General features: G+C 48.1%; 2 protein-coding genes across 2 annotated transcripts in view; both read left to right on the plus strand.

The window, feature by feature from the left end:
* The window catches only part of LOC119389433 (regulator of nonsense transcripts 1), a 10,176-nt gene extending 3,948 nt beyond the window's left edge, over positions 1-6,228 (plus strand). Inside the window, exons 2-3 of the mRNA XM_037656678.2 lie at positions 3,108-3,366; positions 6,003-6,228. Coding sequence (XP_037512606.1) covers positions 3,108-3,332 — 225 coding nt within the window. The 3' untranslated portion in view covers positions 3,333-3,366; positions 6,003-6,228. The remainder of the gene's footprint in view (positions 1-3,107; positions 3,367-6,002) is intronic.
* Positions 6,229-35,732: 29,504 nt separating this feature from the next.
* On the plus strand, positions 35,733-60,472 carry LOC125758007 (acetylcholine receptor subunit beta-like 1). Its single transcript, XM_049414427.1, has 6 exons — positions 35,733-35,997; positions 49,942-50,078; positions 52,154-52,198; positions 52,271-52,380; positions 54,492-55,569; positions 60,011-60,472. Exons 1-6 carry the CDS (start codon positions 35,832-35,834, stop codon positions 60,179-60,181), a joined length of 1,707 nt encoding a protein of 568 aa, XP_049270384.1. The 5' UTR covers positions 35,733-35,831; the 3' UTR covers positions 60,182-60,472.
* The last annotated feature ends 6,280 nt before the right edge of the window (positions 60,473-66,752 follow it).

Here is a 66,752-nt window from a genome sequence, read left to right on the forward strand (position 1 = left end):
TTGAGCATATCATTATGAAACTTTAACAGCTTATGTATTTTTATGTGCTGATTTCAAACATGCAATTATTGTTCTAATATAAAATGTAGTTTTGAACTATTAAATAGTTTTTGTATTGTTAGGAACAGGCTTTATTTCTAAACTGTGAGAGTTATCAAGCAAATAAGTATATCCCGATAACCTGGAATACCGTATTTACTCGCATAATTTGCGCACTTTTTTTCGCGAATTTGGAGCTCCGAAAAGGGGGTGCGCAAATTACGTGGAGATTTCGCGAGCACATCTGAAATAACGCACAATATATAGTCCTAACACACGTGATATAATACATAATACAAGAAGAAAATAAATTATAGCGCAAGCGAAGGGTTTTTAACAGAGTTGGCACGTACTTTAACCAGCCAGATTCGGTCATGCACGGTCTAGTCAGAATCACTGGTTGAGAAGTCTGACTGAGAATCATCGCCGCGGTCGCTGTCACCGCTTTCCCAAAGCGCGTCGTCCTTGGTTCCGTCGAGTGCGTTGAGGCGCCTTCTTGAAGCTCTTCGCGACAATGCTGGGAGTAACGAGGTGCCACGGCACGGCGATACCGGTGGGCCTAAGCTGTCGCACATATTTGAAAAGGTATTCTTCAGCGGCAGGAAACTTTCCATGTTTCGGTCCTCGGAACGGTCTCCTTCCCGGTCATGTATTAAAAAGCGAACTCTTCTGCGGCACGGTTCCCGTTTCCTTAGGCAAATTCTATAACAGTGAGTTTGAATTTTGCCGAATAGTTATTGTAGCCCAGCGCAAGAGAACAGTGAAAACGCAACTGGCTGCATCGCAGCGCGGACGCAGAGGAGGAGGGTCAGCGCGGGAAAATGTTGGCGCGAATGGCCCTCGCACGCCTCCGATGCAGAAAGTAGTCCGTGCCGTGTCACGTGCATGCATTCTCACGGCGGGAGAACGCTCGAACAGTTCCGACAACCGGTGAACAGGTTCGGGTACGGTTGGTACGGTCTCGGCGGGTTCCGGAGAATAGAACGAAGTAATCGGAAGAAGGGACTTCGCACTCGCAGCCTGTCTTGTGTATGACTGTGCTCGCCTGCTCGGTGAGGGCTGCGGGGCGCGGCCGTCCAAAGTTTCCCCGCACGCGCGCGCCGGCGAGCTGGCTCGAGCGGGGCGGGGAGTGCAAAATATGCGAGTGAATATTTTTTTTTAGCAAAGCTGGCTAAATATTAGGGGTGCGCAAATTATGCGAGGGCGCAAATTATGCTGGTAAATACGGTAAATACTGTATGCAACGAAAGAAGAATGGATGTTCTAGGCCCATTTGAACAAAAGTTATGGTACGTTGAACATTTGGCAAGTGAGCAATGTCGAGCTGGGTCAAACTGGGATCAAGCTGGGAATGTCATGCTAGTAATTCTACATACAGTTGCCGACTATTTATTTGGACTCGGCGGGAACCGCCGAAAAGTCCGAATAATCGAGAGTCCGAAAAAAAGGATTCACCAGAAAAAAATGCCTTTATCGGCCCAGCGATCGGAGAAAGCTTGTCAGCACGCGTCTGGACACGTGTATGCTTATATGCGACCAGGTCGGCCTGTATTTCAGCCAATGTTTGGCCACCCCCTTGGGTAGGCAATAGCACTGGAACGGCCTATGCTAAATCTGCATCTAATGGCTGTGTTGTGGGAGGTGTGTCATCACTGCAGTCACTGCCCACATGCGCTGGTTCAAGTACCTGACGGATATCTCATCGCCCAACTCGGCGAAAACTCCCAAGCAACTTCGGATTGAGGTCAGCCACCTTCCGCCTGGTGAATAATCACCGCTTTTTTCGCCGTCGTGAGGACCTTGTAGTTGCCGTGTTTCTTTAGTTCCGACGGCACACATGGAATGGCGGCATCGGAGCAGTTTCAGCAGATCAGGCCTCGCACGCCAAGCAACAAGGGAGCGAGACACAAAGCTCGGGACGCAGATCAGGCCTAGCCACAGAAACATCTGACAACGCAAACCCTCACACGCCAAAAGGAAATGACGTTGGGCTAGTTGATGTTGCAGTGCTTCTGTTGTCGTACTCTCTTTGTCCGAATTAGGATCCGCGTCGTACTCGTAAGCGCTGCCATTCACCTCAAACGCCGCACCAGTGCCGGCTGCACCGAGCTGATTCCAATCTTTGCTTGGCTTCGCCTGCTGTTTGGCCGTGGTAGCCGTTCAATGGATACTTGACTAGCTAAAGCCAAAAGGCAACCGTTACGTCTAGCCAACAAACATAGCCTTCGAGATCGATAATTTCTGCCTGGATTTTTGACACTGGCACAATCTCCAGTTACGGCCAGTGCAACATTTCAGTGCTGGCAACCTAGCAAAAATATTGTAAACATTGCTGACAGTTTGTCATGGCGTTCAACGTCGCACTCGTTCAGCCAGCCAGAGTCCGAAAAATCGAACGGCAGACTGTGGGGCATCCCAATTTTCGGTTGTGACTTTACATTACTTCAGTGGGACGAGTGGTGGTGCCATGAAGGTGTCCGAATAAACGAGCATGTCCGAATAAATGGTCGGCGACTGTAATACAGTGAACCCCTTTATAAGAGACAGATGGGGATAAGAGACACTATTCTGCCTGCATTGAAGTAGGGGTTGATCAGTAAATGAGGAAATGGTACCCTGCTTATAAGAGGCACCTCATGTAAGGTTCAGGAACTGCTCCCTGGTGCACGTCTTTTACGAAGGGGTTCAACTCTGTATGTGGGGCGTGGAGGGGGGGGGGGGACATTTTGATTGCCCTGTTGTTTCAGCCAAGTTGTTTAGATACTGTGTCATTCAGACATTGCAGATGCTCAGATTTGCAAAACATCCTTTGTCAAGGTTTTAACGGTCCAATTCCCAATACGATGACATGCTTGATGTCAATGTCTGTACTTCACGCTTGCACCAGATTTTTTTCTAACACACTGTCTCTAGTGGAAATGCCATGTTGACTGTTATTCTTGAGGACTAGCTGTCGAATATTCTGAGTTGATTTTGGTTTGTGTGGTTTCTCTTTCCACGTATTCCACTCTGTGACTGTCCGTGAGAGACCTTGTTTGATGAGATGCTGTGTGTGTGCGCGTGTGTAGGGAGTGCTGTCCCAGCCGGGTGGCAGTGGGCCACTGTCGCAGCCGGGAGGAGTGGGGGGTGCCCTGTCACAGCTGTCACAGGAGAGCTGCTTCCTGGGGGAGGAGCTTCGCTCGCAGGCCGAGGGCATGCTCTCCCAGGACTCGTCCTACCAGGGGGACCGGCACTGTTTTGGACAACCGCCATCCTCCTCCACAGCCCACTTCGCAGCACAGCAGCCCTACTGAGGAGCCAGGCAGCGGCAGCAGCAGCATCAGGCAGGTGAGCCATTCATCAGGGCTGTACCTGAAGTACGAAAAGCCTAGTGTGGTGGTGGGGTTGCAACACCATTGGTAGTGACTGTCATTGTGTTCATAAAGAAGATATACAGTCAACGTCCAATCTTTCAAACTCCCTAGGGACCATGAAATCGTCCAAAAGATCGTTCTGTCCAAAATAGGGAAGTCGTGCTTCTTTTTTCGCTCAGGCGGTCAAATTGGCACAGCCACGTCCGAAATTGCTTTAATGCCTCCCAGTACACTTAGGCTTTTTTGGTGGGCGCCCAGGCTCTCGTGAATACCGTATTTACTCGAATCTAACGCACACTTTTCCGGTAAAACGAGTCCAAAAATCGCATGCGTGTTAGAATCGAGTATCAAAAAAAAAAAAAAGAAACTCTGTTATAGTATTGCCATCGGCATTTCAAAATGGCCGCCTACTACACTCTAAGAAAAGATGGAGTAAAAAGGGCGTCTTTTTGTCCCACAACAATAATCGCCATCTGGCTTGCTTGCGTTTCCTTTCTTGAAAACTCGGCGCTGGCCACTTTCCTGCCAAGAATGCTATGTCACGCTGATAGCGCGCATGTCGTTCGTGACCGGAAAGTGTCGGGCGCGCGGCGATAATGCAAGGAAAGGAAGGCAAAATAAATGATGATTATTGTTGTGGGACAAAAATACACCCTTTTTACTCAATCTTTTCTTAGAGTGTACGTGCCTCGGCCATTTCTGCCATTATCGTTTCAGTTCATACGTGTGCTGTGGAGATTGTCATCCCGTTGTGCATTTGCATCGACGGTATGGAAGTGCTGACTCCAAATACTCGACGAGTGCACCATGATGCCACATTTAAAAGAATAGTTATTACATGTGCAGAGACGGACGGAAATCTGGCCGCATCGCGGTCGTACGGAGTTCCCGAAACGTGCGTGCGAGACTGGCGCAAACAGAAGCAAATGATTTTTTACAGCAAAGCTTCACGAAAAAGGTTTCAGTGGACCAAAGCAGGGCCGGTTTCCCGAAATCGAAGAGTGTTGACAGCGACAAGGAGTTGTCCGACAGCAACGAGGACTGATCCATTACGCGACTCGTATCGCCGCCGTAGTGGTGACAGTTTTAGCGGCAAGGCCCGCTTTTTGAATTTGTGTTTTACTTTTTTGAAACTTTAGTTTTTTAAAACCCAAGTACTTCTTCTGAATGTACGAAGCTTGACTCGTGTGGACTTTTTTTGTTCTTTTCTCTCACGAAAAATGGGTGAGCATTACAATCAATGTTTTACTTTTTTTTTTTTTTTGGTTGCGGAAAACGGGTGCGCGTTACATTCGAGGGCGCGGTAGAATCGAGTAAATACGGTACATTTGGTACCTGCTGTGAACCTCGCGGCAGGTACTGGCTACATAGAGTTATGCCAGGGCTCCCAACCCAAACTTCCTTGCTTTGGCAAGGAATTCAAGCTGGTAGAACGTCTGATGCAAGTGGCGTCACCATCGATACACTATCAGCTCTGTGCAGATGCAGCGGCAAGCTGAGACACCCGATACCCAACTATAGCCAATTAGCTACATGCCAACCGCCAATTGCAAACTTGTGTCTCGTGATGAGCGCCGCCAATAACAGCAAAGCGCGGAAAAAATTACAGCTCTCTCACATGGGACGTGAAGCTGCTTGTTCCTTGTTGTATGCGGCACATCACCTACTAAGCTGACACAGTCACTGCAGGGGTGCTAGCTGAACTTTACCGCGCATGGGCGCGGAGATGGCAAGCTGCTTTCATTCATGAAGGCAATGCATCTGTGCAGCGCATTTAGCGGTCTCGCACAAAGAGGCAGCATGAACGGCAGCATGGCGCATTTGGGTTGTCGCTTATGAAGAGAGTGCAGTACCCTCACAACTGCCCTAGACTGCATGCAGTACTAAGCACTTAGCTGAAAATTTGTATCATAAAGAGTTGTCAGCGATTAAACCATACTGGCGTGTTTGCTGACTGCCGCCATACACCTCCGTGCATATCCGGTGCTTATCCGTAAAGAAATCGATCGCTGCACTGCACCGGTATAGTGGTCCCCTTTGGACTTTCGGTCTGCTTCACCCCATACCATTTAGGCATTGCGGGAAAACCGACTTCCAGACTCTGCTACTGCCACAAACGGATCGACTCGCGAAAGGGCTGGTTCGAGCCTATGAGGTGATAGACTGAGCAGAGGCGGAACCTTCAATTATTGCTCTTTCAGACCTTCAATTTGGGCAGAAAGTCCGAAAAATCGGACCCTGAAGAGATTGTGTCCAAAATTTTAGACATTGTTATACATTGACGTTTGTGGGGCTTGTGATGGGGCCACGAAAGCATACAAATTTTCAAGCATGTTAAAAAAATCGCCAGTTTACTGTATGCTGCTGTAGTTTTCATAATCTTTATGTTGGTTATGTGGGTTCTTTTGCAACTATAGGGACCCTCATGGGCACTAGCAACTGATTTACCATTACGTAATCGGGATCATTGTTTACGGACTCGTTTCTGTAGCCAGAGAGCTGTGTTTAGGCCCTGCACATGTTGAACCGTGTGCAGTGGACCTACAGCCTAGCATTAGCCACCTGACAGGGTGAGTGCATGAGCTGATGGTGGGATGTGGGATGATGCAGGCGGACTGAGGCAACAAGGCCATGGGGGCCCCCCAGACAGGGGGACCGTGGGGCAGGGGCCAGCCCCGGGCATCGCGCGCCGGCGCACCACCCAAAGTCCGGGACCTGAAGAATGAGGCCGGGCCACGCCCCCCTCTTCCTCCTCTCCATCACCGCCGGAGGCAGCACCACAACTGCGCAGGCTGCGAATAAACAAGGCACTGTGTGTGCGCGGCGCGGGCAGACATTCTCTGTCTCTTGTTTAACTCTTTGAGAAGCTGCTCAAGCAGTGTAACGAAGTGTAGAGGGGCCATAAACTTTTTTTTTACTTTTTGCCTTATGTGTGCCCTAGTTCCAACGATGCAGCACCCACAGGTGTGATGCCGTCAGGTCTACAAGCATGTATCACACCATATTGCATGCTGAGTGGGGACTTATTCACACTTCTGAGTACCTAAAGGTGTAGCTCGGAAATTCAACATGGAGGAGTCAAGGAAACCTGTACATCTCTAGAAGCACGTGGCTTACTATTCTTTAGAGACAGTTCAGTGCTTGTCGTTGCTAATAAAAATGCAGAAATCTAATTGAACACGAAGCTATGTTTAATGCTGTTCACACTACCTAGTATATACAGTGTGTCACGTAGTTCACGCTGGAACCTCCTAGTTTGCACTTAACAATTTAGGTTAAACCAATAGAATAACACTTGACAATGCCGAAGACAATACTATTACTGACAGCAGTGCACCAAAGGCAGTGCACGGAGGGTCAGCAGCGTCCCTGCAATCTTTACATTCCCTGATGCCCACCTCTTAGGAGCCTCGGACTTACCCTTCAGCTAGGTCTTTCAGAGGCCCCCTGAAGGACTCTGTTATTGTAGCTTCATTCCCGACACCACTCCACAACATTGTGTTAGTAGTTGAGATATGTAAATTTAGGACGCATCAGTATACTAGCCCTCTAATAGCATCTCCCCAGTATAATTTTGTCACTGCTAGCTTTAAACCACTCATCATTAGGATAGGTCATTGCAAGATATTGGTAGATGGAATACAGTTCTAGCTCTGCATTTTTATTCGATTCTTGGAGAAAAAACATTTTTGATATTAGCCTAGGCATCTGCACAAACTCTTATCCCAGTGACTATTTGCTCCAAGCAACCACCACCAATCTCAAGGACTATGGTTTTGGGTATTGCACTTGCCAAATTCAATAGTGGGAGCCGTAAACGAATCATAATTGCCATGTTGCAGCATGCCCAAAGAGTCCACGTCATCTAAACAAGGGTACTTAATGCTCCAACACTAACGTGCACTGCCTTGTGGTCTCGTGTGGTGAACCTCTACGTTCTTGCTGGCTCAGTGCATTTCCCATGCTTCAGCTGACAGGAAAGATGCTGACCAGACTGAAGGTATGCTTGTTGCGTTTCCACGCTTGCATCTGCCTAACCCAACCTATTGTTTGTGTGTGTGTATTTGCAGCCCCATTGGAATAAACAAAAGCAAGAGGAAGCATTACAAAAAGTTTGCATACATAATAAAGGAGGTGAAGCAGGAATGAAAATATGATATATGCACTTTATGGCTTAAGAAGAAACATATTTTACAAGAAAGTCTGTGTGGCTCAATCTTGGGTGGTGTCCCACCACCCCGCCCCTTCCCGGGTAGGTCCCCACCCACTGGCTGCCACAGCTTGCCGGATTTGGTCTAGGGTTGCCAGTTAGCCTCCCCATGTCCAGTTCATGGAGTCATGCCTCCCAAGACCATTCTGTGAATGTTTGATGGAACAAAAAAAAAAAACTAAAGTTTTCAATAATGCTAGGATGTAGCAAGAAACAAGTTGAACTGTGTGATGAGTTGGTTATGTCAATGGAGTGGGTAAAGAAATTAATATCTGTGTATGGATAAAAGTGAGTGTTGACGATGAGCTTGCAAAACAAATTTTCGCTTATCAATAGGGCAAGTTTTGCTATTTAAATGCCATCATTTCAAGGGGCGAACACAAGCTTGCAGATTGGAGAGCTCCCCTAGGTTGGTGAAAATTTTTATCTCCACATTTTTTGGGAGCCAGGATTGTGTGAATGTGGCAGTATTTGAGAGTGTTTACTAAATTTGAAGTGGCGACACTCATCTTAAGGAGGAAATGGCACGTAAAGGACTCCATGTGCATATTTCATGAAGGCAGGTTTGGGACCCATGAGAGATTACAGTTTCTCTTTACAGCACAAGGGCATACAGTGCTCTGGAAATATACAACCATGTATACAATACTATACATTTTACAGTGCTGCTGCCTAAGCTCGTGAGTGATTGCACTGCCTTCCAGCCTCTTGCGCAGCAGAGATAGATAGTTTATAAAATATGTGATGACGAAGTGCTCGAGTACAAGGTTCGCTGGTGTACCTGCAATGGGCAAGATCATTACGGAAAAGCGGTCTTTTTGCTTCCCGATGGAATTATCAGGTCGGCGGTGACGTGGTCGCGCGAAAGAAATGCTTGCGCTGTTGGCAATTAACAGTGGATCTTATTTTGCTAGTATCGCACTTGTCCACGCATATGTTAGATTAGTGTATCTAATTGTCCGGGTGCGGTCTTCTTTAAAATGTTTTTATAAAATAGTGCAAGTTATAAATGCCGCAGTAGCTCTGTCAGGTTATTACTACGTAGTGAAAGGAAGGTCTAGAGGGGGAGTTCCTAATGGCTCTAGCCAACAACGCTGCACAATCTGCTGAGGAGCTCTTAAAGGGGTCATGAACCACTTTTCCAAGTAATGATCTAATGGCCTCAGTATCGGAGTGTACTGCCTCCCGAATCGATTGCCGCAAAAATTTCTCGAATCCGTCAAGAATCAGCGGAGTTACGGGGGTTTGGCGCACGCTCCCAGCGCTTTCTCTCTTTTCTCGTGCCGACGAGCGCACTGGAAGCTAGACAGGGAGGGATGGCATGGGGGAAAGAAGTTACGCCAGCGCGCGTCATGAAACGCGATCGCTCTCCCGCTGTGATTCGATTGCGCGAGTGCGGCTACCGTGTACTGAGGAGTGCGGCGCCGGCAAGTGACGGCACCCCGCGGCAAGAAGCGCATCTGATCCGAACGCCGCTCTCGATTTACGTCGGCTATCGGCCAATAAGCGTGCTATGTCTCTGCGACGTACAGCGGACAGACGCCCCGCCCACCGACGAGAGTGAGAACCGGCCTCTGTTTGAAAAGAGGGTGCCTGGGGAAACGGCAACTTCGCGCTCCGCTTGTGGCCATTACGCGGCGCGCACGACTGTAATATTTGGCAGAGCAGTTCATAGCCGTGTCAGCTTTCCGCAGGATGTGTTTTCTCAATCAGCCCAAGGGGTGCTTCATGACCCCTTTAATGACCAGCCTCACTCGGGCAGAAATGTCCGTGCGAGTTCTTGGAGTAGCCATCGCCACAAGGCCGGCACTGCAATCGCACGAAGTGTTTCTTTTGCATCATCGTGAAAACGAGTGAGTGAATTCCGTCGAATAGAGTGCACAACAACGTGGATAAACCGAACCGCATAGATGGCGGAAACTGATCGCACGCGTGACCCTTGCGCAGTTTCACGTGAAGCTTGATACCCGTTGCAACTTTTCGTGAAGGTAAATTGCGAAGGTCATTTACAGAGGCCCTAATGTCGCCAATTTTATGTGCCTTCTTTGACGCCCGATTGCGCAGGCATTATATGTTGCTATAGTCAGGTACAACTTTAGAAGTCGGCGGCCTTTCCTCCTCAAAGGCGGATGAACACAAGCCTGCACCAATGGCCGCGCACTCGGGATTGATGTCGTGAGCAGGACGGCCAGTGGCTCCACCTACGGAGAACATCGGCTCGTGCACGAGCGGGACTATTTCTATTGGCCGCGAGATCGAGCGGAGTCGCCGCCTGGCGGCTTCTGGCTGAACCGCGCCTAGTGTGGATTGCTCCATGCATCGTCTGCTAGCCACGTTGTGTTTGCATGTGCGCGTACGTCATGCAGGTCCTCAAAAGGCGGTTCGTTTCATTGCGTTAGTGCAACTTTAACTGCTCGTAGGTATACCCTGCACGATGTAAAGAAGCATTTGGCCTTCATCGGCTGTATATGTACTGTAATAAGATCGGCGAGTGCACTTGTCGAGAGAGCTGTGTGTGTTCGTCGTACTGTCCGTTCACGAGAGTCGTATCAGTGTTGGTGCCGATCTGTGGTCCAAGCGCGTTGCAAAGTGCACTTGGCGTTGTCCTAAAGTTGAGGAGTATTAAATCTCATGTGAATATAGCCTTTTAGCGGCTCGGTGGTAAAAAAAAAAAAGGCTCTCATGCACTTGCGCGTTGTGGTTAGGTGTAAACGTCAGGACTGTCGTTCATAGGTTACGCGACGAGTTTTAGTTGTGTACGGTCCTGGTCCCACTGCAGAGAAATATTTCTGTCAAGTCACGTCCGACACTTCAGTACTTAAATTGTCCCCTAAACAGAACAGAAGATGGAATGACACGGAAATCGCAAAACTGAGTTGCCTTGCGTAAATATAACTTGTGGCGAAATGTATACAAAGGCACCCGTTCAAACGGCCAGGGCCGTAGCAAGGGGGGAAGGTTGGGGGGGTTCAACTCCCCCCCCCCCCGAAATTTTTCAGTTTTGCTTGCGTATATATACACGCGCACATACAAACGCACGCACGAACATATTGTGACGATGGAAAGCGTTTATTTACAAGATGGGAAAATGCAGAGGTGTAGCTCGGCCAAGAGTCAACGGCGTCGCTCGCGAGCCAGACCAGCCTCGTTCTCCTCTTCGTCGAATCTTCGCTCGCGCGTTTCACTTCCCGGTTCGCAGACGATGCCCTCTGGGCGAGTCACTCAGATTGTTAATGGTAGCACGGTTTAAGGCGCGCAACGTGTGCCAGCTGTGTTTTGCTAGAGCGGCGACCATTGCTTGTGACGCTTGAGATTACGTACGTGACGTCGCTGAGGCGGTCAAGAATGACGAATGGACCTGAATAGTGGGCCAAGAACTTCTGGCACAAACCACGTTTGCGGACTGGTGTCCATAACCACACAAGATCGCCCTTAGTATAAGATACGGAGCGATGGCAGGCGTCGTAACGTTTCTTAGAACGCTGTTGGGATGCCAAAGTTCGAAGGCGTGCGATGCGACGGGCTTCTTCTGCGCGGCAGAGCGTCTCGGCTACCGAGGTTTCCACGACTAGCGTGAAAGGTAGTATAGTGTCGAGACAACATCGTGGGGAACGAGCGTACAACAGGTAAAATGGAGAGTAACCTGTAGTCTCATGCTTCGCGGTATTGTACGCGTATGTGATGTAAGGTTGTAAAATATGTGGCACAAAAACCAGCCGACGCGGACTTACAAGCTCAAACAGACGTTTATTAGCGTCCGCATGAGCCCAGAACGTCAAGATGGCTCCTTCGTTCCTGGTAGAACGCGCTCACGAGCCCAGGCGCATGTTGTTTTTCTTCTTCTTCTTGTGGGATGAGCGCGGGAAATTCAACATTCCCGGCCGCGCAGTAGTCACGCCTGAAGTTCTAGGGGGTACAGTCTTTGTATGGATCTTGTAGTCACAAGGCCGTCTTGTCGTTTTATCTTGCACGAGCGAACGTGACCATCATCTCCTTCGCAGACTTCAATCACCCTTGCGAGTTGCCACATTTGACGTGGAAGGTTTTCAGCATGTACGAGTACAACATCGCCTTCCTTAACTTTCTTCTTATCCCCGTTGTCGCAGAAGTGCGCTGATCTCAGTTGGAGCAAGTACTCTTTGGTCCATCGATTCCAAAAGTGTTCTGTCAGGCGCCTTCTGTATAGAAGTCTCCGGGTGGCCCCCTTACGCGTCGAGATGTCCGTTTCCACGATGCTGCCTTGTGGTATTGCCGTGAATCTTCTGCCAATTAACAGATCAGCCGGAGTCAAAGTGCATGGTTCGCCGTCTTCCGACTCAATAAATGTGAGAGGTCTTGAATTGACGACGGCTTCAACTTCTGCAATCACCGTCATAAGTTCTTCGGAATCGAGGGAGGCTCGTCGGAGAATCTTGCGAAGCGGTGTCTTCACAGTTCTTACCAGCCGCTCCCACCATCCACCCCACCATGGAGCGTTGGGAACAATTAACTTCCATTTGATGCCTTTACTGCTCAGGTGTCCGGCGACATCATCTTGTAACGGCATGCTGCAAAGCTTTCGCAAATCCCCTGACGTTTTCTTAAAGGCCCTCGCATTGTCTGAATAAATGACTTGGGGAAGTCCTCTTCTGGCACAGAATCGACGTAAGGCCATCAAGAATGCCTCAGATGTCATGCTGGACACAAGTTCTAGGTGGATCGCTCTTGAAGCTGCACATGTGAATAGAGAGATGTAGTTTTTCGCCTCTTCTAACGGCGTCTTCACGAAGAGAGGTCCCACGAAATCCACTCCAACCACTTCAAATGCGTGCGCTGGTGTCACCCTATGTTTCACGAGAGGAGCTATTGGAGCGTGTCCTGGTGGAACGGTATAACGTTTGCACAAGTAACATTCCCTGGTCACTTTCTTCACCAGGCTTCGTGCTTTGCACACCCAGAAGCGCTCTCGTAACTGAGTCAGGGTATCACGCACACCTCCGTGCAGCACTTCGCAGTGGGCTCGGATTACAAGTAGCCTTGAAAAGTGATGGTCGCTTGTCAATATAATTGGGTGCTTGACACCTTCAGGAGATTCCATCCGCATTAAGCGCCCTCCAAGTATCCGATCTTCATCCTGGAATGGGTTGAGGCCTGCGATGGGTGATGTTATGTCGACAGAACGCTCTTCTGCGATAGCTTTGATTTTTGCGCTGAAAAATGCGTCTTGTACGTGTCGAATCCAGTACTGCTCCGCACTCGATAGCTCCTCTGCCGTGAGGGGAGCAATTTCTTTATCGCTGCCATGATGTTTGCAGAGATTGACGAACCTCTGCACCCATGCTGTAACTCTCAACAGCTTGTCAACTCTGCTGTAACGCTCCACTTCAAGTAGCGGAAGCGAGACGTGAGTGGTAAGGGACACTTGAACGTCGACCCTTTCACAATAGGCAAGTTTGTCGTTATCCGCTGTTTCTACTGGTTGTGATGCCCACAGGTTCTCAGGTTCCTGAAGCCAGCGAGGTCCATGCCACCACGATATGCTCGTAGCTACCTGGTCTAAAGATACGCCTCGTGTCAACAGGTCTGCCGGATTGTCACTACCAGGGCAATACTTCCAAGCAGAAGGCTCGGTTCGCCCTTGTATCTCAGTGACTCTGTTGCGAACGAACTGTTTCCACTTCTGTGCATCGCCTTTAAGCCATGATAACGTTATTGTCGAATCCGTCCACATCGTGTAGCGTAGCTGAAAGCCCGTAAGTGCGCTGGATATGAAGCTCAGCAACCTTGCACCAATCAATGCTCCTAGAAGTTCTAAACGAGGCAAAGTTACCGTCTTGATAGGAGCAACACGTGACTTTGCGATTAGTAAGTGAGGTCGTCTTGCTCTGTCAGACACGATGTAGACCGCTGCGCCGTATGCTAAGGGACTTGCATCGCAAAAACGTGCAGTTCTAGTTCGTGGGGCAGCTTCCCTCCGTTGCTGTTGATGTAGCGCGGTACCCTAATTGACTGAAGCTTTGTCAACTGGTTCACCCAGTCCTGCCATTCTTCTCGTAAATCTTGAGGCAAACACTCGTCCCAGTTGATTCCGCGGGTCCAGATTTTCTGAAACAATATTCGTACAGACACCGTGTATGGCGCGATGAATCCCATCGGGTCGAACACTCTTGACGCTGCTTGCAGAACAAACCTTTTCGTGTCTGATTTTGCTTTAATAAAAGCAAGAAGATTTGCCATTGAGAAGCTGAATTCGTCGCTCTGGGGACTCCAGGCAATTCCAAGTACTTATACTGAAGCTTCATGCAGTACCACCATATCTTGGCTGGTTGATCGGTGCTCGCCTTCCAACAGGTTCATAAGCTCTCTGGAGTTTGTCGTCCACTTGCGAAGGTTCATGCCTGCAGAGAGCATGAGCTGTTGCGCCTCTTTACAAAACTTGGCAGCTTCGTCGTCCGTATCAGCTCCTGTAACTAAGTCGTCGACGTAGAACGATTCGCCCAAGGTCTTCGCGGTCGAGGCCATACTTGGTGGCGCTCTTCTTATGTGATGAAGAATGGTTGCCGTCAGCAGAAATGGGCTGCATGTCGCTCCAAAAGGTACTCTGGTCATCCTCCATTCCTGCACTTGCTTCTGCAGGAACTCAGCAACATCGCCTTCTTCGAACCACAGAAATCGAAAGGCATCTCTGTCCTCTTCTTTTATAGAAATCTGAAGAAAGGCCTTCTCAATATCTGCCATTATGGCGATGGGGTGCGTCCTAAAGCGTAACAATATCTTTACGAGGTCCTGGTACAAGTTGTCGCCCTTCTCTAAGCACTCGTTGAGCGACTTGCATCCTCGTGCCCTTGATGACGCGTCGAAAACGACTCGCACCTTTGTTGTCAGCGCTTGTCCCCGGATCACTTCTTTATGTGGCATGTAGTAAACCTTCGCCGGATTTCGAGGTTTTTCCTTTACTACTTCTGCGTGTCCGGCTAGTAGGTAGTCGCGGATCGTGGCGTCGTAAGTTTGCAGAAGACCATCTTTGCTGGATAATCGGCTCAAAAGTTTCTTTAGTCTGGTAGTGGCGACTTCCTTGTTGTCACATAGTTCAAACCCAGTTTTCCAGGGCAATGACACTTCGTATCTGTCTCCTCGCATTTCTATTGTTTCCTCGAAGTGTTGCATAGTTGAGCTCATCTCAATTTCCTTGTTTCCGGTATCAGATATGCCTATACTCTCTAGTTCCCAAAATGACCGGATTAGCTCATCCCACAAGAAGAAGAAGAAAAACAACATGCGCCTGGGCTCGTGAGCGCGTTCTACCAGGAACGAAGGAGACATCTTGACGTTCTGGGCTCATGCGGACGCTAATAAACGTCTGTTTGAGCTTGTAAGTCCGCGTCGGCTGGTTTTTGTGCCACAAGGTAGCACTTCGTCCCAGTTTTTGTGCTTGGAATCGACATAAATAGACAGCATGTTCGTGAGAGTCCGGTTCGTGCGCTCTACGAGGCCATTGGTCTGCGGGTGATATGGTGTGGCATGGCGGAAATGGCAGGCAGACAGACGCAGGATCTCTTCAACGACGTCGGCAACGAACTGTCGTCCGCGGTCGCTAATGACAACGCGTGGAGGACCATGGCGGAGAATTATAAAGCGAAGCATAAACTGCGACACGTGCATGGCCGTTGCAGCAGGTATTGCAGCAGTTTCTGCGTAGCGCGTCAGGTGGTCAACACAGGCGACGATCCATCGATTGTTACTGCTCGATCGTGGAAACGGACCGAGAAGATCGACACCAACTGTCTCGAAGGGAGAGTTAGGAGGTGGCACAGGATGGAGAAGTCCTGGCGGTGTAGCCGTGGGACGCTTGTGTCGTTGGCATTGTTCACATCCAGCAACGTATTTTTCCGTGTCGTGTCGCATCTTGGGCCAATAGAACCTTTGCTGGATTCGTTGAAGCGTTCTGGCGAAGCCCATGTGGCCGCAGGTTGCGTCGTCGTGTAAGGACTGAAAGACGTGAGCCCGTAAAGTGCGTGGAACAACTAGAAGCAGACGGGCGCCTTGTCCGGAATAATTCTTCTTGTAAAGGACGCCTTCATGAACCACGAAACAGCTTGGGTTTGCGTGTTCATTCGCGGAGGCGAAAAGAGAATCTAGGGAGCGGTCCTCGTGTTGGGCTGTCCGGAAAGTCGCGAGGTCAGGGAACTCGGAGGTAATAGCGTCGATATACTGGTCGAAGTTGTCAGCGTCGCACTCAGTCGTCGGTAGAGGAAGGCGCGATAGGCAGTCGGCGTCTGCGTGCCGGTTACCGCTCTTGTAGCGTACAGTGAAGTCGAACTCCTGTAAGCGCAAACCCATCGCGCCAGTCGTCCAGATGGGTCTCGGAGGCCTACCAACCAGCATAGAGAATGATGGTCGGTGATTACCGAGAAGCGACGGCCGTAGATGTATGGGCGAAACTTGTGCACGGCGAAAACGACGGCGAGGCACTCCTGTTCTGTGACTGTGTAATTTCGCTCTGCCTTGCTCAACGAACGACTCGCATAAGCTACCACGTGTTCAGCGTTGTCATGGCGTTGAACGAGCACAGCACCAAGGCCGATTCCACTGGCATCTGTGTGAATTTCCGTTTCAGCAGAAGGATCGAAATGGCGTAGTACCGGTCCTGAAGTCAGTATGAACCGAAGCTGCTTAAAGGCTGCTTCGCAATCCGGTGTCCAGTGGAAAGGGACGTCCTTTTGCAGCAAGTCAGTCAGTGGTTGTGCTTTATCAGCGAAATTCGGGACAAAGCGGCGAAAGTAAGAACACAGGCCCAGCAAGCTTCGCAGCTCCCTGAGGGACTGCGGCTGCTTGAAGTTGCTGACAGCGGCGACTTTCTGCGGGTCCGGTCTCACGCCATTTTTATCCACCAGGTGTCCCAGAACCAAGGTTTCACGTTCTCCAAAGCGACATTTTTTTGAGTTCAGTGTAAGCGCAGCTTCCTCCAGACAGGTTAGAACGAGGTCAAGGCGATGATTATGTTCTTCAAATGTTCGGCAAAAAATCACCACATCATCCAGGTAACACAGGCAGATTTCCCATTTGAGGCCCCGCAAAACGGTGTCCATATATCTTTCAAATGTGGCGGGGGCATTACACAAGCCGAATGGCATAACATTAAATTCAAACAGACCGTCGGGTGTAACAAAAGCCGTCTTTTCTTTGTCATCCGGATCCATGGGAATCTGCCAATACCCGGATCGCAAGTCCACCGATGAAAAATAGGACGCTGAATGCAGGCAGTCGATGACATCATCGATGCGTGGAAGCGGGTACACGTCCTTCTTGGTTATAGAGTTGTGACGTCGGTAGTCAACGCAGAACCTCCAGGACCCATCTTTTTTCTTGACCAAGATAACAGGCGCGGCCCAGGGACTTGACGATTCTTGGATTACGCCGGAGGTTAGCATCTCGCTGACTTGCTGTGAAATTACCTTGCGCTCTGACGCAGAAACTCGATAAGGCTTCTGTCGGAGGGGGTGCGCAGATCCGGTGTCGATCTTGTGACGAGTGCGTGTGCTGGGCGCCTCAGGTCTATGCGACGCCTGTGCAAAATCAAATACTTTAGCGTGCCTGGCCAGCAGTGTAATCAATACTTTGCGCTTATGCGAGGGAATAGACTTGCTAACCATTTTATAAAATTCTTTTTCCGTGCCGGAGACATCAGCATATCTGAATTTGCCGCACTGCTGAGAGCTCCTATGCAGATACTGCACTGCCTTTCAAACATGGCAAGGCGCATTCCCTCTGGTAGTACAACAGACTCAGACGAGCAGTTCACTATCCATAATTTAGCTTTTCCCTCGGTAAGAGACACAACGCAGCGCGGCAGAAAGACGTTTTTCTTCACGCAAGGTAAAGGCAACGGCTCAATCACAATGTCAGGAGAACTGAAACTCGAGTCGGCATTCGAAGCAGCAACGAGCACGCTGGCCGTAGACCATGCCGGTAGAATAGCGTATTTAACTACAACGAGGTGTCTCTGCTACGCCGAGGCTGCTGGGCGAGGGCAGACAACAGAACCTCGCCTGCCCCGCAGTCCACAGTCGCACGGCACTCTTGCAAGAAGTCAATTCCAAGGATAACGTCATGCGTCGAATGAGCGAGCACTGCGAATTCTGCCTTGAACGCCTTGCCAGCAACACAGACTGACACAGTGCACACACCTACTGGACACAAAGCCGTGCCGCTCACTGCTCGAAAGGTAGCAGATTTATCCCAATAAAACATAACCTTGCGGCCAAGTCTTTCCTTGAAAACTAAACTCATTACAGAAACAGTTGCACCGGTGTCTACCAGAGCCATCGGGGGAATATCGTCAATGAGTACGTGAACCTTGTTATGAAGCATTGAAACTAAAGGAGGCATACTTGTGTGCAAAGCGGTACGTCCAGCGACCTCGCCTCCATCGGCCGCGCCGGCTAGTTTCCCGGTGGCGGAGATGAAAGCCGCGGCCGGGGTCGGGGGGATGGTGACCGTCGCTGGCGCGTAGTAGGTGGAGTCAAGCTCCTCACAGAGGCAGGCGAGTCGCTGCGGATGTTCGGCCGGTACCCGTGCTTCTGGGCAGTTGAATCCGAAGGCCAGTAGGTGTAATCCGGCTGTTGGCTTCGTCGTGGAAGCATCGCTGGTCGGTCAGAAAACGTCGTGCGTGGGCGACGTCGCGATGGGCAAAACCGGGCGATATGTCCGCGAACGCCGCACTGGTAGCACACGGGGCGTTCCCGAGGCACACTGAATGCTGCGGCGTGATGAGGATACTCAGGGAACTGTTGCCACTCGGACACAAACGAAGGCGGTTGGCTGTCGTAGCTATAACTGCTGCGGGGCGCATAAGACGACTCGACGTAAGTAGGCGTTGGTGGCGGAGCCCTCAGCCGTGGACTGCGGTTGGAGTAGCTGCGCTCGTCGAAACTCGCAGCATTGATGCTTGCGGACGGTGCACTACACTGCGGGTCTCCAGCTTGCATGGGAGCAGAGACATGGCGACGCAGTTCCTCCCGTACAATCTGACGAATGGTGGAGGAAAGGTCGGCAGGCAGGAAATTTTGGCAGACATCGACGGTGGCAACAGTCGTGACGTTGGCCAGACGTCCGAACTTCGATGTGATGCGACGAGTTTTAAGGGCCTCGAAGGTTCGGCAGTGGTTAATCACGTCGGCCACACATTCCAGGCTCTCCTTGCCAATGAGGAAGTGGTAGACGTCATCGGCGATTCCCTTGAGTATATGACCCACTTTGTCTTCTTCCGTCATGTGGGCATCCACCGACTTGCACAACTTCAGGATCTCTTCAATGTAGGTTCTGCATGTCTCACCGGTGACTTGAGCCCTCTGCGACAACGTCTGCTCGGCGCGTTTCTTCTTCGTTGCTGGGTCTCCAAAGCATTTCTTAATCTCCTCTACAAAGTGGTCCCAGGTTGTCAAAGTGTCTTCGTGGTTCACAAACCAGACCAGCGCCGTGAAATCTAGGAAGAGCCCCACGTGAGACAGCTGGCTAGCCGCATTCCAACCATTCGATCGGCTCACCCGCTGATAGTGGCTTAGCCATTCGTCCACGTCATCGCCGGGTTTCCCTGTGAAGGTCCGCGGCTCCCTGTAGTGGTAGGGCGACGTCCTTGCGGATGGTTGCTGGTCGTCTCCGTCAGAGCTCATTTCTTGAGGTAGTGGTGCCAAGCCCGCTAGTCGACGGCTGCGGCGAAGCTCGTATTGTTGCGGTTCCGTCGTTAGGGGACGGTGTCTCTCCGGTATCACTTGGTAGTAGCTGGCTTACCCCGCACCTTCCACCACAATTGTGACGATGGAAAGCGTTTATTTACAAGATGGGAAAATGCAGAGGTGTAGCTCGGCCAAGAGTCAGCGGCGTCGCTCGCGAGCCAGACCAGCCTCGTTCTCCTCTTCGTCGAATCTTCGCCCGCGCGTTTCAATATATCAAGTATGGTTGAAGCCCCCCCCCCCCCCCCCACCCCCCCCCCCCCCCCCGAAAAAAATTTCTGGCTACGCCCCTGCAAACGGCGTACTTTACGTTTATGTCGTAGTAATTTCACGCGAAGCCACGTCTTTTTTTTAGGGGCGAAGCTCCTTAAGGCGGCACCCGTTCGTCCCTCGTAGTCGTAGTCGTAGTAGTAGTGCGTAACAAGTCTTACGCTTTGACCTCCAAGGTGGTGCCGGTGGGAGATTGTTCCTGTGCGTTGTTGAACAATAAAAAATTCGCAGCGTGCGCGTTAACTAAAAGCCGAATTCTTCTGTCTCTCATTCCCCATTAGCAGCCATTGGCATGTTCCAGTAGGAAACGTTAGTAGAAGTAGAAGTGTAAGTGTTAGCTAAAAGCCGACTTCTTCTGTCTCTCATTCCCATTAGCAGCCATTGTTTACCTCCAAGGTAGTGCCTGGTGAGATTTCTCCTGTGCGTGATTAAACAATAAAAATTTTGTTCAAAACGCCGTTGATTGATGAAATAAACCTACGAAAGACGCCAGATGTTTTGTAAAAGCAAAACGAAAGAACGCCAGATGTTTCTAAAGCAAAGCGAAAAGACGCCAGATGCTTAACGAAAGACGCCACATGTTTTCTAAAGCAATGGTTTTCTAAACAATGAAAATTCACAGCGTACATGTAAAATTAAAGTGAGCTGCAAGTCGTCATAACTCATCGAACCTTTAGTATAAACGCGCCCGAACTCACGTCGGTGATGATGTACTGGGCAGAATTCACGGAAGATTCACGGTTTACAGATGAACCTCCGCAGCTTCGCCCACTCATCATCATTCACTCCGTGGATATGCTGTGTTTGTCATGAAAGGCCGCAAGAGTTTTTTCTTTACATTATCTTGAGCGCTTGTGTTGCGCTCTTATAGTAGATTGACGGAAGGCAGCGGACATTATTCGCTTGAAAAAACATACTTTGGTCCCCTGAAATAACCGGGCCAAAGTTCCATTACTGTCGTGCAAGTAATCAATCGGAGAAAGTTTCGTGCTGTACAGTTACATTTGTGTACTGTTACTGGAATAAAAACAAGCGTGTGCGTGTTAAACGTCTCCGTAGCGTTAAAGCGCTGTCAGGCTTTCCTCAGTAAACCTCATCAACTGTCCTTCATTTCATGAAGAACTGTATAAGAAATGTGGATGAATATTTGATCACGCAGTGCACGTAGTGCTATCTGAACTCATCGTGCAGGAATACGGGCTTTCTTTTTGTTGGGGCTATCCAGATGAACAAGAAGTAAATACTTAATTCAGCCGCACTACAGCAGTGCGTAGTAGGTGGAACCCAAGCTAAACATGTACAAATAAAACAAGAAAACGTCATCCATTGCGAAAACGTCGACTGTTGCCGAAGGCGAGCAACCCGTTCCTTGGCAGAATTCGCTTCTCTCACAAGTAATAGTAACGTTCGGCGCCAGGGGCGTAGCCAGAAATTTTTTTCGGGGGGGGGGGGGGGGGTTCAACCATACTTTATGTATGTTCGTGCGTGCGTTTGTATGTGCGCGTGTATATATATACGCAAGCAAAACTGAAAATTTTCGGGGGGGGGGGGGGGGGAGGGTTGAACTCCCCTGGCTACGCCCCTGTTCGGCGCGCTTCGTGCATTAATTCGGGAATGAAGAGCGCACACATTACGAGAAAGCTGCAGTCAGCGCATTTTGTTTGCCGCAAATCCGGTCAAATCGTTCACAACGAAGCGCTGTCAGGGTGTCTACCGACCGGGAAAACCGGGAAAACCGGGAATTCTCAGGGATTTTGGGTAATCTGGAAATTCTCAGGGAAAACTCAGGGAAATTGTGCTCCCATCAGGGAAAATCCACAGTAACTTTATTGAAAGGCGACGAAAGTCGCGGTAGCGCTTGCTCGATATTTTGTGAACGCATTTTTCAAATCAAACGGCCGCTGCGGCTGCGGGGAAGTGGCGCACCTCGATGCAGTCATCGCCTTGGGAGCGGTGAAGTGAGAGAGAATCCGGCTAATGCGTGGCATGCGGGAACCGCGAACCACGACACATCGTATCGCGCAATGTTGTCAGGGTGCTCTGTGAGTACGCGGTGTAGTTCTGTAAGCTTTCTCGCGCGTGCTGTGCGTTAGCGCCCGATATGGTGTTTTTGTGATCGCCGCGTGTCAAGTAACAAGCATGATTAGTTGTAGAAGCGGTAGCAGTAGATGTAACGAGCTTGAGTTATCTTGCAAGCGATCGCGATCGTGCAGGAAGCGGATGTCTTCGAGAAGGCTTGTATCTGGCAAGCCATCCCGATCGGCGAGAAAAAAGACGCTTGTTGGCTGTTATCGGAGAGCTCACTCGCTTTGATCCCGAGCTTCAAAGATGATATTTAGGACTCCGTGAAGAATAGAATAACTTTCCAGGCGAGAGCTAGCGTAACTAACGGGCCCATTCACAGCAAGTGAAAGCTTTTTTCCTTCTTTTTTTCCCGATGAGGCCACTGCTGAAACAAGTTTTAGGCAGTCGACTGAAATTTTTGGGGGCTGCAGCTCTCAATTACCAGCCGCACCACGTGGATGTTTGCTACAAAGCCGAATTACAAAACTTTTCAGAGCCATGGCATAGCGGCGACCGAAATTCGCGACACCGGCACGGGTTCCATATGCTCGATTCGGCGCGCGATGTCGGAAAACACTAACATTTCCACCATAATCGGATGTGCCGTAATTCAGGCTGTTGCCGTGCTTTCATGCGATCTTAGCCCGCAGCTATATTGCTTTTTTTTGCGATAGCAATTATATAGACACTCCGCGAATTTTTCGCCTTCGCCATGATCTTCCTTCTCAAGTCCAAATCGCGATTACATCACCCCGCGCGTCGTATGCTCCATGTGCGAGTGAAAGTGCGCGAGCGCTGCCGACGAACGGGGCTTAAGCAGAGATGAAACGAGCCGACCGTCTCATTCGCGCGATGAGCACATGGAGATAGGAGCCAGCGCGTTGGGAAGGTTGGGGGGGGGGGGGGGGGCTGCGTGAGTCCGACAGGAAGTGCGTACTTTGTACCAGCGGGCGTGGTCGCGTGCGCAGCGGTATCTAGTAGGGATCAGCAGACGGCTCATACCTTTGTAGGTGTTGTGCTCTAATTGCAAAACTTCCGTTGAAGCCATAGCAGTGGCAGATCCCGGGGGGGGGGGGGGGGCGGTAGTGGCGATCGCCCCCCCCCCCCTAAGCTAGCCCCCGCCCCCTCCCTTCAGTGCCTGTCGTCCACCTCCTTTGTCAGGCTGCTTGTCGAGTTTGCCCCCTTTGTCAAGTTGCTTTGCCTGCCATTGTCCAAAAGGGGTAAAGAGAATCTTGTCCCTGCTCTCTACCTCTCATTGCTCTACCTTTCCAGCTTCCCTATGCACATTTTCAACGAAGGCTTTCTAGGCACCGCCATAATCCCCTCTGAGCTGTTGTAAATATGCGTGACCCACCAAAATGCACTGCTGAGCGTTAGCTTCAGCCTTTGTACCCCCCCCTCCCCCCCATTATGTACCTTAATCCGCCCCTGAGCCATAGATAGGGCACTTCTCTTAGTGCAGCGGCTGCGTTTCCTGAAGGAGCGAGCTGCTAGCCTATATTCATATAAAATTCCTCTTTGTTGCCATCGGATTTACTATTTTGCTCTCGCGGTGAAACTGTGACTCTTTTTTTTCTAACGTGGGATGGTTTTCGATGTTGTGCGTTCGTGGAGAGCAAATGGTTCGGTTGACCAACATGATAGCAAAGGCGTTGCATTGCTCTGGGCAACGCGCGAGGATTTGACAACCCGCAGCAGCAGAACAAGCGCAATTACACAGTACATTAAACCCGCATTTGTTTCGTCTTTACGTGGGACACTCTGGCAAGACATCTAATTGTGATTGCTGCATCTCAGGCTCAACAAAATTGATTTTTTTTTCACGCAAAAAATAAAAAGTTTTTTTATGTTGCCATATTAGTCGAGCATTCTTGTGGCATTTTCAGTTTAAGATTAATCCTTCAGTAACTATGCCTTGCATGAGAGGTCGAATTTCAGTTTAACGAAGTTTCGATATAACGAAGTGAGTTGCCGCTTTTACCAACTTCGCTATATTGACGTTTATCTGTTCTGTGTACCATTCAAATGAGATTAAGTCGTTTTCATTTTCTAACATGCGTCTTAGAGAGTGACATCACCGAGCGATATGGTCTCTACCCATCTTGACATAAAACAAAGTTCTGTTTCACTCAGGGAATTTTAGCAAAAACACTCAGGGAAAACCTGGAAAACTCAGGGAATTTAGAAATGTCAACTCGGTAGACACCCTGGCTGTGACCGCCTATCCACACTAGCGCGGCGACGGTGCTGCCACTTGTAGCGCGATCTCGCGGCGAATAGTCGCGGAGGCGATCGGCTGCCGCGCTTCGGTCGTCTGGGCGGGGGGCTCCTGACTTCTTAATAGCGTTGTCATTAAAACTCGTAGCTGGGCGAGTTGGTGCATACTTCAAGGAAAAACAGGTATGCGCAAAATGATAGACAGGGACACAGTAAGCAGTGCTGGGCCGTATCGAAGATACATGCATCTTCGATACTATCTTAGATACTCTTTGGGTATCTGTATCGCGATAGGTCTCGCAAGACGCGTATCAGTATCTGCATTTCCGATACATTGAATAATAATTCATCGTGTATCTTAAAATACAAGATACTGCGATCGCAACACCGCGGTGCGAAACAATAAACGTTGGTTAAACTCCGCTTCTCAAGCTGACACTGCTCCCCCCCACTAATCCACCAGATTAAACTAAGGACAATGACATTATCTTGTCTTTCCGCCAGAATTTTCCAGCGAGGGCAGGTGATGAGCTCTGAGCGTCCCTATTGAGGGAGCAGTCACGTGGTGGCGCTCGCGTCGTTTAGACAAACGCGCGAACGTCTACGTCCAGACGACATCTTGTTTTCACGGTTTCCTTTTCTTCTCTTTAGTTGTGTCAGTGCTATAGCACTTGGCTCTTAGCCACTATCCTGTGCCGCGTACTCCAATGCGTGCGGTGTCTTTCGCACAAATTCTGATGCCGCCGTGGTGTCGTTATCGAAGCTTCTCTTCCGTTGTGCGTCGTTACGAAGTCTGAGGACTGCAAGAAAAAGGGTTGCTTTGCGTCTCGCGGCTTTCACACATCGGCGACTTGAAGGACTTCGTCGATGCAAGTTTGACTTACATGCAGTGGCGTATCAACTCGTTCGCGAGTGGGGGGGCTGGCGTCACTCACTCTGTCTGCCGTATATATATATATATATATATATATATATATATATATATATATATATATATATATATATATATATATATATATATATATATATCTGTGTGTGTGTGTGTGTGTGTGCGTGTGTGTGTGTGTGTGTGTGTGTGTGTAGAGAGAGAGAGAACTATATTTGCTCTCAATTTGACGTGATTTTTTTATATTCATAGAGACGATTAGATGATTTGCTTTTCAAAACTGTTGTCTGAAATCAAGGAAGAATAATCTGCACAAACAGATTGTGCAGGCTGGGCCGCCCTATACCGTGACAATACAGCAGTGTTTGATAACATTTTGGAAATATTACCATGAAGTTTAAAAAGTGGAGCGACATTTAACCTGTACTTCATCTGAGCATTCCATCTGCAAACTTCACAGTCTCAGTTTGGCGTTGTAAATACGATGAGCATGAAGAACCTGGTCCTTAATTTCTCATTTATTAGACAAAAGATGTGGCTGACAAAGCAAGCTACTTCGCAGAAGTCTTCAGAATAAACAGAGTGCCAATTTCATTACTGTTAAAGCCCTCTATAATATCAACTCTTTCTAAAGAATAAGCCCAAGTGCAGTCGATTAATATTTATGGAAACCACATTGAGCTGGTTGTGTATACTATGATTATAAATGACTGCAAGTTTATCCGTCCACCCCCAACCCAGCTTGGGTGGGGGGTGGACGGAAAAGCGGTGAAGTGGCCCTTTACTCCGCCCCTCCGGCCTCTCCAAGTAAATAGCCTACGTAAACTGTGTAAGCTCAAATTTTCTTTGAAAAAATTATAACATTAAACCACCCCGCATTGTTTCCTTCCGTGTGTGTCGTTAGCTGTTAATGTTCAGTCGAAATTTTCTGGATCATGCTCACAGCACCTTCTCGTAACACGACGCAACAAATGACGCGTAAGTGATCAGTGATCCACCGCGTAATTACCACTTACGCATGACTACTTAAAAAAATAACAATAATAAAGTATTTTCATTGGCCATAGATTCTTCGCTATTCGTCAAAAATTTTCGGTGTGCCATAAAATCGCCTCGTTGTTACGCGACGCGATGAAGTGTGCACAACAAACAGCGCATTACTGTGCTGAACAATAACTAATTTTTTTTTAATAGACAGACAGCGTCTCATTCCTAACGTAATTCAAGAAGGCTGCCCACCAATCACATTAGAAGCGGCTACTTATAGGAGTGGGCGAGATGGATTCATATGTGTATAACGAATACTTTCAGGTGTAGTATAACGATGTTGAGCGCGTATACAACTCTCTGTGAACTCATCGTTGCTGACAGAGAGGTAGAGAGAGAAATAAACATTATTAGGATAGGAGCAGACACAATCATTTGCAGATGGGCAGCCTTCTTAGTACAGAACACCGTGGACGCTGATCATTTCCCTGGTGAGGTAGATCACTTTACGGGGCAAACTTGAAAGCTCGGTTTCTCAATGAGCTCGAGTCCACTGCCTTGTTACAAGCCGCCGCGATCGCTGCAGGCTACCATATGGTAAGCAAGGTGAAGCAGGTTAATCGGAGACTAAAGTGGGAATATTTTTTTGCTCTCCTTGCTCGACACAACTAAAATACTCGGCACTTCTGCCCACTCATCAACTCACAGCAGCTTGGATACGGAGCAATGGCGATATGCTAGTCGTTTTCAAAGAAAGAAACTGAATTTCCTGAAAAAGGAGAGCGTTTGATCGGGCTATAAAACGTTTACTGGTTCCCGCCCGTATTTGCGTCACCGATTACATAAATTTCAGGACAGGCAGAACAAAATAAAATCGTGACAGATTGATGTAATGTTATAGACGTCAGACTCTGGAGTTTCCAAGATGTGTGGCGCCACCTGTCGGAGAAGTATTGAGTAGTGCATAGACCGACTCTCTCGCATAGTTTGCTATGGGACCAGGTGCAACTAGCGAGTGCGAAACAACGATTGAGCTTAATATCGCGTGTGTTTGCTCATTTAGCACTCAGAACGAGAGCTGTGAATTGCTCTCCGCTAGTCGGACGCGCCACCGAACCGTCGTGAAGTGCTTGCTGGATAATTCGCCTGAACGACGGCGAAAACAGCAGCAGACGAGAGTCTTCCGCACGCTACGAAGAAACTCCGCAAAAGACGCACTGTTGCGTTGTGAATTGCCACGGACGTAAAAGACTGAATAACAACGTTCAGTTTTACCGATTTCCATAGTTGTCGTACGAAGAAGAAAGGCGAGAGCGCTGGATACGGGCCGTTGCGAGCGTGTTGGGTAAGCGATGTACCCGCGTCACCCGCGTTCTCCACAGCCGGTGGCATGAATGTGTGGCTCTGCTGTTGTTTTGCGTAGCCCTGATGCAAAACCGTGGTAACCTTGACTATGAAGCCCAGCAGAGGCTCTGACCGCGGTGCTTGTCGTGTAACACGAAGTGAGCAGCTAGATGGCAGACTGGAGACGCGTGATACGCACACCGCGACGAGTTGGTCGTCACAACACAGCATCGCAGACGTATGTACGTTTTGAAGGCTCAGAGTTCTTGTTCTAACTAGCTAACACCACGTGTGTCATACAAGTAAATCGCAGAATGTTGGTCGTGACCCCCTTCAGGTTTGTTTCGCCCGTGTCCTCCGCGGTTGCCGTAGCTATCTCGGAGGCCACGGTTTTGCCTTTGGTTGTACCCCGCGAAAGTGGACACGCACGTATCCCCATTTGCAGTACATACAAACGGAAGACGACCATCAAGAGACCATTTGAGGATGCGTAATAAAACACTCCAATGCACAGGAAGCGAGAGATGAATTAAGGGAGAATGCAACTGAAAAGGCGAAAATCGCCGGGGCCATTCGCCCCTGATGAACCGAGTTTTGTACCACTGATCGTAAGATGCATAGCTAAGTAAATTGATCGTGTATGTAGGTACTTTATCGCTGTGACATACGTATATACCCGATTTTAACGCATTTAGGCTCTAGAGAACGGATGTCGGAGGGCTTGCCTCGAACTCGGTGTCGTGTGATGCTCGCTTGTACTTGCGAGTTGCAGCGCGCGGGAATAACTAAAACTTATTTTGCATCGTACTCGCAGTTCGCTTTGATCAGCTTCCTTTGTTTCTGAAGCGTGGATTGGCGGAAGAAGCTTTCCAGGTCCTTGATTTTCAGGACAGCGCGCCTCGACACCAACGAAAGAGGAGGGTTATATTGCGGCCTATGCACATTCGCTTGCGGGCGGCTCTCTTTGCACTACCCAGTTAGGGCCAGGGCTACGATGAGGGCGCTGGTGGCGGTGTTTTTCGCAGCGCCGCCTGGGCAGAGTCTGACGTCTATAGAGCCCCTGCTGAGCGATAGCCTCCTCTGTAACGCTCGAGCGCAAGGCGCGCAAGCGTGGAATAGGCAGCCCGCACCGCAGATAGCCTACAGTGCGTTGTCACGACACACGGAGGACAGTCGTCGCAGCAGAATCGTAGGACCAATTTTGTTACATAATTACGTTATTGCTGCGTTCAAGTAAAACTTTGCCTCACTTGTTAGTTTCCTAGTCTGCAGCCGACAAATGACCACTGTCGAAAGTGTGGGAAGGGGGGGGGGGGCGCACGTCTGACAGGTTTTCTGTGCTGCAGATGTTCTCTCGTAAAAGAAAAATTGTTAGAAGATCGCGCATTACTCAGTAAGTCGCTAACGAACGCTTTACGCCAGCAGATAAGTAGAATATAAAAACTGGAATATAAATATTGCAGTTTTATGTCCTCTACGTAAACATGATGCGTCGCAAAGAATGTCACTACCAGCGTTCTCGCTAATGTTCGGTGATCGGGTATGGCGAAAACCGTGATACGTTTATGGGCAAGGTAGAACTCCACAGCGGTATTTGCACGATTGTGCGGAGGCTTCTTATTGAAGATTGCAGCCCGCTAGCAGGTCCGCAAGCAGAGCATCGACTCCACCCAATTACAAAAGCGGCAAGCAAAAACCGTTATCGGCGAAGTGTATAAACAGTTGTCATGGTAAGCAGCTAAAGCAACCCCATTAAGTTGTTTCGGAATGAAAGTAATATACCTTCAGCAAGAAATAGAAAACTTTAGAGATATTAACAGAAATTTCATTCAAATGAAACAAAATTGGTCGCAGTTAATAAACTTTCAAGCGAACATTTTCGTGTATCGGCGTTTAGTGCTACATTAATGTATATACAGATATATAATAACAAATTTCCGAATGTATCGAACTACCTTAGGATACAATTGGAATGTATCGTATCGGATACAATCGGCGTTGTGGTATCTTGTATCTGTATCTCAAATCCTTGCCTAAGCAGGGGCGTAGCCAAGGGGGGGGGGGGGGGTTGGTGGGTTTCAGCCCCCCCCCCCCCCCAAATTTTCAATTTTGCTTGCGCATATATACACGCACACATACAAACGCACACACGAACATACATAAAGTAGGGGTGAACCCCCCCCCCCCCTCGAAAAACATTTCTGGCTGCGCCCCTGTGCCTGAGTACCTTGTATCGTATCGCGATACAATTTCAAAGTATCTTTGCCCAGCCCTGACATTAAGGCAAGCACGGACGTGCGCTCGTCCGTGTTTGTGTTACTGTGTCCCTGTCTATCATTTTGCACTTGTCAGACCTTTTCTGGAAGCGTTGTCATTACTTAAGACCTAAATGCTCCTGCAGTGCACAGCAGGGAAAGTTACATGGCAACTGTCGGCGCGTTTTACGATATCGCCTGTCCGGCTCGGCGGTACAGTGGTAACGGTGGGGTGGCTAGAAATTGCCACTCTAGTAACGGTGCTCGGCTGCTGACCGGAAAGTCGCGGGTTCGATCCTTGTCGCGACGGTCGCATTTCGGTGGAGGCGAAGTGCTATAGAGGCCCGTCTTCTGTGCGATGTCGGTGCACTTTAAAGAACACCGGATATTATGTATTATTCGAACTGTGACTCGGAGGCTAATGTCGCCAGTAAAACTGGTGGCCGCAAAGGCCGCGTTTCTGTAAGGACGCATTGCGATGAATGCTTGCATACAGCGCCCAATAAAGTATCACGGAGTCCTTGGCTCTCTGACAGCGCATGTGGTAAGTTAAAATTAGTCAATCAAATCATGGATGGGATGGGGCGACAAAAACCAAGCTTATTTTGTTTGGCTTTTAAAATGATTATGGTGATAATCACTTTGTTTTTTTGAAGAATTCAGGTAACGATGGTCTTTGCAGGAAAATTTAGTGTTTTTTTTTTTCGATTCGTCCCGCAAGGCAACTTAGCTGTTTTCATTGAGCAGGTTGAAACAATGACTTAGTCTCATTGGGCAGCTCAACCTGAACTGTAGTTTCCTTGCAGTAAGTAAGGCGTCCCAGATCCCCCTTTCTCTCTTCTCGCGGTTTTTGGTGACATGTTAACTTCCTACTTAACGAAATCATCACAGTGAGCATTTGATGTCGCCATTTCGAAATTGGCCGCCGTACACATTTTTTTTTCTTTCGGCTTTGTTTACAAGACAGAGAGCAGTAGACACGTGGGACGGACACTTCGCAGAAAGCTCGCATAACCACATAAAACCGCTTCGTGGAATCCGCGTTAACAGCGTCATTTCCCGGCTGTCATTACCGGCTTGCTCCGGAAGCCAGCGAGGAAGAACGGGGGGTCGCGAAAGGAGCGACTCGGCGCTGATTAATACTGGAGCCGTTTTTTGGGCGCGAGACGCTGGCAGACGCTGGCAAGGAAGACAACCACTGGGTAGACGAAAAACGCAAAAAAAAAGGGGGGGGGGGAGAGGATAACTTTTATAAGGTGCGAAATTGAACAGCAAGAACTGCGTGAGTACCCGATGTCTTAGTTCTGGGAAGAAATCCAATGGGTAGAAAAACAAGTTGCATGAAAGGAATGCAACCATGGAGAAAGGGGGGTTCGAACCCCCGCGAAATTTTTCAATTTTGCATGTGTATATACACGCTCACATATACAAGCGTATACGCAAGAACATGCATAAAGTGCGATTAAACCCCTCCCGAAAAAAAATTTCTGGCTACGCTTCTGGTTGTGGCCATGAAGGTTTCTGAGGATAGTAACCACCGAGGACCCCTGATGTTGCATTCCAAGAGCAGTTTACTTCCCACCGTTATCCTAGGAAAGTCGGGGACCAAACGCAGGTCGTTGTGAGTAGCGGATCGTCGCTCCATTTTCACTTCTGCATCCACTGCGAACCTATTCTTCGGACTCGACCAATAAAAAAAAAGGGGGGGGGGGGGGTTGCGGTCAAACTTTGGCCCCCGTAATGGATAACCCTGCGCGCGCCTATGTCAGGCAGTGTCCAAATGTCGCGTTGTCAAGTAAGACATCGGATAAATCCCCGAGTTTTCATTGAAACGTGTTCATGTTAGGCGTGAGTTCAGGGTATTCTTGGTAAAATAAGGTTACACGTGCCTTTCGTCGCTGCTCAGTAGTTAAGTAAAAGTGATAATCATTGCTTGCACAATAGACAAATAAAGGCATGCTGCAGTTTCCGCGGCCCAGAGGCGATCCCACGAGGTTATCGCGCGCCCCCGCACACACACAAACTCGCATGCCTGCAAGTCACTCGACATATCATGCAGCATGACTCGTTTGGGTTTGCTAATGTTCACTGGGTTCCTCGGACACTTTTAATGAGTAAAAGCCAAGTGTTCGCGACAATTTTAAGGCGTTTAATTCACGTCGAGGTCAGAAGAAAGCGAATGTGAAGAAAACTGGTATATTGTTTCTGTCTAATGACAAACCATTGCCAGTGATTTCGCAAGGCTTAGCGTTGCGCTCCTCGCACTGTGCCACATTTCTCGCACCTTTACTAGGGACGGTAGCACGTAATGTCACGCTGCTTGTAAAGGGCGCCGGCGCTACTGAAAGGGGACAGTGATGCCGTCGCCAGGCTAAATCCGCCGGTAGCTACGACACAGCCACGACTATTGCGTCGCTCTCAGAACCACGGTATCTTTTCGGGTATCTAATTACCAAAGATTTGCCATGGAAGGCATGCGCTGTGCACAGAATATTTTATCATTTATGACTGTTCGTGTTGCCGTTGTCGAAAATTCAGAGGAATCGAGTCAAAAGCGCACACCCTGACCGAGGTAATTTTAACGTTTGATGAAAGGACGTGGCTTTGGAACCATCAGACAGCTGAGGCTCTCAGAGACGATGCAGGGCGAGCAAGCGTGTAAGCCTTTGCTCTTCCGTGTTGGAGTCCAGACTGACGTGCCTGCAGCGCTGCTCCCCGCGAGTCCGGCCGCGTGCCACGCGCACATGCGAATGGCGTCGTGTCCATTGTGCTCCCTTCACCTCAGCCTCGACGGAGGGGCAAGGAAAGGTATTATCCTCTTTGACGATGCCAGGAGAGAGAGAGAGAGAAAGGTTAAGTGAACGGCAGGGAGGTTAACCAGAAGTTTTTCGGTTTGCTACCCTGCACTGGGGAAGGGGTACATGCGCTGGTACACTGGTACATGCGGCGGTGGCACTTCAGGAACAGCAGGTGACATGCATGTCGGACGCGCCTCGCCTGGGGAGGTGCCGGCGCAAGAAACGTAGTAGAGTCGATCAGGGTACGGATGGCAAGTGTCTATGTTAAGCCGAAAGCCTTAGATGCCTCATCAAATGCGAAAATTGACCGGCGCACCGCGTCGGCGTCTCACGAGTGGTGCAAAAAATCATCATCACATGATGACATCACAATATGACGTCATCATTAACGTCATTGCTTGGCGTCATTGCGTCACTGCCTTCGGGATGGGTAGGCCCACCCCGGAGGCAGTGCAAAACAAGTTGAGGTACAGAAAGCTTAGAATGCCTCCGATCCTGGAGGCATTGCAAAACCACGTTAGCTGCAGAAAGCTTTCGGAGTGGGCGCGGGAGGTTCAGTACATCGACTTCGAAGAAAAAGAACAAGGCTTCGAGTTGACTGAGGCGGATGCATACGGGACCCCGATGTTACTGTTGGGCGGCAGCCAGCTGAGAGAGTTGGAGAGGGCCCCACTAATGAGGTAGCAGAGTTTCGCGCTGGTCCGGCTAGCAACTACAGCTATGCGGCGAAGCCGTACTCTGTTTTTGCAGGCGACATACCTAATGTGTCGGCGATCGACATGGCTGGCGCGTCGCCGACCGGCGATGAAGTTTAATGGCAATAACTAGTGTTAATTCAGTTCACTACAGCGGCGGCGTCGGGAAATACAAAAATTGGCCTGAAAGGCTGAATTGGCTTCTCCGCAATGCATGCTTGCTAGCGGTGTTTGGAAAACGGACGCGCAACTATGTTACCTAAAGGTAGCATATACAGCAACTTCAGCCGTGGTATCTCCCGTATGCCATCTGGAAGGCAGAGTAGACGTGCCTCTTCTGGTGTGTACGTCACGGAGGGCTTCGTTGCGTGCAGTCCACGATCAGGAATGCCCAGAACGGCTGTGGCGCCAGTTCTAATTGCTTTGTGGCTGGAGTTCTCAGGGCAAGCGGGAAAGCCAGCCCGTACCGTCCAGAACCATCCAGGTGACCATTGTACGACGAGTCGCTGGCAGCGGCCGGTACACAGGAGATCTCGATGAGTGAGTGGTAGGCACGCCCTGGACGTTGCGAGCACCCAGGTGACGCCGCGGCGGTCGGGTGGTACGATCCTGAGCGTACATCCGCGGAGTTGCGTGTTTGACCACTAGAGATACCTGGCATCAAGAGGTAGGCTTCACATCTTGCAGCTTTTATGGAGAATGTACTACCCGAAGGGATATCTGTAGCAGGCACGTAGCCAGGATTTTTTTTCGGGGGTGGGGGGCAAGGGCTAATCGTTCGAAAGAAAGTCTTTCCATGGCAAAAAGAAAAAAAAAGTTGCCCGGGAATATAGAAGGCTGGACGAATTTGCCCCCCCCCCCCTTGCCTTCGTGCCTGTCTGTAAGGGTGTTAAGGTGGAGTGTAATAGATTTTGTGCTGCGAGACTTGTATGGAAGCAAAGATCAGTGATGTGGCATGTTTCATGCGATCTCTTAACAGAGATGTCTTAAGAGAGGCAGGTTACTAAGCTCTTCTATGATGGCAAGAGACCTGAGTAAAGGCTGAATGTGCAGGTGTAATTACTAAAATGAAACTTTGCCCGCATCTCTCTTAGTTTTGTTCTCCATGAATTCTGGATTCCACAAGACTGAATATTTTTACTTGACTGTAGCCGGTAGCCACCGCGATACGAGCTCATTCATTATAACTTGACAGAAATTGTGCGAAAGCCATGGAGGAATATCCTCGCGGTGACAAATGCAGAGCGAGCAAAGCTGAAAAAATCCTGTGGCACTATTTCTTAGTATGATGGCACACTAACATCATTATTTCACCTATTCAGTGCGTCAGATGCTTGTTGGAGGCTTGCTCGTCTAAACAGCGCGCAATTAGAAAACGTGCTTTTCTACATTTCATGATCATCGGCGTCCGAAGGGGGGCAGCTGCATCACCCCCCTCCCACCTGAAATTTCGGATAATATTTTTCAGTGCAGTAGCAATAAGGTACACTGCTTGATTAGCACGCTCACGTCTCTCACACCCGTGTAAAACGGCCTTCAGGATCGCCAGCCAACTTCGCACGTTACACACTGTGAATAATCTTGCCGGTCATGTCACGGCAGTAAAAGTAAGGCTGCCTGTGTTGAATGCCCTCCCCCCCCCCCCCCCCCCCCCCCCCCCCCCCCCCCCCCCCCCGCACACACACACTCTTCCCCCCTTCGGATGCACCCCCCTGCAAAACGTTCTGTGGACGCCCTTGTTCATGGTTACATGACATTCATACCTTTCCGTCTTTTGAGTGGATTGTCAGAAAGGTAAGTGAAGTTTGTGAGCCTTAAGAAAATGTCGAAAGAACGAATATATTGAAATAACAGATTCAATTAAGAATTAAATGCATACTTTTTTAACTAAAACGACTGTTTGGACGAGCAATTTTGCCATGACTAACGTAGCTGTTAGAGAGAGCTTCTCCGCTGGAAGACCAATGCTGTGGAGAAGCACCCTTCGCAGAGCATGGTCGACAAAAAACATCGGTTCACTCGTGGAAATGAATCTTATTTTTCGTTGCATACCCCGCTTTAGGTTAAGATTCATATTTTACGTGCTGATCATTAAACCCTTCATGTACATTTTTAAAAATTTAACCCTTTTCTGACATTTCTTAGGTAGGACTACTTGATGTACGACTCCGTGCAACGCCACTGGCTCTTCCTAGCCTCCTTCTTATTTTTTTTCTTTTTTGTTACCACGAAATAAAGTTAGTAAAGGCTCTTAATCACAAAGAATGAGTGCATATAAAGCGCACATTAAAGCTGTCCCCTCTTCATGAAAATATGAGCAAAGAATAGGGCGCCATCACCGGCTGTGTAAAGGTCAAGAAAGATGGGCGGAATCGGATACGGTAGTTTTCAACGAATATATCGCAGCCATCAATGCCGGCACTGGTAAACTGTGCTACAGCTAACGTTATCAGCCACTCCCAAGCCAGTTTGCAGTTACTAGAAATAAACTAAATAGCACACTTCCTTGCGCATCCTGCTGCGAATGGAAAATGTGTCCTTCAACTGCTAACGTGCCGGGACCCTTGAATCAATGGGCTGGTAAAGTGTTCAGAGCAGAAACTGCTGGGGGCCCTCGCGCTGCCGGGGCGCAGAAACTGCAGCAGCGGCCGCTCGCCCTTTTCTTGCACTGGTGGCGTACGCGCAAGGGCGTCTCTGGCACGTGAGGGTCGCGCGAGCCTCCCGGGGTTGCCGCCGCCGCCGCCGCCTCAGAAGCGCCCCCAGGCCGCCTTGGCCGACAGCGGCGGAGACGATTCCGAGGATTACAATCGCCGGCAGCCCAAGTGCCACGGCGGCGCTGCGGGCGTGTCTCGGGCGAAACCCGCGGGTCGATGGTGGATGCTGCGCGCGCGCAGCGTGTTCCCGGCGTCGCAGCGGCAGACCGGGTGCAAGGCGGCGCCAGCGGAGGAGCAGGGAGAAGCGAGCTCGGCCGATGCCGGTGAGGGCCGCCATGGGGCCCCGCGATGGGCGCAGCCGGGCGCTGGGCGGCGGCACCGCGCCGCGCGCCGCCGCCTGCTGCTGCTAACCGCCGCCGCCGCCGCCATGTCGACCGGGCCGTCCGCCGTCTTCCCCGGCCAGCCATGACGGCCGCCTGCACCATCCTGCTCTTGGCCCTGCGGCTTGCGCCAGGTGAGCGGGCCCCACCGGCCAGGCCTAGCCGCTAGGCCTAAGAGGAGACCGCGCCATTGGCGCGCCGCGGGGCCGTCGACCCGCTGCCGCACTGAATCGCCCACGTGGGCCTCGCGTTCCGACCCCGGTAGGTGCGGTCCCCGAGGGGGGCTCCGCGACGCCGAGGGACGCCGGGGGTCCCAACGCGCGCGCGGGGCGCCCGCCGCAGCCGAGGGCGCCCCCCCTCCCGCCACACGCGATTGCAGGGGTGCACGGGCGCCCCTGCCGCCACGGGGACACCGGGAGGTCCAGACCTCTCGTTGCTGGGCCGTCTACGATAGAAATGAAGCCCGAACACCGAACAGCGCTCGCCACTGGAGTGAAATTTGTTGCGCGACCGACGCCTTCGATCCAGGAAAGCCCAGAGAGTCCACATGTCGGACAAGAGGCACAGGCTACTCGGAGAGGGCGCGCGCCGAGTCCTAACGCCCGGCACAGAGAAGGGCACGAGCGCCACGGGGGATGGAAATGACAGACGTATAACTAATCTCGTGTACAAGCAAGACGTGATGCGGAAAAAAAAAGAACTTTTGGCATCTGCAAGCACCACGAAGCTTCAAGTCCATGTGTCTTGCTCAAGGTCTCGGCATCCAACGCCTTTGATGGTGCCGCATGGTCATTGGTTTGCGCACCTAGCGCCGAGAACCGTGCCACGTGCACTTTCATTTGCCAGCCGCCCCTTGGACGTACACGTGCTAGTCGGTCCCAATGTACTACACTGTGAGGCTGGTATATGCATCAACGTGACACTTAAGGTACTTCAGCTTTTGCATTACTAATCTACTAGCGACACATGAAAGTTACATGTTGTGCAACGCAGATACGGGTTCAATAGTCTGTATTTGCACGCATTTTGACTTTAGCATAAATGTGAGAACGCTGCTTCTGGTCAGCGATTGCTAACGCTTACTTTTGTTCAATAAGAGAGAATGTTAGGATTACTTTTCTCCATAACCGGATAGTTGTAAATCGGCACAACACACCTCATATGAGGCCGTAGTATGATTGCTTCTTTCGTAAAGTACACTGCGGGGTTTTGTTTTTCAGCTATCTAGAAGCTTGACCTTGACCATATCGCACTGTGTTTTTGGTGAAAATTGAATTGAATGTAATCAAGAAAATGTACTATTACTGCAGCAGTAGTTCATATCGCTTTTATTTTGTTTTACTTTCGAAAGTTGGACCGAATTCTGCGAGGGGAGAGTTTTCAACATTTACTGGCCTCACTGTCTTTCCTTGGCCTTTTTCTTAGTCCCCGTACATTCACAGCTGTCGCCCTCTCAGTGGCGGCGATGAGGGCTTGGTGACTTCACACGTCAGTGTGTTTGTACTTTTCGATGAAAAATAAAGCCTTCAATTTGACATTTGGTACCGCTCAAGATGCAATGCAATATTCCCGAAGCCACATCGTCGAAAGGCTGGTCAGTTTTACAGGCATTACAAGGAAAGAGTGAAGACTGAAGCACTGAAGAGCATGAAGAAAGCATGACATTCAAGCAGCTCGAGGGTACGAGTTGCCATCGACATCATCTTCAGGAACGCGAGCTTTCTGCGGCGATGATTCAAAAGCGACCCTTTCGGCTGCACCTTCTTATTTGGATCACAGATGTAAAATGAAGCTGCAATATACGTGAAAAGTTTCATAATTTTAGAAACCCACTGTTGATCACCTATGCTGGCACAGTTTAGTGAAAGTTTGCCATAGCTGCGCTTTCATTTTCTAGATTTAAAAAGACGCACATACTATTCCAAAGACTACTATCACCAAGAATTGTAAGAAATGGAAGAAAGGTGTCGCCTAACAAACGTTGAGTGCATCCGCTTATTCAGAATTCTTAACAAAATATTTAGCCAGGAATAAAGAACTTATGCTATAAAAATTGGGGCACATTAACTGTTCATTGCACCAATGCGACTCCATGGGGCTGAAATTTGTAGGGTGACGAAGCTTGAGGAGAAGCGGACAGCAAGCGAGGGAGCGAAAATGATAAGCTTAAAGCTGAGATAGATTAAGAAGGCCGCATTGATTAGTGACAAACTGGTGCGGGTGATAGACTAGTCAAGATTAAGAGGAAGAGGTCAAATTGTTCAGGTCATGACATGCGCAGAGCAATCAATCACTTCCATAGAATAACACTACGTGGGTGAGGTATAGGGACCTGCCTCCCTGCTCCACGAAAGTATTGCAGGATATAACAGAGCGCAGGAAAGGATAAATGCAGAGAATGGCAGAAGCGCGGCGACAATTTCGTTTCTTTTGTTCCATGAAGCACTGCACCTCAATTAGGTTATAACATGTACGAGCCAACTCAAGGTAATGTTTTTTAGAAGATAATCAGTGGCCTGTAAGAGTAATGTAATGAATGTTAAGGGAAGAGAAACCAAGGGTGACGGGGGATAAAGTGCTGAGATTAAATTATGAAACTTTCAGCCATAGCATGACGGCAGCTGTTGAAAGATAACGATGACCATAAGCGATCGCACGAGGGGGGGGGGGGCAAAATCTACCTCGTACATTGAGTTGGGGGGGGGTCGCTGCGAAGAACCTCCCCCCCCCCCTGATGGGTAACCCTGCGCATGCCTATGACGATGATTGCATTGCTGGCCTACAGTGTAAATGAATTATGGAGTTGATGATTATACTAATGGTTATTACATATACGGCGTGAATGTGACGAGGTCATTAGTCATACAACTTAAGGAGCGTTCTCTGACATATGTTGTCTGACTTGGTGATTCTCAGCGAACCAACTTTAATGTCCTTGATGAACATAGGAAACTTGCGAAGCATAAGAAATAAGCAAAGAGAGAGAGAGAGCAGGAATGGCAAGAAGGTTAACCAGGTAGCAATTGTGCTACATTGCACTCGATGAGAGAGAAGAAAAGGATATGGCACACGGGTAATGCACAAGCACAGGGGTGTTCAAAAGTTCCCAGGCCACTATCCCATGTAATCCTATAGCACATTAGCGTGGGAACATTCGATTACCCCTATCTACACATACACGCACAGCAATGTTCCCAGCACATTCAGAGGTGGTCGCAGAGTCCAGACATTTTTAAGAATAGTAGCAAGGCCTTATAACGTAATATCGTTTCCACATTAACTGGATGAGACGCAGAAACATTTCGCACGATAAAATGATTGGAATAAAAAGTAAATGGAAAAATGAAGGAAGAGAGGGAGCTACGCGAGCACGCTAGCGAACAGGTGTGAAACTGCTGCCCTGAGCGTCATCGATATGTGCAAATTCTTGCATACATAGGAAGTTGGATAACGAAAGGATTTTATCGCAGGAATAGGCTGATGGTGGCAAACGTAGCAAAAGGCCATGGGCCGTCGGTGCTTAAACTAACGGGTCCTTTATCTATCTATCTATCTATCTATCTATCTATCTATCTATCTATCTATCTATCTATCTATCTATCATATATATATATATATATATATATATATATATATATATATATTTGGCAGCTTCTAGGGATCTAGAGAGAGAAGTTTTAACGGAGGAAAAGGCGGCATTTCTGCTTGTCTACAGGCCGCACGCTTCAGCGCCCAGGGATCTAAGTGTTCTAGAGAAAACAGAGTTCAAAGGGAGGGAGAAAGGAGGGGCAAAAGAAGTAAAGACAACCAGACGCGCCTCTGGGTTGCTACCCTGCAGCCACGGGTGAAGATATTAAGGCACGAAAAGAAAGAAAGGACAGGAAGAGAGAAATGATGCCGAGCGAGACATGGAGGTCAATCAGATACGGATTAGGATTTATAACCTTCGCTGGCGAAAGGAGGACAATGTAGTAAGTGGCAGCGAAATGGAAAAGAGACGGGAACGCTAATCACGCAGACAACGACAACAGGTGCGTGCCCTCAGTCACACGTTCGTTTACACCAAGTGCAGTCGAGCTTTGTTTAGATTAAACCGTTTTATTGCGCATTCAGCACTAATGCACGGAACTTGGTTCCGTTAGCGCTGACGTGGGCTGTAACCGCCGCCAGAGAGTGAGAGAGAGAGATTTGCTATGGTGGAAAAGCTGAGAGATCGGCCTGAATGAAAGTTCTGACCTGCTGCTCAGCGATGGTGAAAGGGTGTAAAGAGAGAGGAAGAGAGAATGTGCTGACTTAGGGGATGAATGTGGCGTTCAAAAAGACTTGAACGTCCAAAGACCATTCACAGTTTCTTATCTATTTCGCTCTCGTGCGATAATTTGCTGGGAGCCAGCCGAGGGCCTTCCTTTTCTCCCCGTGGGAGACTTCTCCCAATGGCGTCCTATTGCACAGTAACGTATAAGTATACAGATTGTAAAGGACATGCGCGATCATCTCGTCCTTTACGTCTCTTCTGCAAGCGTCTCTACTATGTCTATCAGAATTACGATAAAAAATAAGTGTAGTATAACTCGAAACGTGATGGCGGTGGTGTCTTCTCCAGGGGATATGTGTCCTAACCACCGTGAAAAAAATTTGTAATGAGCACGTTATTCTTAAGTGTACACATATCCTCCTAAGAACAAAATAATATATATTCGAAATGTTGTTTGCCTTATGCATCATGATAACGGTTAACGTGGCGTTGCTGTAAACGTTGCTCCACATACACCCTGCGAGTTTACAGCAGCCACGAGGCTCAACCGGAAAGACACAACCAAATGACTCGAACAGACAATTAGGCCAGGGAAAGCATAGAAGACGTTATTGTTGTCTCTAACTTTAGTGTACTAACCGTGACGTAAATTGAAATGAATTTAAATGGACGAAAAATGACCCTTTTCGTCGGTGGGATCGAAGGTAATTCCAAGGTTATGGTTCCTTATCCCACCGACGGATAGGGTGATTTTTCATCCACTTCGAGTCATTTCAATTTACGTCACAATTAGTACACTACAGTTAGAGACAATTAACGTCCTTTATGCTTTCCCTGGCCTAAATGTCGATGCGATTCATTGTGTCTAACATATAAACGAGCCCCTCGTAAAAAAAAAGTTCCTCTTCCTTCGTTAAACCGAAAAGGTGGATCTGTGTGATATATTTCTAGAGCTTATAGCTATAATGACGCGGACGAGAAAGAAAGGCAACCCCCTGAAACGCCAACCTGCCTCGCAAGTGGCGCCTTTGGGTTACCGCAGTGTTGTATCTCCTAGTCTTAGAACTCAGTGAACAACGAAGTCAAGTGACACTCATTCTTCACCTTTGGTTCACAGCTCCTATGTCCCTTTCAAACGTAACCAAATCCAAGCCTTAATTGGGCAGAAAGCGTTCTATGTAATTGCGCTGGAGTACAAAAGGCGTGTGCACGGTTGTGAACAAACGGCCGTCGCAGATCATTAGAACGCCTCTAATGGACTCCTTAGAACAAACAGCAACTTTGTATCAACAAAGTACTGTCTTCTACTAAAATATTAAAACCAACAGATTTATCTATGAAATACGAGAAAAAAATTAAAAAGATAAAAAAATAAAAAAGATAAAAAAATAATAATACGGTAGCTGTAGCGTAGTCTTTCTAATGACTTTTTTTCGTAATTTTTATGATTATGATGATTTCCTCTCTAGCTGGCGCACTGTATTCAATAAAGCTTCTTGCGTAAAAGCCGTCCGCGGCTGGACATTGCCGTAGCGATTGTTTCTTCATCACACCGACCACCATCATGCGTTGCGGGCGACGAAATGTCGGCCAATGAGGCAAATGCGAGAAATCGTAAAGAGAGGGGTATACCTTAATGTTGCGAAATAGTAAAGGTCAGCGTGAAGGTCATGATTTGTCGTTCTTCACGAAGGGAAAGTAAATAAGATATAGATATGGAAGCGGAGCAGGGTGGTAAGGGGTAAAGATGATGGGCACGATTTCACGCACAAGCGGCAATCATGCGTCGGATTAATGAAGAACAACGGGCGTTACTTAGACACGCTTTTAGCCACAGCACTGTTCAAACCATTATGCGGCCGCTAGAAGGCGGTTAATATTTGTTTTAGTATTGTCCTAATGTTACAGTCCAGTGATGAGCTGTCGTCGCTATGTTGTTGCCGTTGGGACTAAGATCCATTTTCGAGTCCAGTCTAGCGAAGTTTACGCGTAGACAACATTTTGGAAGGCGATTTACAGCCCTTATGGTCTCCGGCGGCGGAGAAGACACCGGTGCAGGAGCTAAGCGATCGTTAGAAAAGTTATACATGGTTGAATAGAGTTCGCAAGGAAAGTCAAGGTTTCAATATGGACGTGATTTCCCTTTACGCGTATTAGTAATTGTTTTAGAGGATGATGTAAAAAAAAAGAAAGGAAAATGATGGAAGTGCAGGGAGGTCAGTCAGATGAGCGTCCGGTTTGCTTCCTTATGCTCAATGGAAAGACAGACAGAGAGAGAGAGAGAGAGAGAGAGAGAGAGAATAAACATTTTACATAAAAGGTACCTTAGCAGAGGCGTCCTCAGTAGCATACCTTGTGCTGGGGCAGCGTCTTGGGCCCTCGCGACTAGCTGATCCTCGAGGTTGGGACTGGCCAAGGCTCTCTCCCAAAAGCTCGTTCGTGTCGCAAGTGCTGGGGGGTTTTAGTGGCGATTTTATGCAGCCTTCCACCATATCTTGAAGGTGCCAGGGTTCTCCGCGGAAGCGGCATTGGGGATAGAATTGTGTAGGGACTTCGAGGTGATTTCTGGTTGGGTGTGGGAATGTATTGACCTGTAAAGCCCGGCGTAATCTCTCCTGCTCTCTAGGTGACTTGTGTGCGGGAGGGTATGTTCTGCGGATGAGCTTATAATGTTGTGTGGTGTCATGGTACGTGAGTAGAGCATGCTCGCGTTCAGACTCGGCTTCCTCGGCGTTGGCTCGGTGGGTCCGCCAGCCACGAGACTGGCGATCTTGTTGCAAAGAATGCCGTGGTGAGCTGACGCCCAGACGATCGTGACTGCTCACGTTGGAGGCTTTTGGGTGATGATTCTTAGAATGTTTGTATGAATTCTGCCGCTAGCGATGATGCGACAAGTATGTTGAGAGCCAGTAATGGTGACCTCCACATCGGTTTGAGAGAGAGCGAGGGCCGCTTCCTCGGCTTCTAGGAGATTGTTTCGCGGAATCGATATACTATTTTGATGATCGTTATTGACGGTGGCTGTCACGGCTGCTCGCCCGTGGTAAGACGCTGCATATGTGTGGACTGTGAAGGATTACACACTCATTGCTTGTGAATGGCATGGGCCCGGGCCTCCCTTCGTTGCTTATGGTGCATGGCATGCATGTTGCGGGATAGGGGATGCAGGGTGATGTTGCTCCGAATGGCATGGAGTAGGCTGAAAGTCTGAAGGGGCGGGTGGCTGAGTGGTACAGACCATCGCCAGGCGTGAGAGGATGGACCTCCCCGCCTCCGAGACCGTCATCCTTGTGCGCTGGCTGGATAGATCTGCCTGGATCAGCTCCTCAGCCGTGTTGTGTACTCCTAGCCTGAGTAGACGTTCCGTGGAAGTACTGATGGGGAGACCCATTACCTGTTTATATGCCTTTTTGATCACTGTGTCTATCTTTTTCGACTCCGTCACGTTGAGTAGCACGTATGGGATGGCGTAAGTTATTCGAGACGCGACGGAGGCTAGGAAAAGGCAAGTAAGACTAAGGTGGAAGAAAGTGTTTATGCGGTTACTGTGATGTCGCCAAAGCCTACACCCATAGGGTCGATCCGAATAAAACCGACACACCAAGGATGGGACGATATCGTCACAATGGCAAAGATAGGTCCACACGCATCGAAGCTTCTCTCTCTTCCCTCCTTACCTTTGCTCAATCTTTTTCCCGCTGTCAGACCTTCATCGCTTGACCTTATGCCGGACCTTTGGATTGGTAGCTTGTATCATTTTCTTGAATTGCGCGATCAGCTTTCAAGGTGCCAGACAGCCTTCGCGGAACTCTTTCGTGGATGAAAAAGAGAAAGCGGAGAAGGTGCGAGAGCAGCGTCCAAGTAGGCCTCATTTTCCAAAGTAACACAGCATGACTTCGATAAAATAAATGCAGCAATCTTGTCTTAGCAGTGTGTACTGTTCATTTTGTAATGAAGCGAGTGCGTTAGAAGGAGCAAGTGATCGAGCAGCTGGAAATATATCGTGGCTCAGAGCCGGTTCATCCAGAGAAATGATAAGGAAAAGTAAAGTCTTCGGTCGAACTTTCATATTCGCACAGCAAGGTTTAGTCACATTAACGAGAAGTGGGCGCGTTGCGCTGAAGGCTTACGACGAAGGGGAGTCGATGACGCTTGCGCAAGCATTTGTGTTTCCTCGCAAAGATGGCTGTCAGCGCGCATTTGCCGGAGACATTGACAAAGTGCGAAGTACCGCTAGTCGCTTTGCGGGACGAGTGTGGCGCGGATCCTCTAGCAACCCTGGCAACGCATGACGGCCACACTCCGCGTATAGACTATATTACGGATGGGTTTCGGTGCCGCCATATTGGGCTGTTAGCCTTGTCGTTTTGTATCTTTAACAATTAAACGAACAGTACTACGGCGGACGTATACACATGAATATGGTTGGGTTGGTGCATTCGGCGTTTCATGACATTAAAATTCACGTCGCAATATACAAAAACAAGAAAGCGTTCGTTTAACAGCCCAAGGTGGTGGCGCCCATGTGTCTTACGTAAAATCGTCTATAGACGCGACGTTTTACAATTACTATGAGCCGCCGTAGTGGTCTAGTGGTTATGGCGCTCGACTGCTGACCCGAAGGTCGCGCGATCGAACCCCAGCCGCGGCGGCCGCATTTCGATGGAGGCGAAATGCTAAGAAGCACGTGCACCTAGGTTTAGGAGCACGTTGAAGAACTTCAGATGGTCAAAATTTCCGGAGCCCTCCACTACGGCGTCCCTCATAATCATACTGTGGTTTTGGGATGTAAAACCCCAACAATTATTGCCATATTAATCCATCTATGAATGATCGAACATGAGACGTAAAGGTGATAAACAAATAAGCAGAAATCACTAGATTTACAATTTGTATGACTTACTTTTCTGATTCTTGATCCTGGCCGCCGCTGTGGTGCAGTGTTTGCCGTGCTCGGCTGCTGACATGAAAGTCTCAGGTTCGATGCCCACCGCGGCGGTCGCGTTTCGATGGAGGCAATATGCTGGAGGCCCGAGTATTTAGGTGCACGTTACAGAACTTCAGGTGGTCGGAATTTCCGGAGCCTTCCACTACTGCGTCCCTCATAATCATATCGTGGCTTTTGCACGTAAAACCCGAGATGTTTTCTTTGACCCAAGCCAGTGGGAGGCCGCGACGAATTTATGTTATGCGAGGTACGAATACTGATTGTCAAAATGTCGTTTATTTTACAAGCGAGCCACTCGCCGTATGTTTAGATAATGTGAAGACGTATTCAGACTTCCTGAGAAGCAGGTTCATTACCACGTGTGCGTATGCTCTGTAAACACACTTAACGCCAGTGATCTGAAAAAAAAAAAAGAAAGAAGCGGCGGCGTGATTGCGTCACTTTTATACGATGTCATAGGCTTCTTGATAAGACAGATCGCTTGGTGAAGAGGCCATGGAAAACGTTCTGCTCATTTGCATTGTTTGGGTCGTCTTCTCAAGACTTAACGACAGTCTGGTGTCTCATGCCCTCCTATGGTTGCTCAAGTTCTTGACAAGTTGCAGTAGGGCTGCATGCATTTCTAACATTGTGCAAAGGCCGTACCGTATGAGGTGATGACACTGTTCTCAGATGAATGCACCGCAGTGCGCCGCCTGTTTGTGCGCTCGCTCGGAAGCCGTTTCCTTTAAGTTGCAAGCGCCAATTTTCTTCGTTCTTTATGAGCGCCTAGTTTCCTGCACCTTTGACAGTTTTATATATATTTATCGAGACATCCACTGAGCAAAGCCAAATCTAGCGCATCTTGATTAGCAGGAAGCCATCATTTTAGCCGCACACACTGATTCGATGGCTGCTGGCGCTCTACGACGTGCGGTCGTTAGTAGAATTTGTTCCTCTACGTTTATTCTTGCTGACGTTGCGTCATAACCGAAATTTTCACTTGCCAGCGGCCTAGCATTTGCACTTTCTTCATACTCTCCTTGACAGCTGATAACAAATGCCGTCGATGAATCGACGTGCCCGTTCACGATCTGACGTTCGCTTGCACTTGTAGAGAGAGGATCAATCAGTATCCGCTTTCCCGGCCACACTTCGGCTGAACGTGGTTGTAATCAAGGGTTGAATTCACAAAACTTCTATTTCGTAAGCGCGTTTCCCATTGATCAGCCGGCTTCACTACAGATATGTGCCGCTTCGTGATTGGCTGAAATATTCTCTTACGAAAATGTTTAGTGTAAAACGTTTTTCTGAATACGGGCCCAGGATGATTAGGTGCACGAAGCTTGGTACTTTAAGCGGGTGACCTTTTTTTGTGTGCGTGTGTGATTGAAGGTGCATCAGTACTCCAAACCATTAAAATGGTCGAGCGTCGTGACAAAGAAAAAGAAACGAATTTACAGGAAACGCGTGCCAAACATCACGGCGGTAATGCTATGCCGAGAGAACGCGGCCCAAGCTGACCAGACACGTTACAAACGCGGTGCATACGAAAATTTTCATTCACATAATTTATTCATTTATGCAGAATGCATTTCTTAGTACGCTTTATTTTCTTTACATTAAGATTCGGAACTACTGACGGCTCGACCTTATACTCGTTTTCATTCGGGAACCGCAACGCTCATATAACGAGACAGAACTGCAAGCTTATTTTTCTGGGGCAAAGCTGTTTTTTCTGTTTCTGATACTATAGATAAATTATTGATACAGACATTGTTCCTCATCTAATTTCGATTTATTTATTTATTTATTTATTTATTTATTTATTTATTTATTTATTTATTTATTTATTTATTTATTTATTTATTTATTTATTTATTGTTCTTTCAGTGGCAAACGACATTAATGTCGTTCAATACAGTACGCTAAGGCGAACACGCCATGCTAATTGTAGCTTTAGAGGTGTTTTTTCTCAACGTGACAAACGCGTTGTAGCACCGTTGGTATATACTGTTAGTTGCAGGAAACTATGTCTCGATATAGGAAGCCTCGTATGGCGGTTTCGCCACGTGAGCAGAAGAAAAGAAACGTCCTTGGGCGAGATGGCAATGTATGAACTGATTCTGTTGGTCAGAAGAAAGACTTTCGAGGTACTTGCGGTGTAAGGAGAGCGTCTGCCATAAGGTCAAGCCAGGTCAAGCAGAAGAGACGCGGCAGAAATAATAAAACAGTAGAAGAAAGGTGATGAAAAACAGGTACTGCAAGTACAAACCAGATGCAGCTGAGATGAAAAGGGGAAAAAAAAGTGGCTGTCACTGTGTTGGGTTCGGAACTGGAGGCCAGGGCGTAGCCATATATTTTTTTTAAAGGGGGGGGGGGGGTTGAGGTTTCGACCACCCTTTATGTACGTTCATGCGTGCCATAGGCCGGTACATACTGTACTAAAGATTACTCCTGTAGGATGGCAAATTGGGCGAGTTGGTAACTGTTCATTTTAACCTAAAGCGCAAATGGACGAGGACGGAGCAAGAAGAGAGGACGAGCGCTTAATGAAAACTGAAAGGTTCATTAAAAAAAAAACGGCTTATGGACTATATTTCGTACTTTGCGCGTGTCAGGCGAACAGCTAACACGAGGATGAACAGGACTGCGAGATATCGTGTATAAGCCGTTTTTTTTTTTCAATGAAGCTTTCAGTTGTCAGTAAGTGCTCGTTCTGTTTTCTTGCTCCGTCCTCGTAAATTCGCGCTTTACGTTAAAATGAAAGAATACTCAGCGTAGAAATTGCCCACGGTAAATTTTGTTGCCTTTTTCTGTACTTATTCCTCATCCCACCATTAATATCATTATGTTTACAGTTGTTATAAGTTAACGAACCAGCAGAAATCTGTTGAGTGGTCGAGGAAACAAGAAACAAACAGCTACATATAAAGCACGACAGACAGATACTTTTACCTTCCTCAAAAAAAAAAAAAGAAAAAAGAAATTGCGCCAAGTTTCCCCCAAGTCTCGCAAAGCTTGACACAGCGAAGCACGGGCCCGTCGCCGCTCGCTGGGCAGCCTATTTCTTTATTTCTCTATATTTCTCTATAGAGCCGGACGACCTCGTTTCTTTCTCTTTAGTTTCCTTTTTCTTTCTCCCTCTCTTTCCTTTTCTCTCTTCTCTCCGCTTTTTGCTGTCTTTTTTTGTCTCCGTCTATTTCTTTCTCTCTTTCTCTCTTTTCCTTTTTATTTCTTTCTATTTCTTTCCCATCTCTATTTCTCGCTTGCTTCCTCTCCCTTTCTATCTTTATTGTCTCTATCTCTTTCGTTCTTTTTCTTTGATTCTCTCTCTTTCTTTCGTTGTTTCTCTTTCTGCCTATATTTCTCCCTATTTTCCTCTTTCTCGTTCTTTATATGTTATGCTTTACTCTCTCCCCCCCTCCTTCCCATCCTCCTCACCCTCCATTCCCTTTTCTACCCCCTTGCTGTACGATACTATACAAGGCTATATGCTGTGTTCTGTCAGCGTGCCTGGATAACAGAATGGTTATGACGCTCGCTTTCGGATCGTGGGTCAGTGGGTTCGAATCCCGCCGCCTCACGAGGAATATTTCTTTTTCTCCAAGAGTTTCTCTTTCTTGATATCTTTCTTTCTTTCGGTCTCTCTGTTTCTTTCTCTCTCTCTTTCTTCACCTTCACCCTCACATCTCTCCTTCGTTTTGTGCTTCCCCCTTGCTATACGCCGGACAAATAGGCGCACGTGTTCTGGGTGCGATGAAGAAGAGGAAGAAGAGAGGGCGTGCCGGTTCGTGATGGTGATAGTTTTGGCTCACGACACATTACGCCGAGCTAGAGCAGCTTCGCCGTTAAAAAGGCGAGAAAAATGCAATGAAAAGACAGAAAGGAGAACAAACTGAGTGGACAAATGAAGTTGTGAGCTTAATGCAAGAAAATGTCGGAACATGATGCCGAGATGAAAGCAGGCAATCGAAACATGCGACCTCCACAGTCTCACACGCCGTGTGAAGACGAGAAATGATGCACACGAGGCTAAGCGACCACTCTCTACTACACGGCCTACTGCTCACCGCATAAAGGCCGCTTGCATCGACTGTGTGCACCGGCTACGATGCGTGTTGGGTTGTACGTCATTCACATGTTGGACCACACGTACCTCCAATGATTCTTTGGTTTCTTGGCATTCTGCGAAGGAAAACTGCCAGGCAGCACCATCTTCTGATTGGTCGGTGCATCCACCGAAGTCTCTGTCATCTTTGATCGTCCCCCAAGTCCGTGCTTCTACATCTGCGTTTCGCTCTGGCAGCTGCGTCGACGCTTGTTGGCTTATGACTGGAACGTGTGTCTACTTAGCCTGCGCAAAAGTATGCCTTTTCAATACGACTTTGTCTTTTCTTTTTATTGTGTAATTAAAGCAAATTTCATTATGAGCTTTAGTGCTATACCTATTATTGTAACATATTTCCTGTATTCTATGTTAAATCAATGCTGCTTTACATGCTTTCACCTTTCACGTGCTCCGCTGTTAACTATTCTGATTACCATGTCTGTTGGCTACTGACATGTGTTTTCTCATCATTGAGCATGTACACCGAGGTCAGGCACCACGTGCGCCGTGAAGTCAAGCCCTGCCATGCGTTTTTGGTTTCCGGACCTCTGTCAAGCTGCAGACGGCGGATTTTAGCCCTGAAAATCATGGCGAATGCATTTGAAGAATGAATAATTTGAGTTTGAAAAGGAATCGACTATGCCTTAGCTGCTCGCGGGCGGCGAAAGCCATACGAAACATTTTTGAGTCCTATAGGTTTCTACGCGTTTATTGTATATACCGAGATGTATATAAAGACGCTTTGAGAAGTGATTTTCTAAATGAGGTCGTGTTCTTGTTCCCAGTTTTGGCATCTGAAGACGAGGAGCGGCTGGTGCGAGATCTTTTTCGGGACTACAACAAGCTGATCCGGCCCGTGGAAATAATGAACATGACGGTGGAAGTGCAGTTTGGGTTGTCATTCATCCAGCTCATCAACGTGGTACGTATGTGCATGTTCACAAAGTGTCACTCTTTCGATTTCTTGATATGTTTGCTCTTGACTGACGCGGTTGGCCTAATTTAGTGGTTGGTGCTTAGTTTTCACTGTAAAAGAAAGAAAATTACACCGAAAAAAATATTGCAGATGTGAGCGTACAAGCGCCAGCGCCTGTCCCTTTTTTTCTTGTGAGACGTTGCCTCATTAGAGAGAGAGAGAGAGGGGGAAAATGACGATCTCTCGTAAGAGCGAACATCGAGCGCGATAATTCCGGGATTTATTGCAAAGTGCACCCACATCGAAACATTGGTTCTGACGTAAATGATATGCATAAATATACGCACATAATTTTCTTCTTTTCGTCAATTCAAAAGTCTGAAAATTTTCATGAAAATTCGTCCATAGAAGTACACTGCAGATTGTTGTACAGAAGCACGGTGACAAGAGACGGTATTAGGCCTACTCAAGTACGGCCCATTAGTTTTGTTTTCCATGTTATAAGATTATATGTAGATCAGTATACCTCTTGAAGGTCAGGTACTCCGCCGAATTACTCCTAGCACCTAGTAACAGACACGCTTCGGGATACTCGGAGCGTATTAAAATATACTGAAATGCGTTAGTGTATCCGCATATACGCTGGATTCAAAAGGGTATCTTTGCAAAAGGCATTGAACCCGAAGCAGCGACTACAAGGAATGTATTGCGAATGCGGCGACGATGAATCTAACTCTCGGCACTTGGCGCCCAAGCTAATATCTCGAATTTAACATATTTTAGTGCATGTTAATTTTTTACAAGTTTCGAGTAATTGTCCTAAGATATACGAAAAAGGATCCTTTTAGCATCACTCAACGTGTACTGCTTTCGGCTCTTCTTCGGCACATAGCTGCGGAATGGCCGCATACAACGTTGAATGACCTCATTGAGATCCCGTCTCAAATGTGTCTCATAATAATAACGATTGTTAGGTTTTAAGTCCCAAAAAACACGATATGATTATGAGAGACGCCGTAGTGGAGGGCTCCGGAAATTTCGACCACCGGGGTTCCTTAACGTGCACCTAAATCTAAGTACACGGGCCTCTGGCAAATGTGTCTCATGTCGTACATCCTTTAAAAAAACATGTCGTCCAGCGAATTAATAACTGAAGTCTAGCGTTTTCAGTGCCGTAATCGGGACGTGATTGTGGGGCACGCCGTGGTGATCGAAGAGCCCCAGATTACATTTTCTTTAATGTGCACCTGTACTGCGTATATTGTAAGTGCGCGAGCGCTTTTGCATTTGGCCCCCATGGAAACGCTGTAGCCGCTGCCGGTAACCAACCCTTGACGTCGAGTTCATCAGCGCAATGCCATAGCCCATAAGTTGCCTAGTGGCTTCATGGAACAAGTTCTGATCACCACTAAGGCACGGCTAACCGCGCGATGTGAGGTGGGCGCATCAGCGTAACGCGGAGAAGACGTTATAGAGATCAGTTCCGTGCAGTTGCCCCTTGACGGAACGCGCACTCACCTTAAAAGGTTTCAGACTGCTGCACTTTCCGTATGACAAATCCCGCTACGGTGCACTTCAAATGTGAGCCACTGCATCGCAGCTAATAGTAGGACGTCTTGAAAAGGCAGAAGTTGACGGAAACTTGAAGAGATGGAAAATTTGCGAACACAGGGCGTCGCTGGAGCGAACGATTCGACAAGCGCACTTGTCTTCTTTGGACATCTTGTAGGACGCCTGTTGTTAACACGATCGCTCCCCTCTCCATTTAGTCCCCGTCGTGGTATAGCTTAGCGGCTAAGGTATTGCGCTGCTAAGCGCGAGAGCACGAGTTCGAGTCCTGGCCACGGCGGCCGCATTTCAGTGGAAACGAAATGCAAAAATACACCTTTACTTAGATTTAAATGTACGTTAAAGAATCTCGCGTGGTCAAAACTTCTCACGGAATCTTCCGCTTCGGCGTGGCTCATAACTTTCTCGGTATTTTCCACAAGTAAACCACCAGAATTAAAGAAACAAAAAAATCTCGCCTTTCTCCCGCTGGCGTCACTACAGTGGCGTCTCTCCGCTTTGCGTGTTTTCAGAACGAGAAGAATCAAATCATGACGTCCAACGTGTGGCTGCAGCTGGTAAGTGTGTATACATGTATACTGCATGCCATTCCGCGGGCATTTCCTTCGAGCCACGCGTGGTCGCTGCAGGTCTGGACCGACTACCAGCTCAAATGGGACGAGGCGGACTACGGCGGCATTTCGGTGCTGCGGCTGCCTCCGGACAAGGTCTGGAAGCCGGACATCGTGCTCTTCAACAAGTGAGCGAACACTGTCTGCTACATCTAGTGTGTGTGTGCTCCCCCCTTTCTCTCTTCCACAATCTCCCCATTCCCTTTCCCTAGTGTAGGGTAGCATACCAGTTTTTCTAGACTGGATCCTCTCCTCTCTCTCCTGTTCCTTCCTTCGCTGCTCGAAAAAATGAAAAGATCTGGACTACTTTAAGAGACGTTAAGTGCTATGCATAAAACATTGATAGCTGCCAAGAACACGTTCCTCGCCCTGACTTCGTTAGTGCTGGTGCTCTAAGCACGAATACTTTATAATTAACGTGAACGGACAACGACGTTGTCTCATTTGACAGTCCGTGAGCTTATCGTAAAGCTTGCCACGTGAAATGAATTGTAAAAAAAAAAAGAAACGAACGAAACACCAGCGGAAAACACCAATAACAAGGAGAAGAAAATGACTGGACTATAGCGCTACACATGTGACTTATCGCGTTCCTTTATCGTGTGGCGTCGACCGAACTGGGCGGTGTACCAGTGATCGCATTAGGGAACGCAAGGCCTCCCTTCCCGCAAATGACGGGGCTCTTTCTGCCAAATTGCAAACAGTGCGGCTGTAACCTGCGTTTGGCAACACAGTATTTTAGGTCGAGGGAAAACGAAGATGGAACGAGAAATTTGGAAGCATTTTATATAAATAGACAGAAAAACAATTGCGTCAGCGATACGTCGTTGATCCTCTGTGATAAAGAGAGGAATTTCCTTAACGCCGTTGTAGGAAGATAACAATTTGCTTATTGCGAAGGATAGTTGTTTTTGCATGCGCCAGGTGGTTGTCGACGCATGCGCAAATAACCATCCTTAGAAATAACCGTACATTTATATAAGTTGTAAGTAACAGCTAGTCCCGTCGTTTTCTTCTCCTTCTTTCGTGTTTTCAGCTGGTGTTTTCTTTGTTGCCACCATGTACCAACTATAGTCCAGTTCAACGCCTCGTTACTTAAATGAGCACTGCAGAGCGGCACTTTCACGCGAACTCTGACATAAAAGCTTATTTATGACTCTCGTCTGCATCATATTTCTTTGTTTCCTCTATTTCTTAGAGCTTACATACAGAGGCTTTATAAGCCCCGTCAAACACCCCTATGTACGTCGCAAGCTACAGAGTTAACACTTTATTGTATGGGTAACACTACTACAAGTCCTACCCATGGAGATTGGGCAAGCAGGGGGGACTCAGCGACACGACTTCGTATGTGCTTCCAAATATTTGGGGCGTAAAGTTTCGGGAGGCGTAGTCCGATCGTACTGTTGTGTGTAAAGCCCTGTTAGCTTTGAAATACAATGTATTCAATAATACGTAGTGCTGATGGCTTCTTTCTCGCAACATAGAAGTTGAGGTGTCCATCTTATACGAGACAGCGTCACGCGGGCCAGGGACTCCCCCATCCTCAACAACCAAGCTTGAAGTTGTCGCCAACAAACAAAGACAGATTTATGTAAGTGAGAACAATAACTACTATTTAATGTAGTATGCCGTTCCGGTGCCTCTTCCAGCGGTATTCTATAGTGACTGGACACGGTAAGCGCATAAGTTTTCACGCTCTTATTGAAGTCAGATAGCTTGCTTCAGGTTGTAACTTATTTTCCATGGTTTCCCGGAAAATCCCGTGAAGGCGTAATGAGTTCAACACTGTCAACCTAGAAGCAGCCGCTGCGGTCAGGACGGTGCTATTGCTATATACGCAACAGGGAAACGCTGTACTACTTGAACATAAGTCGTCATGTGCAATAAACCCATTCGTTCCTTTCTTTGTTTACTGCGGGGCGTTGCTCAGATTAGCGAGAACGAGAGCTAGTAGCATATACACCTGCCGAAGAGCAACGGTATTTTCTCAGTGACAGTTGGTGCATCTATGCTAATACAAGGGAGCTTTTCGCGCAGTTCCCACGTTCCTGCGAACATAGGATCTTTCTGCTATCTCGGCTATAATGCGACCGGATCGTTACATGCGACTAGCTGCTCATCGTCGGCAGCCTTTCGTGCATTTCTTAATTACGCGAAGGTGTTGCGCGAACACTGGTGTGACATGGTATAGCGCTGTTTACGCGGAGTGCAGCTCTAAAAACGAGGGTCCTCGCAGCGCGGACGGTAACTACGAGGTGCGCTACAAGTCGAACGTGCTCATCTACCCGAGCGGTCAGGTGATGTGGGTGCCGCCGGCCATCTACCAGAGCTCGTGCACCATCGACGTGACGTACTTCCCGTTCGACCAGCAGAAGTGCGTGATGAAGTTCGGCTCGTGGACGTTCAACGGCGACCAAGTGTCCTTAAAGCTGTATAACGACAACTACTGGGTGGACCTGTCCGACTACTGGAAGAGCGGAACCTGGGACATCGTGGAGGTTCCGGCGTTCCTCAACCGGCACAACAACAGCAAGCAGCAGCGGCCCACGGAGACGGACATCTCCTTCTACATCACCATCCGCCGCAAGACGCTCTTCTACACGGTCAACCTGATCCTGCCCACGGTGCTCATCTCGTTCCTCTGCATACTGGTCTTCTACCTGCCGGCCGAAGCCGGCGAGAAGGTGACGCTGGGCATCTCCATCCTGCTCTCGCTGGTCGTCTTCCTCTTGCTCGTCTCCAAGATCCTGCCGCCCACGTCGCTGGTGCTGCCGCTGATCGCCAAGTACCTGCTATTCACCTTCCTCATGAACACCATGTCGATCCTGGTGACCGTGATCATCATCAACTGGAACTTCCGCGGCCCGCGCACGCACCGCATGCCCAACTGGATCCGCGTCCTCTTCCTCAAGTACCTGCCGGCCATGCTGCTCATGAAGCGGCCGCACAAGACGCGCCTGCGCTGGATGATGGAGATGCCGGGCGTCGGCATGCACCACTACCACCCGCGGCCGCCGCCGCCCGCAGCGGCGCCCCCCGCCGTGCCGCCGCCGCCCCCTCCGCCGCCCGCGCATCTGGCCGCCAAGCACGGCAAGCACGAGTGCCTCGAGCTCGCCGACGTGCACCACCCGAACTGCACGCGCAAGGCGGCCGCCGCCGCGCCGGCGGCGCTCGCCGCTGGCCGGCGGGACTCGGTGGACGGCCGCGACTCCGCCGCGGGCGACGTGCTCTACCTCAGCCCCGAGGCGTACCGCGCCACCGAGGCTATCGAGTTCATCGCCGAGCATCTACGCTGCGAGGACGAGTACATTCAGGTGCGCACTTTTCTTTCCTTCTCCTCGACAGAGAAACCTGCTACAGTAAGCGTCTTTTTATACGACGCTTATTAATGGCGCTTATTAATGATATTGCGTGGTGATTCGAAAATAGTTTTCTTATTCCGCATTAAGCGGTGGTAATGTATGCCGGTGCCAGCACGTCGGCGTAATTGAATGTTCTCAGCATACGTAAACAGAAAAGCAAGATCCCGGGAAGAAGTACGAGACCCTCTTCCGCACATTTACTTGCTCTGAACGCAAGGAATCAACTTCACAAAAGTTTTCGTTCACAAGCTTTGTTCATTGTCTGTTGCTGTTAGTCCCGCTAGTATACGTAAGCACTGGCGGGAGCCGTTTCTTACGAGCAATTCGAATGTCCTCGTTTAAACGGGTTGAGATTACGAGCTCATTGTGCTCGCGAACATGCAGTCACATTCTGCCCAAGCTATTTCATTTTGTCTCGACAGCCAGCCTCTCAGATTACGTGGTAATGCCGGAAAAGCATCCGCCATGTGCTGCGGAGAAGACCGCTCCGACGCTGCACAGGAGGGCTATGCAGCTTAAGTCCACAAAGCATGTATTCGCTGTATTAATTGTTTGTGGTCAGTGTATTATTCAATCAGTTAGTGAATGCGAGTAGTGAATAAAAAATAGAAAGTAATGCAGTTGTCGTCGAGCTGAATTCATCGGAGTTTTACTGCTCCGTTCCCGCATGAGAGAATCTCCCCTCAGAGATCATTCTCGATGTGTGATTTTCAGTACTAACACCATTGCTTAATCACCAACCCTGGTTTTTCGCCAGCCAAGTTTTCGCCAGCTGTTGCTTACCTTTACTATTTTAAACTTATTCCCTTAGGCATGCTTGCTCTGGGACAAATGCTACTACCTGCCGTGGTAGCTTAGCACAGACACCGTTGCTAAGCTCGAGGACGCGGGTTCGATTCCCTGCCACGGCAGCCGCTCTTTGATGGGGCGAAATGCAATGAAGACGAGCGCGCTTAGATTTAGGCGCACGTTAGAGAACCGCAGGTGGTCAAAATTAGTTCCGAGTCTCCCGCTATGGCGTGCCTCATAATCATATTGTGATTTTGGTATGAAAAACCACAGCAATTCTAAATTTAACTACTACTTGCTAGCTGCAGCAGTAACTGCACAGTACTTTGTGCGCAGCAGTACTGAAAAGGCCACCTTTTTATTTCCTGTGCCACCGAACACCTGTTGTCAAGTTATTGGCGCAGCTGAAATGCTCATTCGATCTGTTCGTAACTTGGTAGTTCTCAGGTATTCTTGTGTGTAGGCGGATGTAACTTTCAAAACGTTTGTAAATAAGTAAAGCCGAATAGGCCTGGTCCAACGTACTTCCCTGCCCACGAATGTCTGCCTGCCTGGCACAAGTGATAGACACCAACACGCTGACTGAAAAGCCTGCACTGGTGGTTCAGGAAGCATTTCCTTTCCGTCTTTTCTTTTAAAAGCTTCGAGCCAAGCATGTCTTAAGGTGCTCCAAGAGTTTTCTTTTTGATCGCATGATGCTTATTTAGAGCTCTATGTATAGAACAGTTCACTATTCGGGCCTCTGCTCGGAGACATGTGATATATATACGACCCTCATCAAGAAGAGTTATAGATGCAGTGTGCGGTTCAACCGCAGTAAAATGCGGCCAGCAACCAAAATGGCAACGGGAATAACGCGGGTGACGACAGAATCGCCTTATACGCAGCGGGAGAGAATGAGTGGGTAGTACGGGCACTCCGCAAATGGGCGAGCGTCGGGAAAGCTTCACATTACTGCAGCGTCGCTTTCGATCCACTCCTCCGGCAGTAAACCATCCATGACCTGGCGGAGTCTTCGTAGCTAAATATGGAGTCCGCTGCGTGGGAAAGAGCATAAAAGCCACGAACGCAATAACTGCAGTGAAGGGCTCGCTTTGCTTCACGACAGTGCCGTACAACTACTCCCAAACAGCTGGCGTCACTAACTTGTAAGCGCGGGCAAATAAGGTGCGTTTGTCCCTTCGTGTCAGAGAGTTTGTCCGCTCCAGTCTCTTGAGCAAGGCCACACACAGCTTCTGCACCTGCTGCGAAATAATGTCGTGAACGTAGGCTGTCATAATCGTAGTCTCAAACATCCGCGAGATAGATCCTTCATCAAAGATAAACTATTGCCTTCCTTCAAGTATATACTACGTAGCTAAACAGGAATGTCGAACTAGGCCATCAACTCCAGCCCATCGACCAGTAACCAATCAATCAACCCGAGCTCTGCAAAGGAAAACCACATGGTTTCCCAAAATGAAAGCTTCACATTTGAAGCAGTAGCTTAATAATAATATCTGGGGTTTAACATCCCAAAACCACGATATTATTATGAGAGACGCCGTAGTGGAGGGCTCCGGAAATTTCGACCACCTGGGGTTTTTTAACGTACACCTAAATCTAAGTAGACGGGCCTCAAACATTTTCGCCTCCATCGAAAATGCAGCCGCCGCGGCCGGTATTCGATCCCACGACCTTCGGGTCAGCAGTCGAGTGCCATAACCACTAGACCATCGTGGCGGGGCTTCAAGAAGTAGCTTCACATAATATAGAAATAATTATTTTCTTGCACATCACTGTACATCCTGGACCTGGCGGATCTCCTCAAAACCGGCTTACTATATTTGATGTCCTTGCGCTTCGCGCTCTCGCATTGTTCGACCTCGCCCTGCGATGTTCTATCCTCCTTGTTATAGTGCAGATGGTATACGTATTAGCCAGGAATTCTTTTCGGAGGGGGGGGGGGGGGCACTTGACTATTTGAGAAAAACACTTATTTTCATTATTTATTTTTGGTAAAAACACCTACTTCACCAAAATTCACCCCCCCCCCCCCCCATCCACCCCCAGCTACGGGCCTGGTATAGAGTGACTGTTACGGAAAAACGCAGGTGTTTGTTTTCGATCAGGGCAAACTGACCGCATGGAGGCTTCCGCTGCAGCTGCGTGCTACTGCCGGTCGCAGGAAGAATATTACTTTCAAACTAGAGCCTGTGCGAGTGCACATGCTAAAAGATGCACCTATTCACATTTCCAGAGCTAAGTTCAAGTGCTGGAGTTGAAAATTGTGATACCGGCCTTGCATGGGCCGATTTGCCGGCAAGGTAGCGCAGTTGCTACCTACCAAGCATGGAAACATGGCTGAAGTTTGCTAATGAAGTAATCATACTTTCTCTGCTGAAAAAAAAAAAGAGCTTTAGTCTCGCCTTTCTTGTTACAGTTTTTAAAACTTTTTTAGTTTGAGTACGAAAGGCATTTCCCTGTATGCGAAAAGCACACCTGAGGGCAGGAATTATACGGGCAGCTTAAACAGTTGGGAGGGTATATTACACTATCTCTAAGATGATTCGTGACCGGTGAAGCATTAGATACTGAAACGTCACGTCAGAATCCGACAAGCCGTTGATACCCTGTCTGGTTAAAAAAAAAAAGGTGGTCCTTACGTAACAAAACGTGGCAATTTTAGATGGCTCGCATATCATCTTTGCTTATGTGCGATGTATTCATTTACATGACTTCATTTTTTAAATCTGTGCACCTCATCTTTTCATCAGCTTTTTCCTCAAATGATCCAGCGCATGCGTTGAAGCACGTATTTAAGCTTGTACGTACGTCAGAAATGAACCGTTCAAGTTCAGCGCTTACGTTTTTGTCTATTCTTATGTTATGCGTCATCCTTGTTTCTGGTGCGCGCTTCTATACATATAAGCTATCACGAGCAGCTAACTCTTGTGATGGATTTATTCGCTGAATGTATGCCCAATCTTTTATCAAAGCGTCATCACGTCGAGTGAACGTTCCTACGCTCACCGCTGGCATGCATGCTGGTATAGCATATATACCGAATAAAGGTTAATAAAACATTGCAATGGTTCAGAGGCGACTATCGTCCATGTGCTCACTATTCACTCACGATGGCAGCGACCTCTTACGACTTGCAAGGACAGCGGTTGATAATCCCTCATCGTCGCTCGCCTGCAATGGCACGGCGGTCAAATGCCTCAGCCACTCTGCCGCAGTTATTGCGAGAGTGTTTTTGGATATGTTTGGTCCTTTCAACAGAACCCTCAACGCGCTTTCGATCGCGAATGTTCTCTGCATAATTTATCTTGGGGCGCTGGACATTACTGTTCAGTTAGTTCTTTTAGTGTGAACGTGCATGGTGGTGACACATCTCGGATTAGCTAATCGATTCAACTATCAAGTTCAATTAGCTTATCAGCCTGTGCGGAACATGCCGAACAAACCAATAAGTGCAAGTGGTCGTGAAAATGTGCTTAAAAACGCTTAGTGTGAAAACATGTTGGTTCTGTACCTCGCGTACGTAGGAAGGAACGGATAGAAAGCGTCACAATGGAGCAGTAAGCCCTCGGCTGAGCCATATGGCGTGCCTGTGTTGCAGATCCGCGAGGACTGGAAGTACGTGGCCATGGTGATCGACCGGCTGCAGCTGTACATCTTTTTCGCGGTCACCACGGCGGGCACCGTGGGCATCCTACTGGACGCGCCGCACATCTTCCAGTACGTGGACCAGGACAAGGTCATCGAGATCCACCGCGGCAAGCCCACGTGAGCGGGCCCCCAAGCATCTATACGTACAGTCTCTTCTATATACTCGGACCATAGGTCTAGGCGGACAAAAACACGTGGCATGTCATGCTGCTGCGCGCGACTTTCGGGCCACACCTCAAAGTACTATCTGGAAGTTGCCACTGATTGCTCAAGACTGTGCTGCGCCCCGGGGGGACGAGAGACCGCCGCCGCTGCTGTGCGCCGCCCCCTCGACGATGCAGCCGGCGGCCGCGTGCGCTCAACGCGACACGACTATGTTTGCATTCGACGAGTAAAAATGTTTGTTCTCTCACGCGCCTGCTCTCTGGCCGCCGCCGACGACGGCCGCCGCCGCTCGCAACCGCTGCCGCCCTCTGAGAGGGCGTGGCACTTCTCTCAGGTAAGCACGCCGCGTCGACACCACGCGCAATGCTGTCTGCGCAACCTGGGGGTCCCGTACAGGGACACGCTGCCGACTGTGCCCGGGGATGGTGTGTACGTGCTGCTGAACGTTCAGCTGTGCCGGAAACTAATGGAATTGGTAGCAAGTTAAAGGAAACTTAACCGAGGGATGTTCCGAACTACATGACTAAAGTGCCTATGGAAGTCGATGGTTGCAATGTGGCCGAATTAATTAAACAGCCTTGCCCTTTCCGTCCAGTGCACTTTGTTAGGCCTATGATGGGTGCGTACATCTGGCATGCCTGCTCAGGTTTTTTCAAAGAAGCATTGCACTGTTCACCAATTTCAATTTACTCCACAACTCAATCACCGTTTCTCCGCAATTCAATTTTTGCCGATAGTACTCGAGGATGAAATGATAACTTTTGCGGACAGGCACGGTAAGTTCAAATACCCGTGTTTCCATATCCTAAAGAGCACAAGTGCAGGACTTCCAGTTGAGTAGAAACGTCACATATGACGTAATTGGTAGGGCAGTACGTCGATGTCGACTCTGGTTCTGGCGGTAGTGTTGCTGGCAAAATAGTTAAAACTGCGAAGTGGCACAACGTAGGTTAATGCACCCCCCCCCCCCCCGCCACCTTCCCGTGACACGGGCCAACCACTGGCACTGGCAAAATAGCCATACTTATGCAACGCTAGGCAGAACCCGCTTTTTCATTCAAATTTTACGGCGGTGTTATTACGTCATGGCGTTTCCGCTCAACCGGAAGTTCCGCTGTTGCGCTCTTTAAGATATGGAAACACGCTTCCACAGCTATAGCATACAAGCATGTATCAAAGATATTCATTTCTGACACAGAAGGAAAGCATGTCTGCAAGGTCATAATTTCGCAGCTCACAGGAATTCAGCGTTTACAAGGTATATTTCTCACACTTGCGGGAATAGTCGACGGAACGACCTTATGGACAGATATTTGCATTAAAACAAATGTATATATGCCAGCGCCTAGCGGGTTAATGTTGCAGAGCGCCAAGTGAACTTCTTGGCTTGCTTCTCAGTCTTTTTTTTTCTGATCTTTATAGTGCTTCGAAAATGAAAAGTTTAAGTTTCGAAGCTCTGTAAGTTGACTGAAGGTTCGCTGCAGATGGCTCGAAATGAACGTTCGTTTGAACCCATGAGGCTATATATTCTTACTAGAATGCTCTGCATTTGCTTCTTCAACCTTGAAACACAACCTACGAAGCCTGTGTTAAACCTGTGTTTTCGTGCGAACACTTAATGGTTGTATTGAACGTTTGTCACTCTTTAAGATGATCTTTCGGCGAATATGTCAGGGAATTGTGGCTGCCGGTTCATGGTGACAGAACTCTGTAGAGCAGAACTACGCATAGAAACCCCCTCTTTAGGCGAGCTCGTTTATCGCTGAGAAGCGTCCACGAACGAAGATATAAGATATTCTCCTGCGTTCTACACGAATTCCGTGGTCTGACCCAGGGATTAACAAATCTGCCAGTCAGCTCATTGATTGGCCGCACACAGTTCTCACGTGAATGTTTGCGTCACCCTGGAGGAGGAGAAGGAATATTTTTTTTTTTTTTTTAGTGGAGTGAGTCGACGACAGAGTCCTTCAAAGTGGGTGGTGTCCCTGGGCCCAGATGCCATGTCACCCTGGAAATTTCGAATTTTGAGAGTGACCGCTCTTCGTTCCATATGGTACATCTGAACTGGTAAACGTGATTAAATGTTTCCGACTTTCCAACACAGCATGTCCCAGCGTAAAGAGTGGAGCTTCTAGGCTGCCACGAGAACGTGACTAATGGGTGCAGCGACAGGGACTTATTGGAGCTGCACCGCACCCTTGCGTTACCCCTGCAATGACGAATTGCGATGCACTGTCAGTATACAGGGTGCTTTTCTGCTTTTTGGACAATACAGTACACAGGGTGTTTTTTTTAGACAATACAGAATACAGAATTACGGGCCTTAATTAAAATTTCGTCGCTTCTTCGTCGCGAGTAGTTCCGTTCTGACTAAACGAGCGGTTGCGTTTCCTGTGTGCTCAAATTACATGCAACTTTTGTCGCCTCTCTAAAAAAAAAGGTATGTCGTTAATTGTGACGGCCTGCAACTTTCCCACATAAACAACTGCCCTCAAGTCATTAATTATAAAGTAAATAACGAGTATTTGCTAATGAGTCACTTCAATGTCCTTTTTGCTGCGGCAAAGTGTTTTCACCTCGGCGTAGAGATCATGCGCGAAAACGACAGGAGCCTTGCCATCACAGTGTTCTTACAAAAAATGTGCATTGTCTAAAAAAAAAAAAGAAGACACCCTATAGTAAAGAGTTCGACGAAATACCGTCTGACAAGGCACTGACATTGTTAATTATAAGGTCACTGGCCAATGTCAAAATAAACGATATTTCGGGATCCGCACAGATCCAATGTTCACATTGAAATGTCGACTAAGCAGAACATTCTTAAATAGCTCTGAGCGCATGATGCAGAGTTTGGAAGTATAGACGTGCTTTAATGTGCCAGATTATCTGTTAACTGCGTTACTTGTCATTTGAATTATTATAGTGATTCGATATTGAGCCTCGTCGTCAAGTTCTTCTTCGTGGCCACGATAGTGCTTCGATTTCCTCAGACATGAGATATGTATGTTTTAAGCGGCTCTGTAGCATAATCGTACGCGTCGGGAAATCAGCAAGTCGAGTAGCGCTTCTCGTTATTAGAACTTTTCTAATGCCAACGAAGCACATCATGACATCGTATACGAAAAACCGCTTCAACATAAGACGATTGAATCTACTACGTCGCGGCTACCTACAAAGCTCCTGTCTTGTCGAACCAACGTGAATAAATGAACTAGTATATTACTCAGGATCACGTTAGGAAAGAAGACACTGAATAATAATAATAATAATAATAATAATAATAATAATAATAATAATAATAATAATAATAATAATAATAATAATAATAATAATAATAATAATAATAATAATCAATCAATCAATCATTTATTTAACGTGCCCAGGAGCAACCGTAAGGTCTTTGTGCAGGCGCACGCAAAAAAAAAACAATAAAAATAAACTATACAATACAGACAGTCTTCAGAAATAAAAAGAGCAAATACACGTAGACAAAGAGAAATGAACACAAAAGGGGAGGAGTAAAATAAGACAACACGAGAAATATTGAAGGGGAATGAAAAATTAGATTGCATATATACAACTATGCGGAAAGACGGAGAAGGGAAGACTTTGTACATTGTGCCATACTATGTCAAAACAGTACAAAGCTCGGACAAAACCATGATTGTGGGCTATGAAAAATGTCAAGATCAAGAAAATTAACATTATAGAGACTTTGTATTCTGTGAACGGTAGAGTGTTGGAAGAAGCAGGCGGGTACATGAAACGGTCTGTTCTCTCTGGTTAACTTACGCGGAATTCGAAAATTAACACAATTGAGAAGTACAGGGCAGGATATGATACCGTGGACTAGCTTGTAAAGAAACAAGAGATCAGAACGATTTCGTCGGCAGTGAAGTGATGGCAATGATAATAATTCAGCAGTATTTGAACGAGATTTTTTAGCAAAGCGATGGTTATATATGCTAAGGAATTTTTTCTGGACTCGTTCAATGGTGTTACCGCTGGATTGAGCAATGCCATTCCATATCACGGACGCATACTCCAGTTGAGGAAGACATAGCGCGGTGTACAATTTTCGGAAGGGCATAGGAGAACGGAATTCTCTAGACAATCTGCAAACACAGCCTAGGGTGCGAAGACCCCGCAAAGCAACACGCTTAGCGTGAGCAGAAAAGTTTAACGTGCTATCAACAACAACACCAAGATCACTGATCTCATAAACCTTGCATAAGGACACAGAATTGACAGAGTATTGAAATGACACGCTAGATGTTTTGCGAGTGATAGACATGAATTTTGTCTTCGAGGCATTCAGAGAAAGGTTATTAGCGTTGCACCATTCGGAAAAAGAGCGCAAATCTGACTGCAGCAAGCGACAGTCGTTAACTGAATGAATTTCCTTAAAAATCTTGATGTCATCGGCATACAAGAGGAAAGAAGAATTACGAATGGCAAAAGAAACATCATTAACGTAAATTAAAAATAGGAGTGGGCCTAATACTGACCCTTGAGGGACCCCACTAGTCACTTTATACAAAGAAGACGTTTGGCCATTTACCGCTACATAACAATATCTATTGAGCAGATAGCTCTGCAGGAGATTCACAACCGACAAGTCAACATCAAATTGCGCAAGTTTAACCATAATCAGTGTGTGGCTGACTACGTCAAAAGCCTTGCTCAGGTCACAGTAGAGTACGTCAACCTGTCCTCTCTGAGAAATAGGTGTGGAGATCTGCGTCATGAAACTAGCAAGATTTGTGGTAGTTGAGCGGCCAGCGAGAAAACCACGTTGATTAGGAATCAATGAGCTTTTAACACTAAAAGACAATATTTTGTGAAGAGCCAGCTCGAAGATCTTTGATGTGGCACATAGTAGAGAAATCGGGCGATAATTAGAAACATCTGTTTTAGAGCCCGACTTAAATACTGGGAAAACACGAGCAGTTTTCCACATGCTAGGAAATGTGGAAGTGTTCAGGCAGTTATTAAATATCGTAGTCAGTACTGGGACAAATATACTACTATAAGCTTTTAGTATGGCGGAGGGGATGCCATCTGGGCCACATGATAAGGATGGTTTTAAGCACTTAATGCATTCGCAGATAAGATTTTCATCCAGCGACAAAGCACTGGGTGAGCGAACTGCCTTAGGCTGTCTGATATCAGTGCTAGAGTCTGAGGCCTTATAAACGGATGAGAAATGTGCGGCAAAACAGTCAGCGACGGCATGCACTTCTACCCCATTTGAGTCTAGTAGTCTGAAAGACTCTCCGCTTTTGCTGGACCGTTTACGTACATACTTCCAAAACTCAGCTGGCCTGTCAGAAGCGCTTTTTTCTAAGAATTCAATATACGAACTATGATCCCGTTTATATAGGCGTTTAGCGAGAGTTCGAAAAAAGCTGAACTCTTCCTTCCACTCGCTCGATGGAGAACATTTAGATTTCCTGTGTGCGCGATCTTTATGCTTCAGTGCACTGATGAGTTCAGATGAGAACCAGTGGGGATATTTACGTTGTTTATGTGTGTATTGGGGAATAAAATTACGCATGCTGCTCAGTACAAGCTCCGCAAACTGATCAACCTGGTCATTAACATTTGGTTTGTCAGTAACCTGTTACCAGTCAATAATAATAATAATAATAATAATAATAATAATAATAATAATAATAATAATAATAATAATAATAATAATAATAATAATAATAATAATAATAATAATAAACGCTCGAGTGTTTTAAGAATTTCTTTGTCCTCGTTTGTTTATGCACTGTAGTCTTCAAGCGGAGAGCAAATGCGGCGCAGTGGTTTCAAGCACAAACATCTTTTTACGCGATAGCATTAAACAGATCGCGTCGCAGAAGTTCCGGTGTCGTCGTCGGTGTCAGCTTCATTGGTTGTGAGCGAAAAATCGAGATAAATGCAGGTAAATAAACAATAAAAATATTCGGTTTGAGTGGGGATCGAACGCAGGCCTTCTGCACGGCAGTCGGGTGTTTTTTCCGCTTGAAACTGCTTAAAAAAAGACCTGCACATGTGTAATGTAGTGCGAAGGAGTACCCTTGACAAATGTAATATTGCGTGGCAGAATCGCACCAGGGGTTAAAACATGCGAAGTGCGCAATGAATGGGTGTCTTCAAGGCGGCCCACCCATCACAACGCGCGCAGTCATAATTAACCACCACCACCATCAGCAACACCGCCAACAAAATGTCTAGCTTACGGTCACGTAGTGGGTACTCCGCAGATTCGCAATGATGAATTATCACCTATGGGCACTTCGCAACTGCACTATGCTACCCGATTCGTAGCCAATCCCCCTGAGTGGGTGTGAGCCAGCAGTTCAGGATCTACATCTACATCTACACTTGCAGCAGTCATGCAAGGATGGTTTCAAAGGTTCCTTTCCTCACGGCACGGTTGAGGTATCCACTGCAAGCGAATGTGAAGACGACGCGAACGGGGCGCGATCACGCTACCCCGTTAAACCCTTGAAGGCAGAGCTGAAGCGTCCTCAAGT

This window comes from Rhipicephalus sanguineus, chromosome 4, assembly GCF_013339695.2.
Source record: "Rhipicephalus sanguineus isolate Rsan-2018 chromosome 4, BIME_Rsan_1.4, whole genome shotgun sequence".
Lineage (NCBI taxonomy): Eukaryota > Metazoa > Arthropoda > Arachnida > Ixodida > Ixodidae > Rhipicephalus > Rhipicephalus sanguineus.

Coding starts and splice junctions, on each gene's coding strand:
- LOC125758007 (XM_049414427.1), top strand. CDS start 35,832: ATGGGCGCAGCCGGGCGCTGGGCGGCGGCACCGCGCCGCGCGCCGCCG. Junction 50,079..52,153: donor TCATCCAGCTCATCAACGTG/GTACGTATGTGC, acceptor GCGTGTTTTCAG/AACGAGAAGAATCAAATCAT. Junction 52,381..54,491: donor GACATCGTGCTCTTCAACAA/GTGAGCGAACAC, acceptor GGGTCCTCGCAG/CGCGGACGGTAACTACGAGG.